Genomic DNA, 72,089 nt, shown 5'->3' with positions numbered 1-72,089 from the left:
TACTTCTTGGAACAGAAATAGAGAAGGAGAGGATAAAAACTACTCTAAGATTTTTAAAAGTGCTATAAGCTAACATCAAAGATAAATTATTCATTAATTTTTTAAATATCCATAGCCTCCTATGTAATTAGGCTCCCTTTCACTTTCATGCATTGGAGAAGGAAATGGCAACCCACTGCAGTGTTCTTGCCTGGAGAATCCCAGGGACGGGGGAGCCTGGTGGGCTGCCGTCTATGGGGTCACACAGAGTCAGACACGACTGAAGTGACTTAGCAGCAGCAGCAGCAAGCAGCAGCATTGGGGTAGCCAAAAAGTTTGTTTGAGCTTTTTCCATAAAATTCTACAAAAAAACCTGAACAAACTTTTGGCTAACCCAATAGTTAAAACAGATGAAGTACATTAAGCCTCTTTCATGCTTGTAAACTGAGTTAAACTTACTTATCTCACAGGTTTTAAATTAACAGTAAATAAAATGGGGACAGTTAGAAAACACAGTTTTTTTTTACTGGTGAAAAATCTAGAAGTCCTTCAGTTACAGAAATAAAGCAAAACAAATCAATAAATCAATATTTTACATTGAGGGACAGCTATTCTTTGGTCTTCTCAATGATATAACTTCATTGCATGAGGTACACTGTGGTGAATTTAAAGAGCGAATATTAAGTATCAGAAGCTTTATGTGCAATATTGATCACAGACAGGTTGGTTTTTATATATAAAAAGTATTCACTCTCAAATAGAATCTTAAATGTGCTATGTTTTTACAGTGAGACATCTCTTTGATTATAAATATTATAAAGCATTTAATATAAGCAAGAATTGGGATGCAGATAACCATATAGCAACATTTTCATTTTAGATGATTTTTTACTCAACAAGTATATTTCAATCAGTAATAAAGCACCATTTGTTTTGTATTTCACAGCATCACACATACATAGTTTAAGTGCTAACTAAAATTTCACATAATATTTGTAAAAAGATACCAAGTGGAAAAGAGTGGGAAACTACGCATGGAGCAAGGATTCTACAAATTCTGTGCAAAAGTTTTTCACCAACTATTCCCAACAGCTATTAAGGAATCAATATATGTTAGCTATATTGATTAGATTATATGTATCAAGTAAATAAACTAAGAAATTATATTATCCATGCATTCCTTGGATGCAAAAGAGTAACTTAATTAAAGCCTTTAACAATTGGAGATATTTTTATTAGTGCTTTAAAATCTCAACTAATTTCATTAAAAGGATAGATTCAGAGTAATTATTTTCTCTCTCCATTTAGACTATTAAAACTACATCAAAACCATTTTCTTCTTTTTAGCTTGAAAAACAGAATAATATTATAATAACTATAATAATAAAAGTTCTTCAGCTCTTTGTGCCAGGCACTATTTTAATTGATTTGCATTAATTAACTCATTTAGTTGCCACAACAGTCCTTCAAGGGAGGTATTATTATTATCTTCCATTGTAGATGAGAAAACCAAGGCATATGAAGTTAAATCACTTTTTCCAGGGTCACAACTAGGAAGTGGATTCTAATTCAGGAATTTGATCCCCAGGTTTACTTAGGTCACAAAACAATATCTCCCATCATCTAGGATAGTACCTAGCTCATGGTAGATTCTAAATCATTATTTTTCAACTACTCACTCATGCCTGGAAAGAACAGTTCACCAGATACTATAGCAATGTGTGATGAAATGTAACCAAACCTTTTCCATGGGTTTCAGGATGAGAACCCTTCAGCGAAGCAACTTAGAATTCAAAGATGAGCCTTGCAGTTCATACCCTGACAGACCAGAGATACGGCAGGGGGACCCTTAACACCTGGAGCAGGGACACGGGCCACTGATAGAAAATGTAACTTCTCTGCCCGTCAGTTTCCTAATTTATAACCTAAGGAAGATGCTGACCCAGGTGGTGGTGGTGGTGATTCCCATGCCACTGGACTGCTGTGAAGAAGACATGTCTGGTACAAAAGTACACACTGTATGGATCCTAGGTACAGTAAGTCTACTGTGACTGTGCATCTGGTTCCAGCAAGGAACCAGAACCTGTGCCAGACACGAATGACGTTGCAGCTTGCCCTCCATCTCCTATTGCTGATGATCCTGCAGCTCTGCCATTCCCCACCTCCTCCCCCTCCTCTAGTCAGTAACTCTTCTTGCCTGTTCCCTTGATGCCAGACCCTGTATGCGAGCTGTTGTACTTTACTACTGTATATTCAAGCTACTGTAAAGTTAAAAATGTCTTCTTTATTTTTGGTGTTTGATTTTTTATTTATTATTTGTGTGAAATTATAAACCTATTAGAGCACGGTACTATATAGCTGATTGTGTTAGTTGCATACCTAAGTTCATTGGATTTAACGAATGTGCTCTCAGAACAGAACTCATTTGTATGCATGTAGAGAACTTACTATATTATCATCATTACTATATCCCAGCTTTTTTAGCTGACTCTCTTCTGAGTACACAACTGCTCAAGGCTAGGAAATTTTTTTGTCCATCAGAAAAAGAGGTTATTTGGGCTGATTTGCCTATCTTGTAAGAGATTGAGTCCAGTACTGTAAAAGGGGAATCTGTGTAAGTCTGTTCATATTCATTAGCTGTTGTCAAGGCTTGCTAATTCCAGATTGTTCTGAGACACTAGGGAGAGACAGGCAGATCACAGAATGCAAATTTTCATATGCTAGATGCCCTTGAAAATCAGTAATTCTGTTTCTGTGAAATTGTTAGTCGCTCAGTCATGTACGTCTCTTGTGACCCCAGTGGACTGCAGCCCACCAGGCTCCTCTGTTTATGGAATTCCCCAGGCAAGAATTTTGGAGTGGGTAGCTATTCCCTTCTCCAGGGGAATCTTCCCAACCCAGGGAGTGAATCCAGGTCTCCTAAACTGCAAGCAGATTCTTTACAGTCTGAGCCGCCAGGGAAGCCCTTCTGTTGCCTGCACCCTCTACCAAACCCCAAACTCCACTTACAGAAACAGGGACTGAGACAGTCTGTCTCCTGCACCTTTCTGGGTTTTCAGTAGGGGGCGAGAAATTGCCCTCCTCTCCCCTCCACTGTCAGGGAGAATTGGTGAGCAAGTCCTTCAGATTCTTGCAGTTTTGAAAGCCAGTCACAGCTGCCTCATTCTTTCATCTCAGCCCTCACAAGGATGGACACAGCAAAAAGACTCTGGGTATAAGCTGTCCACAGGAAACTAGTCTCTCTCCAGAAGATACCTGCTTCCACATTGTATAATTTCTGGATCAAATTAACATCAACCCTCATGACTGCCAAATACAAAACAAACAGACAACACACTGATCCCAGAGTTAACACCTCCTTCCCTTGACTCACCCACACCTGCCCTAACCCTGGCTCTGAGATTCCAAAAAGACATGGAACAATTCATTTTCTAACTATATTCCCTATAGAATCAGAAACACACCTTTAGCATGATACTCTTTTCATCTCAATCACTGCCCTGTGAGTGACAGAATGCAAACAGATTGATGGGCCATGCTGCAAAATTAATATCTAAAAGAGAAATAATATGCAGTTGCTTTTTCTCCCCACAAGTCCTATTAGGACCTACAAAGGAAAAGCCATAATACATTTACAATGCACGTAGTTATAAAATGAAGATATAGAAACACTGAGACTTTTTGGCAAAGGCTGACAGCGTAATGCACAACACTGGTTTGGCCTCATTGCTTGACTTCACAGACACACTTGCTACTCAGAATCAATGTTCTCTATGGTGATGACCTCTCAAAACTAGCCCATAAGCACTGGTTCACTCTAGGAACTGAGGCAGTGAGGTACATGATGGCAGGTAACTTAGGTATGAATTGTGCTTCTGTTATTTGCTACCCGTGTGGGTTGAAATTAATTATTTAATTTTTCGAATCTTCAGGAGGATCATCTATAAAGCATACACACTACAAAATTTCTCCAAGAGCTCTGGAAGAGAATGTCATTGTAACCTACTTAGCACAAAATTTAGCACATAGTATGAGCTCACAAAATGATGATCATTAATATAACCACTAAACAGCAGATACAATTTACGATTTTAACTATAACTAGCTACTAAGTAGGGCAATACATGCATGCTAAGTTGCTTTGGTCATGTCCTACTCTTTGCAACCCTATGGGACCTTAGCCTACCAGGCTCCTCTGTCCATGGGATTCTCCAGACAAGAATACTTGGAGTGGGTTGCTGTGCCCTCCTCCAGGGGATTTTCCCAGCCCAGGGATCAAACCTGAGTCTCTTCCATTGGCAGGTGGGTTCTTTACCACTGGTGCCGCCTGGGGAGCTCAAGTATGGCAGTGTTTTTGTTAAAATGGGAAAACATGAATTTCAAGGTTCACTTTCAGATTGTTAGAGCATCACTTCTTTGGCCTGGCAGTCAGAAAAAGGCTTTTTATCTTTTATTACAACCCTAGAATTTGGGTTCAGTAGAGGTAGCTGGGAAATAGAAAAGTAGGGGTTACACTAAAGAATAAGCAACTCTACAAAGTACTATCTTTCCTTTGAGTGTGGCCTGTAGTTTACAAAGCTTGCCTATACAAACTAGTTGCTTATCTCGACTGACTTTCTAGAATCATCATTTATAAAAAATTCCAATGAAGCTGGAATTTCTACAGACGTTCTTTCTACATGATCTGAGAAGCTGGGTGTTTTCCATAAGGTCTTTGAGGGTGTTTGAGGTGCAGATACTCTCCTGAGCCCCCACACAGCATCACCCAAGGATGCTGCCTGCTTGCTATCTTGCTTCTGCTTCTCTCTCCCCATGCTTCTCATTACCTCATCTTCTTCATTCCTACGTATGATTTCCAAACACAATCAGAAATATATAGGGATAAACTAACAGGGCATTGGAGGCAGAGATGTAGGAGAGCATGAAAACAATCAGATGTAAATATTAGACAACATATTCAAACTCTTGTTTCCTATGAGCAATGTGCTATGGTATTTTCTGTCCTGTAGTCTGTCCTGCCCTAGCCTACCCTACCTTACCCTGTTCTGCCCTGCCCTGTCTTATTCTCTCATATCCATTCCATTCCAGTCGGGATGGCTAATATTACAGAGAACACAAATGGAGAAAGGGAAGCCCTCATACTTTGTTGGTGGGAATGTAAATTGGTAAAGCCACTGTAGAAAACAGTGTGGAAGTTTCTCAAAAAACTAAAAATAGAACTATCACATGACCCAGCATTTGTATGATTGTGTGTATATCTGAAAAAACTGAAAACACTAATTTGAAAAAAATATATGCCTCCCCCCTGGCAATGTTCATAGCAGCATTATTTACATTTGCCAAGATACAGAAGCAACTGAAGGGTCCATCAGCAGATGAATGGGTAAATAAGATGTCACACACACACACATACACATGCACACAGTGGAATAGTTCTCAGCTATTAAAAAGAATGAAATTTTGCCATTCGCAGTAACATATGGATCTGGAGGGCATTATACTAAGTGAATGAGATAAAGAAAAATTCTGTATGATATCACTTACATGTGGAGTCTAAGAAACACAGCAAACTAGTGAACATTAGAAAAAAGGAGACTCACTGAGAACAAACTAGTGATTACCAGTGGGGAGACTGCGTGGAAAGGGATGTAGGAATGAGGAGTGGAAGGTACAAACTACTGGATGTAAGAAAGACTTATGGATGTATTATACAACATGGGGGGATAGATCTTAATGACTGTAAATGGAAAGCAATATTTAAATATTCTACCACTTTTTTAATTTAAAAAATAAAAAATGGTGGAGCCATCACTAAACTGATTTCATAATCCTATAGTGAATCATGAGCCATGATTAAGGCACTGTTCTAGATACCGTATTCTACTTGGAGCAGTCAAGGTCACATCTTAGGGCCTTGATTTTTCAAACCAGAAAAAGCCATCTGCTTCAGCAAAGCTCTTTTGCTCCTTTCCTAGACTGTGAAACTAGATGGTTATTTAACCATTTTACAAATTTTTTTCTTTCTGTTGCACACATTATTTCATGCATTTTTTAACAGTAATTTTATGAGTTCAGTGAAACAGACTTTTATAGACTTCCATATCTTGTAAAGATGAAGAAACTGAATCTTAGGTTGAGTGATTTTTGAAGGTCACACATCTCGTGATTGGCTTTGCTTTAGAATCCAGACTCATGTTCATCTCTTCTCTATTTGCCTCTCCAAGAGCAATAGAGTATCACTTAAATCTCAATTTCCTAAGTAAATACTATTTGCTAAAAATACAGATTTCTGGTTCCCTTTCATACAGAAGCAGAATCTCTAGAGCTGGGCATGTGAATATGTGATTTCAAAATGGTCCAGAACTGGTATAGATCAAACTAAGTGTATATTCTCACTACACAGAGAGAGAGACAAACAGAGACAGAGAACTTCTTGGGGCTTCAGTAAGGATTTTGTTATTTTGTTTCAAAAGGATGTGAGGGAACACAGCTCCAATATTTTGGTCATGTGATACCAAGAGTTGACTCACTGGAATAGACCGTGATGGGAAAGACTGAGAGCAAGAGGAGAAGGGACAGATAAGATGGTTGGATAGCAACATTGACTCAATGGACATGAGTTTGAGCAAATTCAGAGAGATAGTGAAGTACAGGGAAGCCTGGCATGCTGCAGGTCATGCGGCTGCAAAGCGTCAGACACAAGTTAGAGACTGACGACAAGAAGTTAAATACAACTGAACACCGTACAAATTATAAATAAATCAAGTATGAAGACTGACTAACAAGAGCCAGAACACAAAAACCAAGCCTGTCAGAAAAGTCACTTGGCTTTGAATTGGACTCGAATTCTTCTAGCAGCTAAGATGAATTAAAAGTGCTTTTAAAAGATATTATATATATATATGTGCATATATATATATATTTTTTATTCTGACAGTATTATTTTGGTTCTAATTCTTCCAGCATCTGAGCAAAAGAAAAGATGTCTGCTACCTTTCATTTTCTAAGTCAGAACTGAAGGAAGTACTGAAACATATGGGTGCTGAGGAAGTCCACAAGTTTGGACACTACTTTCAGATCTCTTACCCCACCCCAACATTAATATAATTATAGTATCAGTACCAAATGAGTATCTCTGCACAATAAGTATGATAAATAGATTTTTCTATTTCATATTCATAAAATTGTTAGGATGCATTTTCAACTTTATGGACAAGGAAACTAAAGTTCAGAGATTTTAATCAATTTATACAGAGACATACAAAGTAAGTGAAAAAACTGGGATTCAAGCCCAGATACTTCACCTCTAGAGCTTATATTCTGCTGACTCAGAAAAATGGTAAGTGAATTAACCATGACACGTATGCACCAGTCCTTTGAGAAAGAGAACGAAAGCAAAGATGAGAAAATGGGGGAAAGGAACAGTGTATGAGACAATCAGGAAACCAGGCTGAATCAGCCATTATTTACCAGGAGGGGGCGGTGCATAGTCCCTGTGTGTGTGCACTCCTGTGTGCGTGCATGCTAAGTCACTTCAGTCGTGTTCCGCTCTGCGATCACATGGATGGTACATGGGATTCTCCAGGCAAGAATACCAGGGTGGGCAGCCATGCGCTCCTCCAGGGGATCTTCCGGACCCAGGGATCAAACTTGAGTCTCTTATGTCTCCTGCATTGCAGGCAGATTCTTTACCACTAGTGCCACCTGAGAACCTGTGCTGGGTACCTGGGGTACAATTTGATTTGACCCAGTACAGGACATGTAGACATGTCTTCCAAATCCTGGATTATCTTCTGGCTCCCAATGACAAGTGTTTAGGCAATACCCATACTAACAGGAGTCTGAGTTTCTTGAGAAATATGAAAAAAACTCAGTTTAATTAGTTCTAAAATGTGGAACGTAGGGGTTTATTTTTATTTGTCCTTTCATTGGATCACATATTAATCATCCCCATCCGATTCACTAGCATTAGCTAGTTAGACGAGACTATGTGGGTATGTTCACTTGAAAAAATTCTTTATTTCAGACAAACTATTTAAAAAATAACAATTCTACTACTGTCTTCATGATTAGTTTCTGAAACTTCTATATTCATTAGATATCTTTAGGCTGACAATCATTTTTGTGTAGAGATATTTTGTTATATGATTAATAACATATGATTGAAATATAGTACGCAATTATATACATGCCATACTATATATCTATATCCATACCTATATTTTGAAGGCTTAAGGAGTTTTGCACCCTTTGTAAACTCAGCTTCCTTTCCTATAAAGAATTGGACTCCTGGATTTGGCTCCTATGTCTAAGACCTGACAATATGTCCAAAATTGTATGATGTGTTGTCTGAGTTTCTTGGGTATAAACTTAAAAACCCTTCTACATGTATTAATGCTTTATCTATAAGATCAGTTTTTCCTACAATAACCTTTTATACTATATACCCTGCTGTGTTGTTACTGTTGTATTATGCCCATCAGACAAAGGTACACGAAGATATATTCTTTGCAAAGCACTTGGCACAATGCTCAGTACTTACTAAGTGCTAAGAAATGTTTCTCTCCTTTCTTCCTTTCTAAACCCAAACCCTTCTCCACTGTATGATCTGTGTCTGTCTCTTTGCTTTGTTCTTCCTTCGAGCCCATATTCACACTATGTTTCCAGCACTGCCTTTATCCCCAAACAGGAGATTCTTTCGAAATTGCCTTTTTGTTAAAGAAAGCTCAGAAGAGGAAATATGTGTTGCAATTACGTTCATTAGGTACAAAAACGTATTTTCTCTATTTGCTCTTGGTCACGTGAGTCACCAGGAGAAGTATTACCACTTTACTTCTCTTCTATTTTAAAATAGTAGTTATTCTAAGCTTCCTGAGAGACTGAAATATACTGTGAACTATAGAATGTGGTCCCCCTAGACTCCCTCTGACTCACTGAGATGCTTTGCATGATTAGATATTAGAGTCTATTCTATGAGAGCAAAGGATGTACCATCCATGACTGAGTAGAAATATTTTTTCATTCTTTTGTGCAGGAGTTTGGTTGTTTTCAGATGCTGTCTCTCTGTTCTGAGAACCATCTACTGCTGTTTGCTTTATTTTTCCTCTATATTGCTTTCAAACTGGGATACTAGGTAAGATGAGCACCACAGTCAAAATGGCACCATGCTGCTGAAGCTGACATCAAGCACTTTTGGTGGTCCACAGGAAACAGCATCACTTTATTCTGTGTTTAATCTCTCAGACGGGGAATCGGCCGAGGCACCTGCCATTTTATACAACTCTCTAATCTTCCTCTTTATTAGCTGTCTGGCAACATCATTACACTGACTGCATGGTTTAAATCTTGTTCACTCTTGTAATATAAAAAGACAAGGGAATGTCTCTGAAGAGACGAACTTAGTCTCTTCTACTGTAGACAGTTTTTTTTTTCAATGTAATTTTCCTTGAAACAAAAATGCTTTTATATTTTCACAGGAAAAGAGACCATCTCTTTGCCATCTGAGTAAGTATTTTGCATTACAATTGTCCAGATGTTCAAGATGCCTACTGAAGCTTTCTCTGTTTAACAGCTAATTCTCTAGATCAGTTGTTTAAAAAGGCACATATTATAGTATATATCCTCATTCATTTCCTTATTTATTTCATTCATTCAAATAACATCTATCCAGTTCTTGCTATGAATCACACCCTAGGCTAGGTACTGTGAATACCAAAACGAAAAAAGGATACTTTTATTTGAGCAAACAAATAGGGAAGATAAATTTACAAAAAGATAAATTGTAACACAACACGTTAAGTGGTACCATGTGAGTATGAGCCCAATGTCCTAGGAATACACAAGGATTCTTGTTCAGGCTTGGATAGGAGATTACACAGAGGAGGAAGAGTTATTTGAGTTCCATTTAGCCAGGGTGTGTCTGTGAGAGGATAAGGGGGAAGGGCATTCTTAATAGGTTAGTGTGGCTGGAACAAAGCAGCTTGGTAGGAGAACAGGACAGAAGATGGGAATGCCACTTGGATCACAATGTGAAAAATTAATTGGAATTAATCAACTGGAATAATTGCCTAGGGAAGGGATGGCCAATGTAAATATGGCTAAAAGGTAAGAACTGGATCTGGGCTACAGAGGTGGTGTGTATCGTCAAACAGTGCATGATAAGTCGCTTCAGTCACGTCCGACTCTCTGTGACCGCAGGGAACTGTACTACACCCGGCTCCTCTGTCCGTGGGATTCTCCAGGCGAGAATACTGGAGTGAGCTGCCATTCCCTCCGCCAGAGGATCTTCCCAGCCCGGGGACTGAACCTTTGTCTCTTACGTCTCCTGTACTGGCAGGCAGGTTCCTCATCACTAGCACTCCTTGGGAAGCTCCATCTTGAAACCAGCTTCGTGGCAGAACAAGAAGAGCCAGCACTAGAGGGCGCATCTGCAACATCCTGTGCCACACTGCTGTCTAAAAGGGGGCTCTGGCTGGCCTGAGTGAGGGCAGAAACAGCAAGAGCACGGGAAGAGGAGGGCCACGGAAGGAAATCAGGAGAAAGCTAAGCCAGCGAGGGCCAGAAAAAGACGAGGCCACAGAAAGCAAAGAGTGGTTTGGGGTAGGGATTTTTCACCTGTGTGGGAGTTTAACCTTCCCTTTCAGTGTTAAAGAATCAGAACAAGAGCTAAGAGCGAAGTTCCCATCAGTCAGGAGCCCAGTTTTTCGCTCCTCCTCAGCTTATGGAAAGTGTACCTAGTTTGAGACTAACCCAGGAGCCTTAGAGGGCTTCCCGGGTGGTGCTAGTGGTAAAGAACCACCTGCCAATGCAGGACACTTAAGAGATGCAGGTTCGATCCCTGGATCAGGAAGATCCCCTGAAGAAAGACAGGGCAACCCACTCTAGTATTCTTGCCTGGAGAATCCCATAGACAGGGGAGCCTGGTGGGCTGCAGTCCATAGGGTCACAGGGTCGAATATGGCTGCAGCAACATAAAATGTGCAGAAGCCTTAGAGCAGAGAGAGGAGAGAAAAGAAGGGTGTGTCCAGGTGGAGCCTATTGCTTTCTCTTAACTCTCTGCAGCCACTGTACTAAAAGAGCTATACCCCACCTCCCTGCTGGTCTCTGCATTTGTGGAGTGGATACAGGACATAGCATCATCAGGTCCATGGAGGAACGAATGGAGAACATTAACTGGTTGACCCCCTAGTGTTAGCATTTCCTCTATATTTCACCCCTGTTCATGATCCGCAGGCTATGTTGGAAAGACTACTACGGAGAAACTCACAAGTTACCCGTGCCTTGGGTGCAACATGTTTTATAGTAATGTTCCTCTGTATATTGAGCTGGATATGTTTCTGTGATCCTTCTGGTGTCTTTACTTTATCACTTGGTACCATAGGCTTAATCAGATCTCTCTTCCACCTGAGACCCCTTCATATATTTGAAAACAGCTAACACACTTCTCAGCTCCTTCAAGAAGGGAATGAAAATGGATGGTGGAAGACTCACTGCCTTCTGTAACATATTAAGCTGGGATCATTCACCTGACTTGGTTCCTTTATGACGAAGATCAACATGAAAATCAATAAATAAGCACACAAACCAGGAAAAAATAAGAAGAAAAGAGAAATTAATCCCAAGGTAAGACCAAGATTTAATGCTAGAGTAAATTACACAATTAGTTGTATCAAAAATACATTTAAATTTAGCAGTGCTATAATGATTCAGTAGTATTGCACTAATAATACCACACCAATGGATTCAATTAGAAGTGAATCCATTTCTCTGCCCACTACACATGCTTCCACTGCCTAACTGCTACTAATAGTGCAATTCTGAGTCCATCACCATCCTCATTACTGTACATATAAGTAAGTATACATGCACTTATATGTATGTAAATGTATGCTAATATACAGAATATAAATGGCTGAGACAAGATTTACTAACATGTGACTATCTTTAGTATTTCCAGAGTCTGTCTTGATTTTAATTTCTCTCACTGAAAAATCTGGATAATGTGCCAAGATAAAATCAGACTGATGGGAGAGACAGAGGGAAGGTTTAGGCAGAGAATCCAGGTTGAACAACATAATAAAATGTTGGAAGAGGAGAAAGAGATATACACAAGAAAATCATGAGAACTGGGGCATAAGAGGAGTTTAATATTTTGATTTGTGAAAACATTCAAAATATTGCCTGTTATAAATAAAGGAGAGATGGGAAAAGGGGGTTATTAATTTGACCATCTTAAATGATCTATGAAAAAGTCAAGTGAATATCAGAATTCTCTTTAATTAATAATCATTAGCTAATCTGTGCTTTTTGAATGATGCTCTATTTAGAAGCAAGGGAAAAAAATATATATATTTTAATAGCCATCTAAATTTGTGGTACTCAGATCTAAACACAATGTTCCTGGTGTGAAAGAATCCCAGTACTAAAGAGTCCTGACATGGAAATAAGACCTACATCCTATTTTCACATACACTAGAAGGACAAAGAGAAATTAGATTTAGACTCTGTAATAAAGAGGAAATTTGTGTTTTTTTTTTTAATCTGCAGTCTTTCTTCTATATTTGAAAAATATGGAGACTTTCATTCTAATTCTAATAATATTCAGTCTCTGTACTCTGTACTCTTCTTTGGAGAAGGAAATGGCAACATACTCCAGTATTTTTGCCTGGGAAATCCCATAGACAGAGGAGTCTGGTAGGTTACAGTCTATGGGGTTGCAAAGAGTCAGACATGACTGAGCGACTGAACATGCATCTTGCTATCTGCTCAAAGATACATTCACATTTTCCAAAGGCCTTCTCTATCTTTACCATTCACTCTAATGATTCAGCTTGTAAGTCACTAAGCCCAAGTAATTTCAGCTCAATGGAATGGATTAAACATTTTTTTTTACTATCTTCCCTACACTCTTGTCCTAAAATATACATTTATGCAAGTACAGATTATTTCAATGAGTTAATTTTTTGATATGTTCATTCTTTCTCTAATCCCATAGTAAAGTTGGAAAACAAACCAACCCCCAGACAACCCCAGAGCGAAAACAAAAGTCTAATCATATGTGTTTGCTTTTTGGTCACCTTCAGGGGGGAGGGTCTTCTATAAGTAATGTAAATGGAACTCACCAAGTTGGAAGAGGTAAAGGTTCAGTGCTCTTGACAAGGCTTAGATCAAAATAAGCTGTACAATATTTACTGATTTAGAACTTTCTAAATATGGTAAAAATGCACAGAAACTGTAGTGATGAGCTCTACCCTTACGGACCTCTTGATATAGTCAGGGAAGTAAGATCCTTTGAGAAGAGCGTAACAACAGAGGATGAATGACAATTTCAGGCCCCAGAATGGTACAGAATGCAGTGTTTCAGAAATAGTTTCCATTCCAAACAAGACCTTCTTGTCCTGGTGAAGGACTGCTTGGTGGTCGAGGTTCAGGAGTGAGTAAGGCAATGTGATTGTGGTCCTTATTTGGACACTAGTGTACTCCATGACTTAGGACAGTTAACTTCTGTGGGCCTGAATTTCATTATTTGAGGGGGAAAAAGGCTAAAATGCATACTAGTTTAAGGTACTTTTTAGATATACAAATCTGTAACTGATTCCCTTTCATGAGAAGGGCATGAGCAGACCTACAGGGGATCACACAAGTCATCAGGAAGGGCTGTGTATATAAGTGACAGAGTGCTCAGGGGTGATGTAGGGGTAGACTAGCTGTCACAGGCAGGCTCAATCAAAATGTCAGTATTTCCTGGAGGTGGGTCTGGGACCATGGAGATTTGTTCCTTTCAATTCCTCCTTGACCATTGTAGTTTTCACAGGATTAGAGATAATTGTTTTATCATGTACTGTGGAGTCAGTGTGAAGACCATAACTGCATGTCACCCCGTGGTGTTTCAGACACTGATGGACGAGACTACTTGACCCTACAGAGCTGTGCTGCCCCTTTATCCATGCGTGTTTATAAATTAGGTTTTGAGTCTTGCTAACTCAGAGGCCAGATGAAGACATTTCAGTACTATCCTGCTTTACTTGGATTATGAAATACCCAGCAATTTCTATGACACTGAATTAGAAGTGCCATTTTTCTCTGTTGGATCAAAGGGGGCTCTTTCCCTATAAAAGGTCAAAGTGTAACCTGTATACATACTTGCCAGAACATGTGTCGAGATGAATCCAAGGGCCTGTGTGGGAAGCTGACAAGTCTCCCCTCCTTATCCCATCAGGCTGGTGGGCCCTGGGGTGTCTGTTGCCTCACCAAGAGAGGCTGAACAAAGTAGGATCTGTTTACTCCAACCCCTTGCATTTGGGCTTGCCCTGAGCCCCGGCACCAAGAGGCTCCTGTTGGATGGCCTTTGCATGTTGGTGACACGGTCCGGGGTCAGTGACCAGGCTCCGCTGAGGGAGGGATGGCTTTCCTCTAATATGCATGGATGATAGCTACATAAAACATTCTGTAGGTCCCACCAAGAGAAAGGGGCTCCAGTTGCATTCCTTCCACTTTGCCATTTTTATTACCATGGAATAATAACTTCCGACCTTTCCTATAGGTTTCCTCTCTTCCACCAATCTTCATCAGCCTCCTGTCCATCTACCATGAATGAAGGGGCTCTCTGCACACAAAGGCACAGACAACGCTAGTTTCTGTCCGAGTGAGATTTGAAAGCTGGCACCAATCCTCTCCTTCCAATGACTTCCTTCTTGCTATTTCATTCTCCTCTCTACTCCCACCCCACCTCCAGCAATCACTCAAATTGCTTACTTCTCTCACCTTTGTGATGTTTATCAAAATCTTATATTTAGAAAAAAAGTAGATACTGTTTGCTACCAGAAGATGTCCTAACTTGATAGACAGTCCCAGGTTATCTATAATTTCACAGGCAACCAAATGTGACCATAGGGTGAATACATACATCTCTGATGGCGAAAAGGAAAGATCATGTCCATAGAGTTTATTTCAGAGAAGTGAAGATGCTGCCTGCCACTAATAATAATGCTTTGTAATAATAGTAATTATAGAAAAATAATAATATGGCAACAATCATTTACTATATTCTTACAATATGTCAAAGTGTTGTAAACACACCATCTCATTTATTCTCTAACAACCTTATGAAGAATGTAGTCCCATTTCTTTCATTTTACAGCTGAAAAAAGCAGGGACTAGAGATGTTAATAAGCTGGTCCAACATGCAAACAGTATATGGGTAAATAACATTCAAACTCAGGCACTCTGATTTGAGAGACCAACTTCTCAACCACTACTCAGCACTTCCCAGTAAGTATTATAATTACATAGATTGATGGCTAAGATCATTTAGACTTCTTTAAATTAAATGAGTTAAATTAGATTGGCAGATTGTCACTAGAGTCCCTTCCAATTATGAAAGTTATGTTTCTGAAAATACCTCTGGCAGCAGAATTTTCTGTTGAGGACCTCAAGACTTCAGTTTTTTTTTCTTTTAATGCTTTACAGGAAATCAATTTCAGTAAGGAAAATTAGAACGCCTTTTTTAAGTAAATAAATAATACTCATGAAAATAAAACAATAGGAAAATTCCCTCAAAATTAAAACAATATTTAGAGCATGAGTTTATAAATTTCTATCCACTAACCACTGCTGATTTAGCAGAAAAAAATTAGCAGAAAACTTTCAGTCCCTGTTTCCCATGAAGTTTGGTTCAATCTACCACTGCCATTCTTACAAAGGAGCCATTTCATGTGTATTTTGAATGCTTTGCTTGTTTTAAAATACAATGTAATAACACGCTTGTTCTTGTAAGTCTTAAGACTGCTTAGATCATAAAGGGAAAGAAGGCCTATAGGCAGACTTTTGAGAAAAGATAACTGACATTATAGATTATAGTAAATAGATTACCACTAAACTGTGTTATAGTAATCTATAAATAGCAATGCACCTCACACAATAGTAAAAAAAACATCATAGAGTTTATTTGTATGCAGAGAGGAGTCATTTGCTCACTGTCACACTATGGTTTTCTCTCCACCATAATGGTTTTTTCTCAATTATTTGGGACACACCTGAGTGCATAACTGAGCAATGTGCTGGAAACACTGCTCATGTATCAGATACAGCAAGTTAAATTGAAGATCTGTGATAACAGGTGAAGGTTTATTGTCAGAGATATCAAGGAGCATTGGAAAAATGTGTGGGATTGGGAATATGGTGAAGGCAGCCAAACCAGGTATGAATAGAGGAAAATCAGACCACAGGGCCTGGTATGCAGTATGCATGTGATCAGTATTCACTAGAAAAAAAATGAATGGTGGATGGATGGCATGATGAATGAATAGAGTAGAAAACCACTGAATATTTCGAATTTCACAGTTTTGCCCAGGATTTTATCAGATTATATCCAGTTGCTACATTGTCCTTTGTGACAATTTATGTTGCATTTCTCCATCCACAAGTGAAAAAAAATAAAAGCATAATGGCTTCTAATCACTACCTGTGAAAAACGAAGGACATATTTCACTCTGCTTCTTTCATACTCTGTTTCCTATTAATAAGAGGTGTTAAAACATCATGAAAAGTACCAACCTTGAACGCTGCATTCTGTTTTTCTCATATCACCTGCAAAAAATAAAAAAGACAGGGGAAAAAAAGGAAATTTAAGTGAAAGCCAATTAAGGCAACAGCAATAAAAAGAGCATTTGTTAAAAAAAAACTTTTAGCATTTTTCTCTTGACAAAGGAGACACATTTAACTGTGAAGAGAGAAACCCTCGGATGAAACTTTTTCTCCCCTTCAACTATTTAAAAAAATATTTTGTGCTTTTTGTATTTTGTTAGTTTGCTTTTTAAAATTTCTTAGGGGCATAGCAATCACGAATGACAATGAGGAAAGATACAGGGAGGATATTTACTAAAAATGATTACATATAAGGAAAAATTACATAGGCAGGACTTAATCAACCTGTGGAATTCTGCATCATGAGAAGACTGTTTGATAAATTTAGACAAGCGTGTTTTCAGCAGCTATTACAACTTATTCTCGGGTCCTGTGTTTCTACCCTTCAATGCTAATTAGGACACAGGCTCCTGCTACTTGTCTCTTCTCACTCCCCCGATAATCTGTTCTCCCTTATGGACCAAGTGATCATTGTATTGTTTATAATAACTGTTCTACATTCCTTATGGAAATTGTAATTGTGACGCTGAATATTCAAACTGCAAGTCACTCTTCTCAGGGAAATTGTAATTATGATAATGCAATATTTACCCAACCGATGTTTTGCAGTCATTGTTCTCTTTGAGGAATGAGGAGGTAAGGGAAAAACACTGAAATAAAACATCCTGTTGGGATCTCAGGTATGTATTTTGGGAAAGCATAATAATAATAGCATTTGTTATATGGTAGACATGACACAATCAGGTTGCCGTGCATATGACATGTGGGATATTATGTACAGTTATATGTGAATTACACACATTTCTCATTTACCCTACCTACCAAGCCCATGAGGTAACTAACATTTTTAGTAAAATTTTCTAGCGTCCAGAAGTATTGAAGAATTTACCTAACATCACAGAGCTAGTAAATCAAGAACATACCAAAGTTAACACAAAAATTATACTATTTAAAAAAATAAACAAAATTCACAGCCAATCACTGAATCTGATTACGTGAGCTCCTAGGAACATGGGAAGTGGATCTCTACTAACTCATCTCATTTCTCTGCCTTATTTCTACTTTGCCAGATCTCTACAACCAGTGTCCCAAACAAAGAGGGGAGGCCTATCATTTCCTCCTTAGGAATTCAGCAGTAGTCGTTTAGGACTTTTTCAAAACTAACAAGAAGTGATTGAGGAGCTACCATACACAGTACTTCGTAGATATGCTTTTATATCCCATAACTCTTCAGGCAAATATTTTCACTACAATTTTATTAATAAGGAAAATGAATCATATCTGAAGTGATTAATTTGTCCAGATTTTCCAACTTGGCCTCTGTTCTTTTAATTTGAAAAATCAACTAGTCTACCAAAAAGTAATGAAGATGAAATGGAACCACAGAAATTAAGGGCAAACAAAACAGGAAATTAAAAAAGAAAGAATAATAAGTACATAAATTAGTGAGATATTAGTAGACCGCATTCTAGCCACTGGCTTACCACCATCTTATGCAGCTTAAACAATTCTGGGATCTAGTCTTGGTCCTTCTCTTAGCTTCTGATTCCTTTTGACCCTTGCCCAAGAAGTTCCATTCTCCTCTTACATTTCTTTTTTAGGCCTTAGAATAACTTTCCCTTTGTTCTCTTGGTGGAGGCCATCTATTTGATTCAGGCCACACAATATATATTTCTATTTCCCCACAGCCTCATAAAGGCTGCGGAGCTGCCCACCTTGGCAGTAACAGGGATCCATGCTGAGCTTCAATTTCAGCACTATCCATAGGGAGACCAACCAGCCACGTGATAGAAAGCTGATTATGACATTGGACTCCTGCCACCTTAAGAACAGTGATTCATTTTGACCTGAACTAAAACCAGTTCTAAATAAGGGTTTGGTTATCTGCCAGCAGAGCCTTATTCATCACTGTTATCCAAGGGCCTATAGAGTACCTGATTCATCAGGACACAACATGGCATAATATTACCTCTGACCAATGGAAATACAGTGGAAGTCAGCAGTGTATATGTAATCATGGGACCCACCTATCCTGATACATATGGCATGAGCTAGAAACTGCTGGCCTGACAGACCTATGAAATAGCCTTTTGGAGGGGCAGCTGTAGCTCCAGCTTGGAAATGATGTCCTGTGATGATAGGTGCCATGTAAAGGACGTGGGAAACACGCTAACCCATGACCATCCTTTGGTATTTCATCTCCAGTAGAAAGGGCTTCCCAGATGACGCAGTGAGAAAGAACCTGCCTGCCAATGTGGGAGACGTAGAAGACCAATCCCTGCATCAGGGAGATACCCTGGAAAGGGGAGTGGCAACCACTCCAGTATTCTTGTCTGGAAAATGTCATGGACAGAGGAACCTAGCAGACTATAGTTATGAGTTCCAAAAAAGTTGGACATGACTGAGCATGCACGTATGCTTACACACTCCAAGAGACAGATTACATGGCTCTGGGAAACAAGGGGAGGAAGAAGAAGTCGTCAAAACTGACATCACTCTCAGTGGCCTAAATGGGGAATCTGTGCTTTCTAACCCACAAATTTAGACTCTATGTGTCGAGAGATCCTGGTTTTCAGAGGGAGTATGCTTCACAAGGGGCTTTCCTCGTAGCTCAGTCAGTAAAGGGGCTGCCTGCGATGCAGGAGACCCGGGTTTGTTTCTTGGGTTGGGAAGATCCCCTGGAGAAGAAAGTGACAACCCATTCCAGTATTCTTTCCTGGAGTATGCCATGGACAGAGAAGCCTGGTGGGCTCCAGCATATGGGGTTGCAAGAGTCGGACATGACTGAATGACTAAGCATGTGCACATGCTTCGTGAGAGGACAGAGCAGGAGTCTCACTGAACTTCAGGATATACCTCACATCCAGTTACTGTGGGTTCCTCGTGCTAGGAGACTGGCACAAAGAGAGGAGCCATACGATTAGGGATAAGTGATCATCATCAGGAGGAGGGGCTACTGTCAGATAATAAGGGCAGGAAAGAATCTGTAGTATTCAGGTGATTCACTGGGAATTTCTTGGTATTCCCTTGATTTTGATAATAAATGGACAAGTGCAGCAGCCCTGGCCTAAGAAGGGACTGGTGAGGAGGGGTTCAGACCCCTCAGTAATGGCCTGTTCCACCCCCAAGGTAAGCCATATGGATGAACAGAAGCGCTGGTTAAGGACACCAGCTGAGCTATTTCAAATCCTGAAAGATGATGCTGTGAAAGTGCTGCACTCAATATCCTAGCAAATTTGGAAAACTCAGCAGTGGCCACAGGACTGGAAAAGGTCCGTTTTCATTCCAATCCCAAAGAAAGGCAATGCCAAAGAATGCTCAAACTACCGCACAATTGCACTCATCTCACATGCTAGTAAAGTAATGCTCAAAATTCTCCAAGCCAGGCTTCAGCAATACGTGGACCATGAACTTCCTGATGTTCAAGCTGGTTTTAGAAAAGGCAGAGGAACCAGAGATCAAATTGCCAACATCTGCTGGATCACCAAAAAAGCAAGAGAGTTCCAGAAAAACATCTATTTCTGCTTATTGGCTATGCCAAAGCCTTTGACTGTGTGGATCATAATAAAATGTGGAAAATTCTGAAAGAGATGGGAATACCAGACCACCTGACCTGCCTCTTGAGAAATCTGTATACAGGTCAGGAAGCAGCAGTTAGAACTGGACATGGAACAACAGACTGGTTCCAAATAGGAAAAGGAGTACGTCAAGGCTGTATATTGTCACCCTGCTTATTTAACGTCTATGCAGAGTACATCATGAGAAACGCTGAAATGGAAGAAACATAAGCTGGAATCAAGATTGCCAGGAGAAATATCAATAATCTCAGATATGCAGATGACACCACCCTTATGCCAGAAAGTAAAGAGGAACTCAAAACCCTCTTGATGAAAGTGAAAGAGGAGAGTGAAAAAGTTGGCTTAAAGCTCAACATTCAGAAAACGAAGATTATGGCATCTGGTCCCATCACTTCATGGGAAATAGATGGGAAAACAGTGGAAACAGAGTCAGACTTTATTTTTTGGGCTCCAAAATCACTGCAGATGGTGACTGCAGCCATGAAATTAAAAGATGCTTACTCCTTGGAAGGAAAGTTATGACCAACCTAGATAGTATATTCAAAAGCAGAGACATTACTTTGCCGACTAAGGTCCATCTAGTCAAGGCTATGGTTTTTCCTGTGGTCATGTATGGATGTGAGAGTTGGACTGTGAAGAAAGCTGAGCACTGAAGAATTGATGCTTTTGAACTGTGTTGTTGGAGAAGACTCTTGAGAGTCCCTTGGACTGCAAGGAGATCCAACCAGTCCATTCTGAAGGAGATCAGCCCTGGGATTTCTTTGGAAGGACTGATGCTAAAGCTGAAACTCCAGTACTTTGGCCACCTCATGGGAAGAGTTGACTCATTGGAAAAGACTCTGATGCTGGGAGGGATTGGGGGCAGTAGGAGAAGGGGACGACAGAGGATGAGATGGTATCACTGACTCGATGGACATGAGTCTGAGTGAACTCCGGGAGTTGGTGATGGACAGGGAGGCCTGGCATGCTGCGATTCATGGGGTCGCAAAGAGTCAGACACGACTGAGTGACTGAACTGAACTGAACTAAGGACAGTTAGTAGAAGAGAGAACAGAAAAAAGGGAGAGTAGTTCTCGGCTGTGTCCTTGAAACTAGCTGCACTGGCATGGGCTGGAGTTCTAACCTTCCTCGTAGGGGCTTTGCCAGGAAAGGAAACTTACCAGAACACTGAAAGAGCTGTTCCAAGGTGCAAGAAATGTAATACATGAAACATGAAGAGACAAGAGTCACAGGAATGGACATGGTAGATACTGCAGGACCGAACCCAGATCTCCCTCAGGACAAGGCATTCATCCCCCAGCTGCCAGAAGTACTGGTTCCTGGTGGCTCACAGTGACTCTTTCTCTGGGGATTTTCCTCATCCCACCAAAGGGAAGTGCTTGACCCAAGATCATTCACCTTCCCACAGGCAGCTCACTTCTAATGACTGATCCTTATACAGATACAAGGGCTTCCCTGGTGGCGCATATGGTAAAGAATCTGCCTGCAATGCAAGAGACCCGGGTTTGATTCCTGGGTTGGGAAGATCCCCTGGAGAAGGGAATGGCAACCCATGTCAGTATTTTTGCCGGGATAATTCCATGGACAGAGGAGACTGGTGGGTTACAGTCCATGGGGTCACAAAGTGACCAGCTAAGTGCTTTGACTGAGCAACTAATGCTTTCACTTTCTTTCACTCATATGGATAGAAAGACCAGGCCCCTCTTTTGCCTTCTGGGGTACCTATAATTAAACATAGATACACTCTTCAACAAACTTCCTGCATCAAAACCTCCATTTCAGAGTCTGTTTCTTTGGAAAACTGACCTAAAGCAAGAATACGAACTCAGAATACATGGAACTGAGAATTGAACCAGATATGACTTGACCTAAAGTCCATATCCTATTCATTTGATCTTCCCATCTTCCATAGAGAACAGTTTAATCTAATTTTCAACATATTTTTGTCTAGGCGGTAAACACAGTTGATAATGATACATTTAAACCTGTAAATTAGAAACCATTCTTCAGTGTTACCCAATGACTACAATTATACTGCTGTAGAAATATTAATCTAATCTATTTATGTCTCTTAAATTCCAGACTGAGATAAATTAGTAGATACAGAAATCTCTATCTATATATCTACATTTATGAATTTATAACATTATATTAAAATATATATGCACATGTATGTATATATCTGTGTATATATAGGGTTTCCCTGCTGGCTCAGGTTTGTACATATGCCCACAATGCAGGAGACCCAGGTTCGATCCCTGGGTTGGGAAGATCCCCTGGAGAAGGAAATGGCAACCCACTCCAGTCCTCTTGCCTAGAAAACCTACAAAATATAATTCAAGACTAATTTCAAAGATAATTTGAGAAAAATTCCTAATTATGCTAGTCTATTTTTTAAGAACAGCCATTTTCTAGGAAAAACAAAATCCAAAACTGCTCTGTTTTGGAAAACTTAAAAGATTAGTTACAGAACAAAGGTTTAAATTTTCTACCATAAATGTAAGGATTTTATCAGGCATGAAATGTAGTCTGAACAATTTATGGTCCAGTAAAATATTACTTCAGGCAGGCTTTACAGTCAGAACACAGAATCCTGTTACCTAATTCTGTGTAATTTTGAGACTGCAGTTAGGATTTTACAACCAGCAAACAGTTCAACTCAGCAGTCATCATCTTTCTGTAATCTCTTGTCTGGAATTATATTGCTTTAAGCTGTTTCTAAAGAAATTCCGATCACTAATTCCTTTATTTCATTTGCCCACTCTTAACTCTGGCTGATATTATTGTACTCTTCTATTTAAACATACGTGGTATTTTTGGTTTACTCATGTGATTCCATGGCAACACTGCACCAAGGGCTTAGCATGATAAACAAACACAAGACAAAATCCGATAAACTGAGACAAGAAAGAAACTTGCCACAGTGAGGCAGAAAATAGTTGTTATACATTGAGGAAGAGCCTACCAGTTGCTGGTGTCTGGCACTGTAACCAGCAATGTGGTAAATACCTGATAAATATCTTGGAGTGAGTAACTGAATACGTATGTGGGAAAATAAAATAAAAGGGAGAGAACAGATGGGACAAAGGTCACAAGTGACCGAGTGATGAATTAACGGTAACACAATGCATTTGGTGAGAATCATTATCTACTGGTAAAGAACCCACCTGCCAATGTGAAGACTAAGAGACCAGGGTTCAATTCCTGGGTTGGGAAGATCCCCTAGAAGAGGGAATGGCAGCCCATTCCAGTATTCTTGCCTGGAGAATCCCATGGACAGGGGAGCCTGGAAGGCTATGGTCCACAGGGTTGCAAAGAGTTGGACACAACCTAAGTGACTTAGCAAATGAGATTATAGATATTATTTATAAACTAGTCCTTCATACCACTCTTTCAAAATAAAAGAAGAAAGCCATATAGTAAAACTATGAGACTCTCTGTTCAGTCTCCACTCCTCTCTACCCCCACACACTATATAATATAGAATGGTTTAGAATTCAGAAGTCTCCAACCTTTTTGGCCACAGGGAACAATTTCATGGGAGACAATTTTTCCACGGACCAGAGAGGTGGGGATGGTTTTGGAATGATTCAAGTGCATTACACTTATTGTGAACTTTATTTCTATTATTACTACACCTCAGATCATCAGGCATGGGATCTGAGAGATAGAGAACCCATAGTTTAGGTAACAGTATAGAGCTGCACTATGAGAGTTCTGAACTAGCTACAGGATAAGTTCTCCCCCACAAATGCCATAGCAAGTTTTATTATTACATCTGTTCCATATAGAGTAAGGTAGGGAATGAGCTTGAATTGCTTTTCAGTAGTCATATCAATATGGAGTACTGCTTTTTGTTTTGAAAAATTCACAAACAAATGGGACACAATATAGGAGAAAGGCTAAGTTAGTAAAGAAAATCAAAAGAACATTAATATAAGAAATCACTGAAAGAATTGAACGTGAGCACAGGAAGCAATGTGAGCTGTTTTGGAACATCAGAGAAAACATAAAATTTTCCCTAGAGATATTTGAAATAACTAAGGAAGAATACTAAAAATGGTTTAGAGATGGTTTGTGCCTTAAGACAAAAGTTGGTGAATTACAGACTGCCAAATTTTGCCACCAATTCTATGCTCTTTATTTAAAGACATTAAAAACACATTGTTTTTTTCTGCTTTACTGCTACAGTAGCAGATGTGAAGAGTTGCGGCAGAGATCATACACCCCACAAAGCCAAATACATTTACTACGTGACCACTTACAGGAAATGTTTGCCAGCACCTGCCTCAAGAACGAGTCACTCATTCATTTATTCATTCATTTAGCAAACATATTTCAAGAAAATATACTGTTTCTAAACATGAATCAGACCCTGACAATACACAGGTAAGACACAGTTTTAGCCTTGTACTGATTTCCCTGCCACCAGACATAAATGATGTGACCATTACCAAAGCATATTTTGGAGAGGAGCAGATCACAAAATCTATTATTGACCTCAGTGCCTTCAAAGGTTTCTTTCAGCTGTGAAATTCTTTAAAAGGGGAATTGTCATGGAGGAAAAGGTCTTGAAAAGCAGGTAAATGAAAACAGATGAAGAAATAGGGGGCTTGGGGTTCCTTTAGTTACGGGGAAGAGTCATGGTAAATGATCAGAGAATAAAGACCAGTAAAGTTATATCAGTATATGGGGTGGAGTGAGTACAGAGGACATATGTATGGATAGACCAAAACACTGTATGTGAAAGATATCCTTTGTCAGGCTTGACAGTTTTTCAGCTTATTTCAGACAACAGGAAGCTGTAAAGTATTTTTGAAAATGGGTAGTATAAACAAAGTGAAACTCTGGGAAGATCAATTTGACATGGATATGTAGGATGGATTGGAGGTGAAATATAGAACAGTGGCAGTACAGGCTTAAAATAAGCACAAAACACTAAAAACTGGATGGGAAGAAAGAAGCAGGAATGCATGTGTATTTCACATGTATGGAGCATGTTGGGTCCACAGCAACTCAGGCTCATTAGGAAAAAAAATAAGAGCAGGAGCTGGGTATGACTAGGGACCTGGATGTGTATTATTTCTTCCCAGAGCCAGAAAAGTCCTCTGTCCATGGCCCAAAGGAACATGGTAAATGCTACTGTGCTTTGACTCAATATCCAAGAAAGTCCAGCATGATGGGTAGAAAGTAATGCTGTTCATAACAGGATTCCTGACAGTGATGATGACTAATAGAAAGTGTTTGGACTTTAGAGAAGAAGCCATCATCTTTTCCAAGGCCCTAGTTAATGAACCAGAGAAGGTGATGGCACCCCACTGCAGTACTCTTGCCTAGAAAATCCCATGGACGGAGGAGCCTGGTAGGCTGCAGTCCATGGAGTTGCGAAGAGTTGGACATGACTGAGGGACTTCACTTTCCTTTTTCACTTTCATGCATTGGAGAAGGAAATGGCAACCCACTCCAGTGTTCTTGCCTGGAGAATCCCAGGGACTCAGGAGCCTGGTGGGTCGCACAGAGATGGACACGACTGAAGCGACTTAGCAGTTAATGAACAACTGAGAAGTGGATTGCAGCAAGCCTGAAAACAAAACACAGAGCAAACAAACAAAACAAAAAACAGTCCCCTATTCACCTACAGCCAGACATCCTGGAATGTGAAGTCAAGTGGGCCTTAGAAATCATCACTATGAACAAAGCTAGTGGAGGTGATGGAATTCGACTTGAGCTCTTTCAAATCCTGAAAGATGACGCTGTGAAATGCTGCACTCAATATGCCAGCAAATTTGGAAAACTCAGCAGTGGCCACAGGACTGGAAAAGGTCCGTTTTCATTCCAATCCCAAAGAAAGGCAATGCCAAAGAATGCTCAAACCACCGCACAATTGCACTCATCTCACACACTAGTAAAGTAATGCTCAAAATTCTCCAAGCCAAGCTTCAGCAATTTGTGAACTGTGAACTTCCAGATGTTCAAGCTGATTTTAGAAAAGGCAGAGGAACCAGAGATAAATTGCCAACATCTGTTGGATCATGGAAAAAGCAAGAGAGTTCCAGAAAAACACCTATTTCTGATTTCTTGACTATGCCAAAGCCTTTTACTGCATGGATCACAATAAACTGTGGAAAATTCTGAAAGAGATGGGAATACCAGAACACCTGACCTACCTCTTGAGAAACCTGTATGCAGGTCAGGAAGCAGCAGTTAGAACTGGACATGGAACAACAGACTGGTTCCAAATAGGAAAAGGAGTACGTCAAGGCTGTATACTGTCACCCTGCTTATTTAACTTCTATGCGGAGTACATCATGAGAAATGCTGGGCTGCAGAAAGCACAAGCTGGAATCAAGATTGATGGGAGAAATATCCATAACCTCAGATATGCAGATGACACTACCCTTATGGCAGAAAGTGAAGAGGAACTCAAAAGCCTCTTGATGAAAGTGAAAGAGGAGAGTGAAAAAGTTGGCTTAAAGCTCAACATTCAGAAAACTAAGATCATGGCATCCAGTCCCACCACTTCATGGGAAATAGATGGGGAAACAGTGGAAACAGTGTCAGACTTTAGTTTGGGGGCTCCAAAATCCCTGCAGATGGTGACTGCAGCCATGAAATTAAAAGATGCTTACTCCTTGGAAGGAAAGTTATGACCAACACAGATAGCATATTCAAAAGCAGAGACATTACTTTGCCAACAAAGGTCCGCTAGTCAAGGCTATGGTTTCTCCAGTGGTCATGCATGGATGTTGAGAGTTTGACTGTGAAGAAAGCTGAGCACCGAAGAATTGATGCTTTTGAACTGTGGTGTTGGAGAAGACTCTTGAGAGTGCCTTGGAGTGCAAGGATATCCAACCGGTCCATTCTAAAGGATATCAGTCCTGGGTGTTCTTTGGAAGGACTGATGCTGAGGCTGAAACTCCAATACTTTGGCCACCTCATGCAAAGAGTTGACTCATTGGAAAAGACTCTGATGCTGGGAGGGATTGGGGGCAGGAGGAGAAGGGGACGACAGAGGATGAGATGGCTGGATGACATCACCGACTCGGTAACATGAGTTTGGGTGAATTTCGGGAGTTGGTGATGGACAGGGAGGCCTGGCATGCTGCAATTCATGAGGTCGCAAAGAGTTGGACATGACTGAGTGACTGAACTGAACTGAAAATCCAAAAAGCAAAAACTCCAAGCCAAAAAAAAAAGCTGGAAATTCGACTACAGAGTTTTAATTAACATGATAGAAAAAGGGAAAAGATGTGTCTCTGGATATTTGTGTGCCAAGGGCAGCGAGAATAATTCCAGGCCCCACTGGTTGGTGAGTTTGAGGCTGTTGATATGATATATAATGTGGAGCTGGGTGTGGCTTTGCATATAGGTTGCAAATCTCAGGAAATATAAGCACTTCCCAGGGAATAATTATAACTGCCCTTTCCAATTTGGACTTGACATATATACTGAATATACAAGACCATACTTAAGATCTAAATGGGTATCATCAAGAAGGAAAAAAAAAGGCAATGATCTTTTCAAACAAGGTCAGCTACTTTAAGGTCCTCATTAGTCTTAGACTATAACCATGACTTTAAAAGAAAATCTTTACCCTCCGTCCAGAGTCCACTCAGTTGTGTCTGATGAAAGTGTTTAGCTTAGAGAAAGTTGACCATGTACTGACAACTGAGGAAATCATCTGGATGGCCATTTATATTGTATTTCTAACCTAACTATCCTATTGTACTGAGAAGAAGCCCACAACTGCCAGTTTGGGGAAGACCACATCACTAGAATGTTGCCTTGTGGATCAACAGACTCAGACCATCATTCAAATTTTGTATCTTAAGTGTTTTTTTTCCCCCTGTTTACATATCCAAAAATGTATACATACTTTTAATGCATATAGTGATCATGTATTGAGTAGGTCACAGTAAAAACAGCAGAATCTTTGGGGTCAGACACACCTAGGTTGGATCCCAGCATCACTACATATTTACAGGGAAATACTGGGAAAGTTCCATAACTTCTCTGAATCTCAGTTTCCTTATCTATAAAATGGCAATAATTAAAAGATGCTTGTCCCTTGGAAGAAAAGCTATGATAAACCAAGATAGCATATTAAAAAGCAAAGACATCACTTTGCCAACAAAGGTCTGTATAGTCAAAGCTATGTTTTTTTTTTCCCAATAGTCACATAAGGATGTGAGAGTTGGACCTTAAAGAAGGCTGAGAACTGAAGAATTGATGCTTTCAAACTGTGGTGTTAGAGAAGACTCTTGAGACTCCCTTGTATAGCAAGGAGATCAAATCAGTCAATCCTTAAGGAAATTAGTCCTGCATATTCACTGGAAGGACTGATGCTGAAGATGAAGCTCCAATACTTTCACCACCTGATGCAAAGAGCTGACTCATTGGAAAAGACCCTGATGCTGGGGAAGATTGAGGGCAGGAGGAGAAGGGGACAATAGAGGATGAGATGGGTGGATGGCATCACCGACTCAATGGACATGAGTTTGAGCAAACTCTGGTAGATGGTGAAAGCCTGGTATGCTGCAGTCCATGGGGTCACCAAGAGTTGAGAGGACTGAGTGATTTATCTACCTCAAGATTTGTTTTGAAAAGTAGTGAGATGCTATACAGAGAGTAGGCTTCCCTGGTGGCTCAATTGGTAAAGAATCCACCTGCAGTGTGAGAGACCTCGGTTTGATCCCTGGGTTGGGAAGATCCCCTAGAGAAGAGGATGGCAAGTCACTCCAGTATTCTTGCCTGGAGAAGCCTCTAGGGCAGAGAAGCCTGGTGGGCTGCAGTCCAAGGAGTAGCAAGGGCTGGACACAACTGAGAGACTCAGCAGAGCACACACGGATAGTGCCCAGCATTTATTAGACATAAAATAAGTATTATCTCCTTTTCTTCTTTGATAATATTACTGAAGTATTAAACTACCAGTTGATTGTATTTCTCATCTGTGTCATTCAAAATATAAAAGTATTATTAGAACATCTCAAATGTCTAGAATCCAGATATTCTCATATGAAATGATTCACATGCAAAGATTCACATGAAAAACTCTTTACATATGTCTCTGTAAAAGAATCACGTCAATAAATTATATATTATGTGAGTTTAGCCAACTACCTAGAATGCACTGTAGACCATTAATAGGTGTCATTTATATTAAGGACAGAAATAATATCCATAGAAGAGTTATTGAAAGCCAAGTAAACACATTTAATATTTCCTTTGCTGTACATCAGCAGTATTCAGAGCAAAGCCCTGAATCTCACAGGGTTCATTCATGTGCAATCTCTGGCTCCTCAATGGCTGAAAACCTCATATAGGAATATTATAATTAAGTTCTGCAAGCCACGTGCACATTTCAATGGAAAGCACTAAAACATAGTGGCTAATAACACTTGCTCTGCTTTGAGACAGCCTCCTCATGCTCTTCAACTTACTGTGAGATCTTTGACAAGTTATTTAATTCCTATGCTTGTGTTCTTGATCTGAAAATTGGGAGTGGTAATAAAAGAGCATCTATCTCACTGGACTCTAGTAAGGATTAAATGATAAACAGCAATTAATGTGTTTGGTACTTTGGAATCACCAAATAAATACTATCATAGTTTCTTTCATACTTTTTTTTTTCCCAAACAAAGTTTGTGGAGATTTATATCATACATAACAATTAGAAGAAAGACAAAAAAAAAAAAAAAAAAAGGAATCTGAGGTTAAAGGTCATAGGTATAGAGGCAGTGTTTTCCACCCTTCCTCAAGCCCAATTTAGAACCAAGTCTTCTGGTTAAAAATCTTAATCTGCACCTGCCTGGTGGCTTAGACAGTAGAGAATCTGCCTGCAGTGTGGGAGACTAAGGTCCAGTCTCTGGGATGGGAAGATCCCCTGGAGGAGGCAATGGCTACCAACTCCAGTATTCTTGCCTAGAGAATTCCATGGACAGAGGAGCCTGGTGGGATGCAGTCCATGGGGTCGCAAAGAGTCAGACATGACTGAGCAACTAAGACTTTCACACACACCCCTGCCCTGTAAGATGAAGATTATTCACTCAAGTGTGCACTTCAGGCCGTTGGTGGGGTGGTCTCTGTCTATCTTACAGGAAGCAGTCAGCCTTTAAGCTGAAGTACTATAGGCCTTCAGTCTTTTCTGTGCAGAAGAGCAGAGATTTCTGGGCTTCCTCTTATCTTTCTGTACAGCCCCTTTTCTACCTGGAATGCTTTTTCTTCCCTTCCTTAATCTCCCCAAAATGACCATAGAGTGTGGGAAAGGCTTATTAGGAAAGGAAGTATGTGGACTTCTTGGAAGAAGGTTTTCAGAAAAGGACAACATATTCAAAACAGTAGAAACTGGTGGGAAGGCCTGTGGCTTCCAGACAGTGGGAAGACAAGCTCCTCACTTGGAAGGAGGCAGTCCCTACTGAGAATCTCCCAGTGAGTGAAGCCATTTACATAGACAGAAATTTGGAGTTGAGGGAATGAAAGGGGGTTGTCAGCTCTAAGCCCCAGCCATTAAATTAATGTTGAATCTTGATTTATGCTAATGACACTTAGCAATGTAATTCTCTGTAAGAGCATCTGTACAATAGCTCAGATATTCCCAGAGGTGTTTAGAGAGAGGGAGTAAGTCAACCAGATAATATTGTGTGAAATTAATTAAACAGGGACTTTAATATAAGGATGCTCTGAATTGGAAAATACATCTGTTTTGTATAAACATTTTCTTTCACCTCACCTGCAGTGTTTAGGTTTACCTAGAATTCTCATGGGAGAAGAATTTGGGGTAGAAAATTCTATGATCTTATGCTAATGCAGAAAATTTTATAACTCTTGAGAGTAGGACTGCATCTATTAAATCCTTCTCATATATTTCATATTCACTAAAACATTATACAATATGACATGTGGAAATTTACAAATATTAAATTAGTAGTAATGGACATGAGTTTGAGTACACTCTGGGAGTTAGCGATGGACAGGGAGGCCTGGCGTGCTGCAGTCCATGGGGTCACAAAGAGTCGGACATGACTGAGCGACTGAACTGAGCTGAGAGTACTGAACTACTGATTTCTACTGCAAATGGTAGTTCAGTTCAGTTCAGTCGCTCAGTCGTGTCCGACTCTTTGCGACCCCATGAATTGCAGCACGCCAGGCCTCCCTGTCCATCACCAACTCCCGGAGTTCACTCAGATTCACGTCCATCGAGTCAGTGATGCCATCCAGCCATCTCATCCTCGGTCATCCCCTTCTCCTCCTGCCCCCAATCCCTCCCAGTGTCAGAGTCTTTTCCAATGAGTCACCTCTTCGCATGAGGTGGCCGAAGTATTGGAGTTTCAGCTTTAGCATCAATCCTTCCAAAGAACACCTAGGACTGATCTCCTTCAGAATGGACTGGTTGGATCTCCTTGCAGTCCAAGGGACTCTCAAGAGTCTTCTCCAACACCACAGTTCAAAAGCATCAATTCTTCAGTGCTCAGCTTTCTTCACAGTCCAACTCTCACATCCATACATGACCATTGGAAAAACCATAGCACAAACTAGATGGACCTTTGTTGGCAAAGTAATGTCTCTGCTTTTGAATATGCTATCTAGGTTGGTCATAACTTTTCTTCCAAGGAGTAAGCATCTTTTAATTTCATGGCTGCAGTCACCATCTGCAGGGATTTTGGAGCCCCAAAAAATAAAGTCTGACAGTTTCCACTGTTTACCCATCTATTTCCCATGAAGTGATGGAACTAACGGTAGTTAGATAATTCAAAAGCTATATTTAGGTATTAATAATTAGTCATTTCTAGTAATGTAATAAGCAAACATCCTGTCAACACAGAAACTAGAAAATTGACAGTATGCTCTTCCTAGACCCCAAACATTTGAACCCATCCCTTCAGGCAATCAGCATTTTGAAGTTCACATTTATTATTATCTTTCTTTCCTATTTTACAGTTTGACTGCACTATAATTATTTATTTAAAAAGGTGTTTATATGTGTGTATGTTTATGATGTTTTTAACTTAAAACATGTTTCATCTAATCATTTTATCTTGTTTCTTTTTCAGTTAAATATTTATGATAGTTATTGATATATTTGAACCTGCTGCCACATATCATTTCAACTTGATCTTCTTTTCTATTCTTTAAAAAATAATTATCCTCTCCATTTATTTTGTTCCCATTATTTTAGAAACAAACACTTCAGTACATATCACATTCACTGACCTCTACTCCCCAAACATGTCTGATATTATCATTCTGGACCCTCATGCAAAGAGTTGACTCATTGGAAAAGACTCATGCTGGGAGGGATTGGGGGCAGGAGGAAAAGGGGACGACAGGGGATGAGATGGCTGGAATGCATCACCGACTCGATGGATGTGAGTTTGAGTGAACTCTGGGAGATGGCGATGGACAGGGAGGCTTGGTATGCTGCGATTCATGGGGTCGCAAAGTTGGACACGACTGAGCAACTGAACTGAACTGAACTGATGGTATTTTCATAACCAGAATTTTAATTTTGTATCAGCTTGCATATGTTTATTCTTGTTCTTTTCTCTTGGCACGTTTTAAAACTATAATTTTTAACAAAGAATAAAAACTTTTAAAATACCATATATTTCTTAAAACATCACCTAAGATTTATCTACTTTCTTATTTAAACATTTATGCAAACTGTTCCTGGCATGGGTCTTTAGCAAAGTTTCAGAGGCTTTGTATGATAGAGAATATCATCCTTTCATTTAAATAACAGCTGGCTATGAAATATGTCTTCTGTGCTTTTAATACTTTAAATGCACTCCACTGTTTTCTGGCATTAAATGTTGCATATGAAAAATCTAATGTTGGTCTGATTTTTGTTTCTTTTATTCATTCTTTCTTCATTCAGTTAATATTTACTAAGTAGTTACTATGTGATGCACTAAGTTAGGCACCAGGGTCCAAGAGTATACAGAGAGGCCCATGTACAATAATTCTAGGCGGCTGTCCTCTATTGAAACACAAGAACATATATATATAGATATATATTTGTTTTTTACTTTTTAAAAACTTTATTTTTAATTGAAGGATAATTGCTTTACACTATTGTGTTGGTTTCCGCCAAACAATAAACATAAAAGTTGTCTGCATTCCAGCAGTCATTTTATATTTGATCTTCTTTGCCATTTAAAAAGATCCTTAAGTGTTTGTAGAATAGAAAGATGGGATGTATCTGGGTTTTACTTTTCCCTGGTCCCCTAATTCTTACCCTGAATCTGCTTACTACTATTTTATAGTCAATTTTAATAAGTAAAGCTGATTTCTCATCTCACAAAATAGATGCTTTGGAAAATCACAAGTGAGTGGAGGACTCCTACAGACCAGCCAGTGAAACGGGGTAGTGGGAACAATCAATAAACCAATGGCAATGGAGAAAATTGAACAAATGGAGACCACAGCAAGCAGAGAAACTAAATACTCAAAACACTGATACCCAAGGCCACTGAGTAAAGGAATAGAGAATCATAAACATTTTGACAGCTCCTGAGGGCATCATTGACTTACAGGACAGCATCATGACAGACACAAAATCTTAGAATTGACTTTACTGTCATCTACCATTTCTCATAACTTGACAAACAGGAGGTGGCTTAGATCATTTCCACCACATCAGAGCTATTATGGAAGTCTGTATAAGACGCTAACATTTCCTCAAATATGTTATTAAAGACATTGACATTGCAAGGTAAACATGAGTATTAAGTAGACCTATGGTATGAGACCTCCTTAACATTTCTTGAATTGTGTGATAAAGAAGGAGGAAAATGCTTGTGTACAAAGATAAAGAATAAATAAAGAAAGAAGCATGTGTCTTGGTGTTTAAGCCACTAATACAAAAATACCATAGATGGGATGACTTGAACAACCAGCATTAATATCTCAGATTTTAGAAGGCTGGGAAGTCCAAGATCATGTCACTGGTAGCTGCGATGTCTGGTGAGGCCCTCTTCCTGTTTCAAAGATGGTGGCTATCCCAGTGTGAAGGAACTGTTTGGGGACTCTTTTTCTTCTTTTTCTTCCTTTTTTTTTTTTAAATTTATTTATTTTTAATTGAAGGATGATTACTTTACAATATTGTGTGGGTTTCTGTCCAGCATCACCATGAATCAGCCATAGGTACACATATGTCCCATCCCTCTTGAGTCTCCCTCTCACCTCCCTCCCCATCTCACCCCTCTAGATTGTTACAGAGCTCCAGTCTGAGTTCCCTGATCCATACAGCACATCCCCATTGGCTATCTAATTTAGATATGGTAATTAAGTTTCCATGTTGCTTTCCCCATACATCCCACCCTCTCCTTCCTCCCCACCCACCATGTCCATAAGTCTGTTCTCTATGTCTGTGTCTCCATTGCTGCCCTGCAAATAATTTTATCAGTACCATCTTTTTAGATTCCATATATATGCATTAGTATATGATATTTATTTTTCTCTTTCTGATTTACTTCACTCTGTATAATAGCAAATGAAATAACTGACAAAGGATTAATTTCCAAGATGTACAAGCAGCTCATACAACCAATACTAGAAAAACAATCCACCCAACCAAAAAGTGGGTAAAAGACCTAAATAGACATTTCTCCAAAGAAGACACACAGATGACTAATAAACACATAAAAAGATGCTCAATATCGCTCATTATTAAAGAAATGCAAATCAAAACAACCATGAGATATCACCCCACACTGATCAGACTGGCCATCATCAAAAAGTCCACAAACAATAAATGCTGGAGAGGGTGTGGAGAAAAGAGCACTTTCTTGCACTGCTGGTGGGAATGCAAATTGATTCAGCCACTATGGAAGATAGTATGGATATTCCTTGAAACACTGAGAATAAAAACACCATATGACCCAGCAATCCCACTACTAGGCATATACCCCGAGGAAACCAAACTGGAAAAGACACATGTAATCCAGTTTTCATTGAAGCAATCTAGACGTCCATCAATAGATGAATGAACTGTAGGTTCTCTACAGAGTTTAAAATTTTTTAAAAAAGTATTAAATATATAGTAACAAATATATATTAACACAAATACATGGAATCTAGAAAACTGGTATAGATGTTCTTTTTTGTAAACGTAAATAAACACGTAGATTTATATCTACAAACGTATGGACACCAAGGGGGAAAGGGGGAATGAATTGAATTGGGAGGTTGGGATTGACATATATACACTGTTGATATGTACAAACTAGATAACTAATGAGAACCGACTTTATAGCTCAGGGAATCCTACTCAATCATCTATGGTGACCTAAATGGGAAGGAAATTTTAAAAAGGGGGGGACCTATCTAAGTATCTATAACTGATTCACTTTGCTGTACAGTGGAAACTAATATAGCATGGTAAAGAATTCTACTCCAATACAATTAATTAAAAATAATGTTTATAAACACTGTGTTAGAAATAAAGATTAATGATTTAATAAGGACTGTGTACCTCCCACCCAGTATAAGCAATGGGACACATCCTTGACCTTGAAGCCTCTCACATGTCCATCACTGACACCAGTACTTTCCTTCCTGACCCCAAAGGTGACTGCAAACACCGACTTTGTTTCGCTATTCCCTCACTCTTTACAGTTTAACATATTGGTCAATATCGCTAAACATAGCATCCTGGTTTTCATGGTTTTCAAGTTTATGAAACTAGACTTGATTTTTTTTTTCCCTCAAGATTATGCCCCTAAGATTGATTCATGTTGTGCAGCTTGTTTTATTCATTCATTGCTGGAGAGTATTCTATTATGTGAATATACCACATTTCCCCCTCTGCCCACTGTTGAGGGGCATTTGGGATTTTCCCAGCATTTTGCTGTTAAAAACATTGCCACTTTTAACATTCATGCATGAATATCAGGTTTGGGAGTCCTGGGACACAAAGAAGAGCTTCTCTTAGGTTTATAGCTAGGAGTAGAGTTCCCAAACAATAGGAATGCCTGCGTTCACATTCACTATGATATGCCAGACAGTTTTCTAAACCTGTTAACTTGAACCATGGACCTTTAAATATTCTGTTCATTCCATGCCTTTTAGTGTTTGCCAATCATGTATCTTACTCTTGATTTTAATGTATATTTTTTGGCTACTAATGAGGTTGATGATACATGACTTCTCATCTATAAATGCCTATTCAAGGTATTGTGTGCTTTGTGATTTTTTTTCAACTCTAATCTCACATTCCTTGAGTAATTTCTTGATGCCTGAGCCAAATGTGGATTCATCCAAATATAATTTGCATTTCTTTCCTTCCATTCACATAAAAGCTTTATCAAGCTCAGCAACTTGAAGCTAAAGATTAGGTTTGAGGGCTTGTTTGGAACCCCCAAGAAAAATGAATTCACACATAAGGACCTGCTTATGGTTATCAAATTTCTTGGGGATTTTTTTTTTTCCTACACTGAATGTCAAGCTTCAAGGATGGCTATTATTCTTGCTACTCTCTGGAGTGTAGATAATCTATTAGTAACTTACATGAAAGCAAGGGCACGCTCCTTTAAGTTACCAGATTCCTGGGCATGACAACCACAGAACAGAGGCATAGTTTTCATTTACTCAGGACTTCCAGATTTCAGCACCCCAAAACTTTTAATCCATCTCCTAGAAAATTTCACAGTCAACTCCACTTAATGATGTATCCTCCAACAAGGAGCCTATTCATCTTTATAGACAACAGGCATCTCAACTCCAACAAACAAACAAATCAGAAACAACCCTATGATCAATTCATTCAGAACTTTGCAATTAGAAACGTCTAGAAACTGTTTTAAATTCAACAGAAATATAAGATTTCATTGTGCAGTGGAATAAAAATTTTATCTTGAATTATCTATGGAGGGCACTAGATGTTTCTAGGTTGAGATGAAATAAAGTCTTAATCTATCCCTGGCATCATGTACCACATTTCATATTCCCCTTTCTCTCTTCCTTTGTCAGGATTTGGAACAGTGCTAAAAGACCCTGAGTTAATTTGATCAGTTAATCAAAATATTTTAGGGGTCTGGACAAATTTGCATCTCTTGTAACCGAGCAATCTATTTTTATTGGAATCAAGCTCAGGTTGTATAGCTTGATAAACCATTTGACTAATACTAGCTACCAATTTTTTTGAGTGTCTAGTATCTGCCAGACAATGTTACTGCTTTACATACATTTTAACCATTATAGCTTTCCATGATGGCCCAAGATTGCTTAGGTTAGTAAATGCCTGAGCTGTATTCTTCCACAGTCTCTGCCTTACCCTCTTCCACCTGCCACACATCATGAGAAAATAAAACCTCCATTGTTCAAATCCAGCAGGTGACTACAAAATCAAATTATCTTTTTCAGCACAAACAGGTTTCAAGTTGTTCGGCAAATAACAATGGAAGAAGATTTTTACTATGAAATCTTAATTCATATCCATACATAATAGGTATTTATTCTGAAGCTGTATGCTGCTGCGGCTGCTAAGTTGCGTCAGTCGTGTCTGACTCTGTGCAACCCCATAGACGGCAGCCCACCAGGCTCCCCCATCCCTGGGATTCTCCAGGCAAGAACACTGGAGTGGGTTGCCATTTCCTTCTCCAATGCATGAAAGTGAAAAGTGAAAGTGAAGTTGCTCAGTCGTGTCCGACTCTTAGTTACCCCATGGACTGTAGCCCACCAGGCTCCTCCGCCCATGGGATTTTCCAGACAAGAGTACTGGAGTGGGGTGCCGTTGCCTTCTCCGCTGAAGCTGTATATTATTAATTGTCTAGTTAATTCACTTTATATATTAATCTACCAAGTATGGAGTAAAAAATGGCACAGCAGATTTTTCCAGCTTTGGTGTTCATGAACAGCTTCCATTGGTCTCCTGCTATTAAAAGACTGATATGCACAGCAGAACAGAAAAAGGTCTCCTTTGAATGCCATATAAATTTAAAAAAAGAAAAAAAAAAAAAAACTTCACAAGGAGCTTATGATCATAGTCTGGTAGACCTTGATGTATACATATATCTGCCATCTCCTAAATGTTCCTGTGCCCCAGTTATCTGTAATAGGGGGATATGCATGTTTGAATTCTCTCAGGTAGACAGGATTTAATGAAGACACGAATGCAAAGCAATTTAATTCTGCAGAGCTAAGAATTTTATAAACAAAAGGCATTGTCATTGATGCTCTTGCTATTATTCACTCATGGTATAAAAAAACCTACCAAATGTAGCTAAAGTATAAAACTGATCCAACCTAGAACATCAGTTGAAAAGCTTTTTTTCTTTGCTCTTCTATCTTAGCAGCATTAGTTTAAAAGATGCTTGAATAACTAGACAAGTCAGAAAGAACTATTGTTACTGACAGAAAAGTAATCTATATGCAGGTACGGGTCCAACAATATACTACTCTAAGACATGTGAAACCACTAAAACACAGATATGGGTAATTGTCAGAGTAATTTTAATTCATCTTTCTTGCTTATTGACCCATTAACTTAAATCCAGTTTTATTTTAAAATCAACTTCATATTGGTATAATATATGTGCAGTACAATTCACACAGTTTGACTGTGAAAATTAATGAGCTGTGGCAAATTTAGAAATTCAAATAATAACTACCACACTGATCAAGACAAAAGATGTTTCCATCTCCTCAGAAATTTCTCTCATGCTTCTTTGCATAGACCCAGTTTTAATCATTAGAAATCAGATCTATGCTTAAATAGATGGTATTATCTTGGATTTAAAACAATCCAGATCCTGGATTTCTGCTTGGGGGATGAGGATTAGGGCAGTGGGGGATCATATCTGTTATCCTATTATTTATGAGTTATCATTTCCTCAGAAAGGGCTTCCCTACTCTATCAGCCTTATTTTTCTCTCCTATTGCACCTTGTTTTTTCCTTTATACTTTTTATTACAATTCATAACTCTCTATTTATTTTGTATGTATGTGAGAGTGTGTGGTGTGTTTATTTAATGTCTCTACCACTCACTGGACTTGAAATCTTCCGAAATTAAGAATCATGTTTTCTTCTTTTTCTATTGTTGATATGTTCTTAATGATGCCTGACACTTTCCTGGCAAAAGATAGTGCTCAAAAATTATCTTTGAATGTACTAATAGACAGCTAATTCATTTAAACAACATTTACTAAGTACCTACCATAGGCAAGTGGATTGCATTGTACTGGAGATCTAAGGGTGAAAAAGGATTTTAATAAGCAGATCTTAACTTATGTTGAATCCATAATTACGTGGCTATAAGAAAAAAAAAGCCTCAGCTTTTACCATCTTATTCATTACTATCACTAAGTTTCTACTGTATGCATGATACTAGGTGAGTTACTTGATGCATATTAATTTGAGAATATTTCAAAAGTAGCTACAGATAAGCCTAATCTAATAAATTTTTAATTATTTGAAGCTTTGTTCCAAAAATGTAAATTTAGGAATCAAATACAAAATTCTATAATGAGTTATTTTCTATTAATTCAGAGCAGACTATCCACACAATAGAATGACTGCAACTGTTTTCAACGATAAAATGTGGATCTGACTATTAGAATTTAAATGAGTTGTTTAACAAGTTATGGGGTTTTTTTTTTCAGCTCTAGCTGGAGGGTATACTCACCCCGAGGGTGAAATTGTGAATCTTATTGAGGGAGAATCTATCATTAGGGCCAATCTTAATTAAGACAACCTTGTGAAAAAGCTATCTGAGTGGTGAGTTTCAGAAACAAAAAAAAAAAGTCTCTTAGATAAAAACTTTGCCTGAAATCGAGCAGCCAGCAAATAGATGACTTTATATTTGAATTCAAGACAATCTACTCCAGTGTTTACCTTCTTTAAGTGAGTATTTCTAATAGCTGCACTGCACCAAGTACTATACTTTTCCGGGCACTGGGAACACAATAATGAACGAAGCATGAATACTGCCCTCACACGACTCACATCCTAGAACATGTGATAAGAAAACTGGTGTTTACTGGCATCTGGGAGAGCACACTTTCTGTTAGTTCATCATATCCTTACAGTACCCTGGGAGTTCAGCTTGCAAATGACATCATTCTCTTTTCATAGACAGGGGAACTAAAGCTGAACAGCTAAGACTGGAGCCTACACCTTCTGACTCAAACCTGATGTTTTGCTGACTGCCAAATCAATGAAACCTTCAAATTTCATCCTTTAGGTGGAAGATGTGGTGATCATACTAACATCAATAGAGTGAAAAACAAGGCAAGACCATTTATCAGGAAGACAGGAGTGGGTGGTGGTTGGTAACAAAAGACAGATGCTAATAAATAGCTATAGAGTGAAATGCAAAGCAAGATCGACTATCAGATGCTAACATGGAGCCTTACCATGTAGAACACCACAGCCTGACTTCCATCTTCCAGCAGCTTCCATCCCTCAATGGCTTTATATAGAGATTGCAGGGCCCCAGTGTAGCAGGAAGGCCAGAGATACCACAGAATTCACACTAAAACCCTTCTTTCAAGCAATCGTAGGATAATGAGTAACAGGAGTTGGCAAATGAATATTCTTTGCTCCTTTAGGTGGGTAACTCTGAGAAAAAAAAAATCTTCCTATGCTGGCTGTCAGAGTTCAGCTCATCGAATTAGGTTCCAGTTACAGGAGAGCTGGGCTTCCCTGGTGGCTCAGATGGTAAAGAATCTGCCTTTAGTTTCTTTACCATCTGAGCCTTCTTTACCAAAGGAGGCTCGGGTTCATTCCCTAGGTCCAGAACCCCTGGAGAAGGCAATGGTTACCCACTCCAGTATTCTTGCCTGGAAAATCTCATGGACAGAGGAACCTGGAGGGCTACAGTCCATGGGGTCACAAAGAATTGGACACGACTGAGTGACTAACACTACAGGAGGGCTAAGTTGACTGAGGTCACATCCTTTACTGGCTCCTTTTTATTCGTTGTCTCACTCCCCACCAACGATTCTTAGGATTAACTCCGGAATACATCCCCTTTGTACCAGATGCTCTGCTTGGGGGAACCAAGGCAAGTCTATCAATTGATTCACAAAAGTGAGGGCTCCCAGCCAGGAGCCCTAGAATTAACAGATGAGTATCAAAGCCATCCTGATAAATCCAAAAATCTCCTGGAGTGTTTCATACCGCACAGAATCGATGAATTTTCCCTTTGAGGAATTCACTGCAATATTTTTTAATTCTGAATGCTGTCAGGGATATGAAATGTGGTTTTGCTTACAAATCAAATAGCAATTGATTCCTCCACCAGCAAAACAGAATCATATCACAGTGAAGAATGCCCACCCTCCCCTTTTTCCCCCACTACCCTCCACCAATGTTTTCCTCTCTCTCCTCCACCTTTCTGCCTCCTTCCATCACTTCCTCCCTAATTTTATTATTTCCTTGCTTTCTGCCTACAGAATATATAATCTTACCTAAATCATAGCTTTTTTGAAAAGAGACGTTTCTTTAGTTAAGAAAGTAGGGAAATACAAAGTAACTGTTATTATCTTTCCTCCCTTGATATCTTTTGTTTTCTAAAACTTTCTGAAGATTTATGGAGGTAGGTAGAGGTACTAAGTAAGAAAAAAAATATTATTAGTCTTGAGCTGTACCTGGAGCTCTTTTTTATTATCCAATACAATACACGTAGATTCTTATTAAGAGAGAAAATCCTCTGTGAAGGAAATAATCCATTTCATTTTCCAAATGAGCACAGCACAGCTAAGAGAAAGAACAGAATTAACAATAGAATTCTCAGCCTAAACCCCTTGTCATTTCCTTTAGTAAAATGAACACAGGTAGAGAATGTATTAATTTCATTATAAGATAGAAGAACTAAATTCACCTTATCTTTTTGTATTTAACTCCTGTTTGGCGTGAGGCTATTGCTATCTCATTTATTAAATTATCAGAGCTCAAACAACTACCTATCTTGGCACTTGGGAAGAGAAAGACTTCCTTATTTTATTAAAACACATAGAGTCATTGACACAGGAAACAATATTAACCTGTCCTTCATAAAGGTCCTGCTCCTAAGTCAGTCCCACCTCATCATCACAACCGGTAACTGTCCACACTTGAAGCCAACAGATGAAAGTCCTTCATTCTATTGCCTAAAGTAAGCTCAATAATCAAAAAATAACCTTGGTCAATTATGTGCTTATAAGAAATACAGGTGATATAAGAAAACTATGTAAATAATTTATTAATAATCAACTTTATTAAAGAAATTAAAGGTGAGGTGTGTTGGAAAACATCACTTTCTTAATTGTGATATTACTTCAACTTGGCATTCTCTTTTTCAATGCCAACATATTAGATGTTTACAAGAAAGAATAGGTGTTCATTGCCAAGAATGTGGATATTGTATAACGTATATTTCAAAGGCATTTCAACTGTGATATTGAAGTAAAAGCCAAACACATAGAAGTAAAGCCACTTCTACAATAACAAAAGTGAAACAATATTTAGGTTCATACTGCTCAGAGTGGGAAGCCTGGCCCCCTCTGTGTACATCAGTATGACAGGATTCATACCAAGTCAATGGACAAAACTGGTACATGGCTCCAGTTCAGGGGTAGGTAAATCAGAGTATTATTTACATAAAAAAAATAAATTGACACATATTATGGCACACTCTACTTTTGATACAAATTTATTGTTATAATAAACCAGGCTGAAGAAAAAAAATAGCTGTTACAATGAACTCAATGCAATTAAATTTTTCTATGCAAAAAAAATCATATAGATACAAGGTAAACTTGAATGCAAAAACTGTATAACTTCTTGAGATAAAGTATTCGCATTCAGTTAAATCTTTTGATTGCAGATGGTCCATTTAGTTTGTTGCCCAAACCTCTGTAGGCCAACTTCATGGCTGTGGCATTGAGGATATGTTTATGGAAAATTCTGAAAAGCACTTATTAAGTTTGGTTAGTAGTGGTTGTAGGAATTCCAGCAAACGTTCCCTCTTGGCACATAACAAATTAATATTAGATCTTAAATTTGGCTCTTTGGTCTTTGATATTTAGATTCATTTGGTAAAGCTGGAAATGTGCCCTATATCACATTCCTATCAGTTTGTCTCAGTTAAAAAACATACTAAACCTTAAAATGTTCACTGGGCAACAGGAGCCCGAGGAAAGGGTCAGTTCACCACCGCAATTCACACCGAGCCCTTGGCAACATGACAGGAAACTGAGGGTCCCTTCCAGCTATGCATACGGCACTTCCCTTCTGAATCTCCATTTCCTCTCTGCAAAACGTGGTAGATTATTTATTCAAAAGACACATAGAAATTACTGCAGGCCAAGTGCCACTCTCAGCAGTTTGCACGAACTGACTCGTTTAATCTTATGGCAAATGTCTGAGTTATAAGTGCCACGGATAATGTGCAAAGTAAATCCAAGGAAGGAAAGTGAGATAGATACGAGTGAACTGTTCTAGAGAGTCTGGTCAGGATATGTTATTATCTCACTTAATATTTTATAGGATACATTTGGAGTTGACTACATAAAAAAGTGACATTGGAATAGTCCAGACTAAATTAAAGGGCCATCCATGTAACTTTATGGGAGCACAATGTTTCAAGCAGACAGATCAGCAAGTGCAGAGGCGCTGAGACGAAAAATGTGCTTGAGCTGTAGAGAACTGGTAAGCTGGCCAGCTTTCCAGAGAGAAGTTAGTGAAGAGAGCAGCGAGCAGAGACTACTACAGGAGTAGGAGATGAGATCAGAGAGGAAAACAGTCTGGGTTGACTTTATAGTTGGTGGAAACAGAATGATTTACCATCCTTCCAAACTGATTTTGCAAGGTTTCTTCCAGTCTAGCCTGCTCCTGGATGTGCGTGTGTGTATATATACATATACACACATACATTTGAAATAATGTACAGACAGCCACTCCTCAACTGGGAAAAATAAATCATGATGGAGTCGTGGGAAACCCAGTAGTAGGGGAAAAGGAGGAGGAAGACAGGAAAGAGTAGCACTCTGATTATTTTACTACCGTACTTAAAATTCTTTCAACAGCTCTGTGGTCTGTAAAGGGAGGCAGTGCTGAGTGACTGCTGGGGAAGACCAGCGGAGGTCAGACTACTGAATCTATAGCATATTAGGAACATGTGATAATGCCAGGGACTGAGTTATCTAGCTCACTAGTACTTGGATTTAGAAGGTGTTTAATAAATGGGTTGATTTTATCAGTTGTCAAGTGCTAATGGCACTTTAATATCCAAATCCATTCATTTTACTTTCTAGTACAAGTTTAACAGAAATCCTTTTCTTAATTTCGTTATGAATAAATCTGTAGTCATTTCCTTGCTTTGGTTCTTTTTTCTAGAAATTGGCTTAGATAATTGGGAGTAAGAACTGACTTAGGTATAGTTTGGCCAAAAGGAAAAGTAAGGTAATTTGCTAATAGGGATTAAAGTCTATTCAGAAAAGAGCTAAGCTGTAAAGGTAGAAAGAAAATGAAGTGTTTTCAATATGCAAATAGGGCCAATAGACTATTATAAAACCACAGAGCAAGCTGAGCAGAAATCTACACTGTCAGTTTATTAGAACAGGTAAGAAGGTGAGTGAGGACCAGACACAGAGAGAAGGCCTAAGAAGAGGCTATGTACCTTGCATAATCCTCTGCTTCTACAACCTGGGTTTTCTTTATATTTTTATTCATTTAGGAAATTTCTTTCTTGAAGAAGGCATGCAAATGGTATTTAGGAGATTGATTAAGTTAAATATCTCGAGAACTGTCACTTCCAATGTTCTGATGATCAGATCATGGTGCTATTACTTGTAAAACTCCTATCTCAAATTCAATTTCCCTAAAACACAAAATTCAAAATTCTAATTTCATCTCGGCTCTTTCAGTCATGGTCCAGCATTCGCAGCAGCAATCATAGAGAGAGTTCTACTCTTGGACAGGAAATGGGATAGTTATTGTTCAAAGGCATTTGCCTGAACTCTGGAGAGTTTGGTAGCATCTTTTCTCACCTCCTTCACTGTCAACAGGATTAGGTCATTTATATATGCTCCCCAAGAAGAATCTCTGTCAAAGTGAAGTTCCGCAAGACTGGACCCAAAACAGTGCCTACGTGTATATTCTTCTTCAAAGATGAGGAGCCCAAGAAAATGGACACACAAGTTGGAAACTTGTGCAATATAAAGCAACAGCCTTAGATGTTTATACAACATTTGACCCAAGTAAAATTCTAGGAATTTATCCTGGAGAAATAATATAATAAATGTGCACATTTTTTATCTCAGCATTAACTGTGAAAGTGAAAAACTGGAAAGAATGTAAATATTGACAGTGGTAAACTGGTTAAATAAGTTATGGCTGATTTACAGACTTTCATTATGAAATATGTGTGGGTGTTAGTCGCTCAGTCGTGTCCGACTCTTTGAGACCCCATGGACTATAGCCCACTAGGCTCCTCTGTCTATGGAATTTTCCAGCCAAGAATACTGGAGTGGGTTGCCATTTCCTTCTCCAGGGGAAATGAAATATAATGCAATCAATAAAATAAAATTCCCATAACTCCTGAGAACAATTACAAATAGAAATGTGGGATAAAATATAATTTGAAAACCTTATTAAAGAAGAAAGATACCAATGCCCAGAAAATAACGTGTCTGAAATGTACATTTAAACCAAAAGTGATATCATTTCCATCTCGATATAGACTATATGACACCAAAGGGTTAGTGTTCCTTGTGACGGGCAGGGAAGTTTTCTGATTAGAACTGGCCTGGAACGTTAGAAGAATTTCCAGGAAGGCAGAGTACGGAATTATGCTAATTAGTACATTGAATTATGGAATTTGACCTAAAGGCACTTAAGATTCACTCTGTTTCCAGAATTTTGAAAGACTTCTTTAGATATATTTGCTGTGGGAATGTTTTAAAAATACTATCTAATGAACATATTAACAGTATTTTTTGAAGAATGATTATTATAGGTAATGATTAGCCAATACCATACCTGGATTAGAATTTAGTTTACAAAATGGGAAGAAATGGTCTATGGCTCAATAAAAAGCTGTTTGTTTAACCATGCAGCCTTATTCTGTTGGAAGTGAGTAGCGGTGGCAGGTTTATCCATGTGGACACAACAGCTAGACTTCAGAGTGCCATGGAGGAAGCTAAAACAGACTGGCTCTATTGTAACCCTCTGGCAGCAGAAAGACCAACCTAAGATACAATCATGTCTTTGAATGGCAGTCTATTTTGAGGAAGAGAATTTATCTGGAGTCTGAAGACCTGGATCCAAAGGTCAGCTCTGCCATTTATCATCTGTGAAGGTGTAGGTGAAGGTGCTCAGTCGTGTCTGACTCTCTGCGACCCCGTGGACTCTAGCTCACCAGGCTTCTCTGTCCATGGGATTCTCCAGGCAAGAATACTAGAGTGGTTTACCATTTCCTTCTCCAGGGGATCTTCTCGACCCGGGGATCGAACCCAGGTCTCCCGCATTGGAGGCAGACACTTTAACCTCTGAGCCATCACCTGTGAGAGCTTACAAAACTCACGAATTTTCCTGAATTTCAGTTCCATTGGTGTGCAGAAACTGACTCATATGGGCTTGTGGGAGTCAATCATGAATACCTCCTCCCAGTTCAGTGTTCAGTGATGTTACATTAGAAGTCTGAAATTAAGCATGATGGGTGTGCTTGTATCATGGAACTAGCAAAAATCATAAGCCAGGGTTCCTCCCACCCAAATGAGTTGGTTGTAAGACATTGCCAGTACATCACTGGTTTAAACAATGGGTTTTTGAATAATTATGAATGGCAACTCTGGCCTTTGTATTTACATGCTTGTTTAGTTTGTCCATTTATTTTGTTTATTCATTTTTTAAAACTATTCCACATGTAAATGAAATTGTATGTGACTTTCTCAGCCTCACTTAGCATCATATCCTCAAGGTTTGTTGTCACAAATGGCCAGAGCAGTGGTTACCAGAGAGAAAAGGGGTGGAAGAGAGCAAAATGGGTAAAGAGGCCAATTATATGGTGACTGATGGAAGCAAACTTTTGGATGGTGAGTATATTGCAGCAAATAGAGATGTAGAAATATGATACACTTAAAACCAATATAATACTATACACCAATGTTACCTCAATAAACGTTATTTAAAAATAATGTGACTAAGGGATTTAAGAGCACCTTGTAAAACAGCATGCATTGGGAGGTTTTAATAGTATTCCTCTATGCATTGTGCTTTGATAGCTTAAATCCAGAATAAAGAGTTAGCAACAACATCCTTTACTTCTAATGGGGAAAAAAAAATAATTTAGAGAAGAAGGTAACTAATGACACTGAAGTAGTCTTTCTAGAAGTTAAAACTGTGTGGGGGTGCAGGAAAACATGAACAGAAGATGAAAGGTAAAAGAAGAATCTGGATTCTGAATTAGATAAAGGGAACATTGGGAAAAAGAAATCAGGCCAAACTATGATAGTAATTAAATTTTAGGCAGAACTGCAAACAATATAAAAGATATATTATTTAATGTTCTAGAAAGGTCAGATGAGATCTCCTGAAATAATTTTTTTACTTTCCATTTCTTTCATTGATATTTGACTGCTCTTACCAATAAAATAAATACACAGAAATGTGTTTACATTATGAACAAAAATGTACACATTATTTAGACATGAAAAGATAAAATGTACTATTGGGCTATTGTATATTATATTAATAGTTGGCTTCCCTGGTGGCTCAGATGGTAAAGCGTCTGCCTACAATGCGGGAGACCCAAGTTCAATCCCTGGGTTGGGAAGCTCTCCTTGAGAAGGAAATGGCAACCCACTCCAGTACTCTTGCCTGGAAAATCCCATGGACAGAGGAGCCTGATAGGCTACAGTCCAAGGGGTCGCAAAGAGTCAGACACGACTGAGCGACTTCACTTTCACTTATTGTGTCAATAATTCTGCATGTAAAGGGAACGTAGTGACAGATGTAAGACTGTAAAGTGTTCTTTGAACTAAGAAAAAATATAGTGGGGTTTGAAGGGGAAGATAAGTTTTTTTTGCAATTAAGGGATCAAAGGCCTCACTAGAGCATAGTTGGTTAGTAGCTCAGTTCAGTTCAGTTCAGTCGCTCAGTCGTGTCAGACTCTTTGCGACCCCATGAATCGCAGCACACCAGGCCTCCCTGTCCATCACCAACTCCCAGAGTTCACTCAGACTCACGTCCATTGAGTCCGTGATGCCATCCAGCTGTCTCATCCTCTGTCGTCCCCTTCTCCTCCTGCCCCCAATCCTTCCCAGCATCAGAGTCTTTTCCAGTGAGTCAACTCTTCGCATGAGGTGGCCAAACTACTGGAGTTTCAGCTTTAGCATCATTCCTTCCAAAGAAAACCCAGGGCTGATCTCCTTCAGAATGGACTGGTTGGATCTCCTTGCAGTCCAAGGGACTCTCAAGAGTCTTCTCCAACACCATAGTTCGAAAGCATCAATTCTTCGGCACTCAGCTTTCTTCACAGTCCAACTCTCACATCCATACATGAACACTGGAAAAACCATAGCCTTGACTGGACGGACCTTTGTTGGCAAAGTAATGTCTCTGCTTTTGAATATGCTATCTAGGTTGGTCATAACTTTCCTTCCAAGGAGTAAGCGTCTTTTAATTTCATGGCTGCAATCACCGTCTGCAGTGATTTTGGAGCCCCCAAATATAAAGTCTGACACTGTTTCCACTGTAGCTCTGTCATGTCCAACTCTTTGTAACCCTATGAACTGTAACCTGTCAGGCTCTTCTGTCCATGCGAATCCCCGGGCAAGAATTCTAGAATAGGTAGCCATTTCCTTCTCCAGGGGATCTTTTGGACCCAAGGATTGAACCTGGGTCTCCTGCATTGCAGGAAGATTCTTTACCATCAGAGCTACCTGGCATAAGTAATTATAAAACCCCACCCACATGGATGGAGTCAGTGTCACGCCACCTTGTCTATTTTCTCATTTTATGAGCACCTTCCAGAAAACCATCTATTTCTGCTCTATTGACTGTGCTAAAGCCTTTGACTGTGTAGATCACAACAAACAGGAAAATACTGAAAGAGATGGAAACATCAGACCACCTGACCTGCCTCTTGAGAAATCTGTATGCAGGTCAGGAAACAACAGTTAGAACTGGAAATGGTTCTGAACAGGAAAAGGAGTACGTCAGGGCTGTATATTGTCACCCCGCTTATTTAACTTATATGCAGAGTACATCATGAGAAATGCTGGGCTGGAAGAAGCACAAGCTGGAATCAAGATTGCCAGGGGAAATAGCAATAACCTCAGATATGCAGATGACACCACCCTTATGGCAGAAAGCGAAGAGGAACTAAAGAGCCTCTTGATGAAGGTGAAAAAGAAGAGTGAAAATGTTGGCTTAAAACAACATTTAGAAAACAGATCATGGCATGTGGTCCCATCACTTCATGGCAAATAGATGGGGAAACAGTGGAAACAGTGTCAGACTTTTTTTGGGGGGCTCCAAAATCACTGCAGATGGTGATTGCAGCCATGAAATTAAAAGATGCTTACTCCTTGGAAGGAAATTTATGACCAACCTAGACAGCATATTACAAAGCAGAGACATTACTTTGCCAACAAAGGTCTGTCTAGTCAAGGCTATGTTTTTTCCAATAATCGTGTATGGATGTGAGAGTTGGAGTATAAAGAAAGCTGAGTGCCAAAGAATTGATGCTTTTCAACTGCGGTGTTGGAGAAGACTCTTGAGAGTCCCTTGGACTGCAAGGAGATCCAACCAGTCCATCCTAAAGGAGATCAGTCCTGGGTGTTCATTGGAAGGAATGATGTTGAAGTTGAAACTCCAATACTTTGGCCACCTGATGCGAAGAGCTGACTCATTTGAAAAGGTCCTGATCCTGGGAAAGATTGAAGGCGGGAGGAGAAGGGGACAACAGAGGATGAGATGGTTGGAGGGCATCACTGACTCAATGGACATGAGTTTGGGCAAACTGCAGGAGTTGGTGAAGGACAGGGAGGCCTGGCGTGCTGCAGCCCATGGGGTCACAAGGAGTTGGACATGACTGAGCGACTGAACTGAACTTATTACCATACAACCAAAGAAAAAATAAAAACTTGACAGCAGCATTATAAAACCGTAACCGAATTCTATTATTTTTAATTCTTTCTCCTCCTATTGTTTACTGAAAAAAAAAGTTATAAAATATGTGAAAAGAGGGATAGTACCTCTTGTCCTACCAGGATTCTAACTGATACAGTAATAATGATGGTCTTGGTTTGGCTTAAAATTTTGTTGTGTTATAGTCACTCAGTCATGTCAGACTCTTGCAACCCCATGGACTATAGCCTGCCAGGCTCCCCTGTCCATAGAATTCTCCAGGCAAGAATATTGGGGTGGGTTGCCATTTCCTTTTCCAGTGCATCTTCCTGACCCATGAATCAAACCTGTGTCTCCTGCACTGCAGGTAGATTCTTTACTTCTGAGCTATGTGGGAAGCTTAAATGCCATTATTTAAACTCTTCAAAACAAACTGAAGCCCTACCCTATCTTTAAACAAAAATGATATGACAAAAATTTTGAGGAATTATTCCAACACTGCCACTGCTTCATAAAAAGAAAAAAGAGTGACCTTAGAATCTTCTCCTGAAATCCCAAAGCAATATGCTTGTATTTTAATCTATTTTGGCAAGTAGCAGAGTTTGCACAACAGTGATGAGATTCCTGCCTATAAAACTGCGAGCCTGTTGGAGATGAGAGACTGGGCATTACTCAATTTTACACCCTCTAAGCACTTGGCACAGTGATTTACACACAGACTGTGAAGGTAAGACTTTATAAATTAAATTGAATATTTTTCTGGGGATGAGCTCTTTTCTCCCCCTCGCTTTGTATGCAGAGATTAATTTATACATCCTGCTTTCTCCAGTTATCTGATAATCGTTTACCTAGATTTGGATGGATAGATGGATAGATAGATATAGATACAGATGGATAAAGGAGAGTGCAGAAGCTGATCCAATGGGCCAGCATCCTTCCACTTAAAGAAAAAGTGAATATGGGCAATACTCATGCAGGAATAACTTTTTCTTTCTGGTGAACAGTCATAATTATGCCCACTGCATTTCTAAAAAGTGCTCATATTACTCTTTATATTACTCAGTATAGTTTCCTGCATCACATTTTTCTTTTTTCTTTCAGACTACAATAATAACTGAACTTTCTTTCATTGCTTGAATGTTCATTTTAAGTTTTTTTATATTAAGCAAATAATACATTGCTCTTTTGTATCACAAAGGAATACATATATTCTCCAAACTATTTGTGATAGGAATTTAAAGGACAAATCAGCTCACTTATTAAAATTTTTTTCTTTTTAAAAAATATATTAAGCCTAATATGTACTCTATTTCAAATATTTTGAAACTAAGCATATCATAGGGGATTCCCCAGTGGCTCACGGGTAAAGAATCTGCCTGCTAATGCAGAAGATACAGGTTCAATCTCTGGGTTGGGAGGATCCCCTGGAGTTGGAAACGGCAACCCACTCCAGTATTCATGTCTTGAAAACTCCCATGGACAGAGGAGCCTGGTTGGCTATAGTCCAAAGGGGTCACAAAGAGTTGGACATGACTGAGCATGCAGGAATATCGCAGATTTTATTGATATTTCCTCTAAATTGTGTTACTGAAAAGACTATTCAAAGTGTCAAGAACAAATTCCTACAACAGATTATTTTACATTTGTCAGTCACAATGAAATGAATGAAACTACATTTAAAGGGAAAAAAATAGATAGTAAGTATAAGAACAAATGACACTACTATGTTGAGTTATTTCAGACTTGGCCTGAGAAGCTGAATGTTGCCATCTTGGGATGCATAATTAGAAAGGACCTAATTCTTTTGAAATAATCCAGGGGATTTTGTTTCATTTGAGTGCCTGCATTCAGGCTAAATTTTGACAATCAGCTGTTTATCATCATCTCACTTTGTGTATTGACATCTTGCCACTGTAAATATGACAAGGCTGAATCATTCATCCACAGTGACTTTCAGTGACCTCTGGAGAAGGAAGTTATAGCTGTTGAAAGGTATGCTGGAGCATAACTGTTAATACAAGAAATGGAGCTGCCCTAGTTTTCACTGCAAAATTCCAGGAGGCCCACACCTTTCAATTTGGCTTAGAAATCCTTGAAATGAGGAATTTCATATGGAACAGGTCAGAGGAGATTGAATTTTCAGTTAGATTAAGAGATTAACTCAACCAGGAGGAATGTGCCTTTATCTTCAGGAGGCATAAAAAGGTTCTTCGAAATAAATCCCTGCCTAGGAGAACCTGGTTAAGAATAAGAACTTAGTTAATTAAGAACTTGGTTAATACAGAAGCTCTTGGTTAAGTTTGTTGATACTTTAATATTGTACAGGCTTAAACCTTTGTAAGAACATCAATGTATATTAAAGTAACTTGCAATTTAATTTAAACTATTTTATTTTTATTCTCCCTCAGGCTTTCAAAACACTGCATTATTATTCAACATTGCTATATAAGTAGGTGTCTCCTTAATTGAAATACAATCAGGTTCTTCAAAAAGAGCTATCCTTTTGAAATACCTATTGTATTTAACTATAAAGCTGTGTCTCCATTCTTTTTTTTTCCCCCCCTGGGGAATTCAGAGCTATCACCTCCACCTCAGTGTAACTCAGTATTTCTAGTACCATGCTCACCAGCTCCTTCGTTGAACAGATTTTCCTCAATTCTTAATTGAAAATCTATTAATTTTATCTCTATCAGAGTCCCTTGGACTGTAAAGAGATCAAACCAGTCAATCCTAAAGGAAATCAACACTGAATATTCATTGAAGGACTGATGCTGAGGCTGAAGTTCCAGTACTTTGGCACCTGATACTAAGAGCTGACTCATTAGAAAAAACCCTGATGCTGGGGAAGACTAAAGGGAGAAGAAGGGGGCGACAGAGGATGAGCTGGTTGGATGGCATCTTTGACTCAATGGGCAGGAGTTCGAGCAAACTTCAGGAGATAGTGAAGGACAGGGAAGCCTGGTATGCTGCTGTCCGTGGGGTTGCAAAGAGTAAGACACAGTTTAGCCACTGAAAAACAAATAACAACTATTACAATTAGCTTTACAGCATTGATGACAGTAGAAACACAAACTCTTTCATTCAAGAGGGTAAAATAAAGTACAATTACTGCATCATTGTTCAGTTCAGTTGCTCAGTCGTGTCCGACTATTTGCGACCCCATGAACTGCAGCATGCCAGGCCTCCCTGTCCATCACCAACTCCCAGAGTTTACCCAAACTCATGTCCATTGAGTCAGTGATGCCATCCAACCATCTCATCCTCTGTTGTCCCCTTCTCCTCCCGCCTTCAATCTTTCCCAGCATCAGGGTCTTTTCAAATGAGTCAGCTCTTTGCATCAGGTGGCTAAAGTATTGGAGTTTCAGCTTCAACATCAGTCCTTCCAATGAACACCCAGGACTGATCTCCTTTAGGATGGACTGGTTGGATCTCCTTGCAGTCCAAGGGACTCTCAAGAGTCTTCTCCAATACTGCAGTTGAAAAGCATCAATTCTTTGGCGCTCAGCTTTCTTTATACTCCAACTCTCACATCCATACATGACTGCTGGAAAAACCATAGCCTTGACTAGATGGACCTTTGTTGGCAAAGCAATTGTGTTTGTTTTAATTGTTCATGGAAAACAGCTTTAGAGACAATTGTTTTTGGAATACAAGCTATTTCTTTCTATTAAGTTTTCAGCCATTGAATTCTAGGCTATTTCAGACTCCTCCTTCTCTATCAATATTTAAATCTCCCTCATTTGGTTTCGCCCTCATTTGGTTTCGCCCTCATTTGGTTATATGATCTCTCTTCCTTCCATTTTGTTTTTTATTTCACCAACAATGTGGAGATTAAAGGCTAGTTCATTCCTTTACTCATTTAACCTAAAAGAATCTATTAAGTGACAGCTATTGGCAAGGCACTGTGGCACTTTAATTTCTAATAGGCCAACAGCTTTCTAATTATTCTCTGTGGCTCTACTTTCTCCTGCACTAGCAATGCATTAAATTCCTCCTTATCTTTTTTAATTCTTTGTTTCCAAAATATCAGTGATGTACCATGATTGCCCATCAGTTTTGATTTAGATCCAAGATTTCTCATATGTAAATTAGACTACTACTAGCTACCTGTCCAACTTTGCCTTCCACGATTGCCAACTATGCTTAATCTATGATCATTTCTAGCCAGGTATATTACCTTGCTATTCTGTGCATACATTCTTTATCTTCTTGCCGCTGAACAATAAAACCATATTTTTCAAATCAATTAAAACTACAGGTGAAAACAACACTCTCTAATCTAACGTCACTCAGATTCTTACGCTCTTTATACTTTAGAAAATTTGCTTTAGCATTTCTCAAAAAAACAGGAGGCTATATGCAACATATCCTAAGCAAACTGTTCTTTTAATGTCCTACTTATTCTTTAAAGTCTGAATTAAATAGTCGACCACAATAAACATGCTTTCAGATGAAAAGGCATTGAGAAGGAGCTATTTTAATCCTTTCTTCCCAACAATATCAGTCTTGAGGAAAGATACCAGACTGGTCAGAATAATGAATCTCCAACTGCAGGGTCCTATTGAAGCTTGTCTTCTAGAGTTCATGATGACTCTATAGTCCAAACAATCAGAATTGCCACTAGCAAAAACTTTATCTAATCTCTTCATCTCTGCATTGAGTGCAGGTTACTCAATTAATCTCTGGTTACAGAGGTTAAGTATTACAAGAGGATATGGTACCTTTTACCTTGTTTGGTTTTGTTTGTTTACTTCTAGGGACGTGTATGTGTGTACATACACACACACACACACACACATTCTAAAATGTATTTGTGATAGTTTTGTGAAATGGAATATCTTCTGCCATATCAATAAACAAAGATGTAACAGCCATCAGTGACTTGGGGCCTCCAAATGTGAATGCTGCTGCTAAGTCACTTCAGTCGTGTCCGAGTCTGTGTGATCCCATAGACGGCAGGCCACCAGGCTCCCCCATCCCTGGGATTCTCCAGGCAAAAACATTGGAGTGGGTTGCCATTTCCTTCTCCAATGCGTGAAAGTGAAAAGTGAAAGTGAAGTCGCTCAGTCGTGTCCGACTCTTAGCGACCCCATGGACTGCAGCCTACCAGGCTCCTCCATCCATGGGATTTTCCAGGCAAGAGTACTGGAGTGGGGTGCCATTGCCTTCTCCACCAAATGTGAATGAGGGGCCTCAAAAGGGAAAACAAAGCCTGTGATCCAGCAGATGCCACCCCCACCCCACCCCCAGCGATTGAGGAGCTCTGAGGAGGTCCAGAGAATGTGGAAAAAAAAAAAAAAGAGAAACCCAGGATGCTGGCCTTGGATAGCTGAGTTGCATATGAAAGGAGTGACTATAATAATCCCAGACTCTTGTATCTTCCCATACATAGAAAAGCACTAAATTCCTTAACTTGAGATGTCTTTTTCCTTAATTAATGGTAATCTTTGATGTTCACACTGCTTGCTCCCCTTTGTTACAAACTCCTGTATATCCTGACTCCATCCTCTGCCTCCTCAAAGCAGTTTCTCAGGGCTACCTGAGATGCTGCCTCCCTAAGCAGAATTAAAGAGAAGGACTCAATGGCAACCCACTCCAGTACTCTTGCCTGGAAAATCCCACGGAGGGAGGAGCCTTGTGGGCTGCAGTCCATGGGGTCGCTAAGAGTAGGGCACGACTGAGTAACTTCAATTTCACTTTTCACTTTTCACTTTCATGCATTGGAGAAGGAAATGGCAACCCACTCCAGTATTCTTGCCTGGAGAATCCCAGGGACAGAGGAGCCTAGTGGGCTGCCATCTGTGGGCTAGCACAGAGTCGGACATGACTGAAGCAACTTAGCAGCAGTAGCAGCAGGTTCTACAGCTCACCCAGTTCCCTATACTGGGATGGGCTCATAGAGAGGAGAGGTTTCTAAAGCCACAGCATAGCAAACAACTTGAGAAATGAAACTTGGATTTGGTGCCAATACTTGCAAATTTTCTTAAGGGTTCCTGCTAATTTGCAGCAGATAACAAAATAAGTCTGAAAGTGTGAAATGACACATGCTGGAGGGAAGGGCTGAACCTGGGAGAGAGGAAGTAGAGGAATAGGAAACATCCTATTTTAAGAGGATGCTTCATGTCTTTATAATTAACTATTAGCCTTTTCCCTTACATTATTGTTTACTACTCAGTTCAGTTCAGTTCCTCAGTCATGTCCAACCCTTTGACCCCAGGGACTGCAGCACACCAGGCTTCCCTGTCCATCACCAACTTCAGGAGCTTGCTCAAACTCATGTCCATTGAATTGGTGATGCCATCCAACTATCTCATCCTCTATCATCCCCTTCTCTTCCTGCCTTCAATGTTTCCCAGCATCAGGGCCTTTTCAAATAAGTCAGTTCTTCACATCAGGTAGCCAAAGTATTGGAGTTTCACCTTCAGCATCAGTCCTCCCAATGAACACTCAGGACTGATCTCCTTTAGGATGGACTGGTTGGATCTCCTTGCAGTCCAAGGGACTCTCAAGAGTCTTCTCCAACATCACAGTTCAAAAGCATCAATTCTTCGGCACTCAGCTTACTTTATAGTCCAACTCTCACATCCATACATGACCACAGGAAAACCACAGCTTTGACTAGACGGACCTTTGTCAGCAAACTAATGTGTTGCTTTCTAATAAGCTGTCTAGGCTGATCACAGCTTTTCTTCCAAGGAGCAAGTGTCTTTTAATTTCATGGCTGTAGTCACCATCTGCAGTGATTTTGGAGCCCCCAAAAATAACTTTTTAATTTTACTACTTTATAATGTTTACTCCTGGGTTCCCCAAAAGGTTTGTTTGGGTTTTTCCATAAGCTCTTGTGGAAAAACCACAGCAAACTTTTTGGTCAATCCAACAAAGAAATGTGTGTCTGAATGTCAGCCATAAACCCCTGCGGAAGCAAGAAGACCATAAGATTCACTCTAAAGAAGCCTTCTTAGTTGGCAGAGGCATCCTAACAGAACAACAACTTGGAAAACAATGTGCATTCGATATAGTGTGGAGGCAGCTGGTCCTCTACATTATACAAAATTTCTTTATAAATAAAGGACATAACATAATTTATTTGGCAAAATAAATCAGGATGGAATAGCAGGAGACATAAAAGTAGGGGAGAAAGGGGAGAAACACAGGAAAGAGAAGTAACCTGATTATTTCACTATCATGCTTAAAATTCTTTCAGCAGCTCTGTGGTTCATAAAGGGAAGCAGTGCTGAGTGACTTTGGGTAAGGCATTTGTCTTTGGAACTATATAGCCTGCGTTCAGGTCTGGTTAGTAACTCATGGGGACACCTTGGATACATCATTTATCCTCTTTAATTTTTATTTTATTCATGTGTAAAGCAAGGAAATATTATTAATATTTACCTATGGTTGATGAGATTACTTTATCAGGCATTTTGTAAGAGTACTTACTCAGTTGCTCAGTTGTGTCCTACTCTTTGTGACCCCATGGACTATAGCCCGCCAGGCTCCTCTGTCCATGGAATTTTCCAGGCAAGAGTACTGGAGTGGGTTGCCATTTCCTCCTCCAAGGGATCTTCCTAACCCAGAGATTGAACCCCGCAACTCCTGTATAACAAATCAGAAACACTCAAAACATCTTGAGTATCATCATTATTATTACTTGGAATATAGATTGGAAGATTTGGAAAAGCCTTCATTAGAGAAGGTGGAGACTGGGGCTCACAGATGTTTTCCAAACTTTCTGAAAGTCATCCAAATAGGAAGATGCCCTTTCATTCCACAGCCCATAGCCCTTGTACGTGGATAAAAGAATGCCTGTTTTGAAACTCATAAATAATAAAGAATTTAGAACATTTGCATCATAGGTGGTGGCTGAATTTCTAACATTTTCTCCAAAAGATTCTGTAAACATTATTAGAAGTTAATTTCATTGTCTTTAATGTCATATCTTCCTCATTACTGAATGACATGAGGAACACAAGACAGATTTCCAATAACCAGCCCCTCCCTCATATGACCTTAACTCCCACTGGGTACCTGTTTACAAAATTCTTTTCATGTTGCTATTTTTCTAGAAATCATGGTTCATGTGTTCAAATTAATACTTTCTAAGAACCAATAGAAAAAGTTTATGTTGTGTGTACAGTTACTAATGGTACTTATTTTCTGTGCTTCTGCTATGAGATAATTTCCTTCTCTAAGTTCTCACTCAAAGGACTTACACAGAGTTCAGCCAAGGCCATCTTTCAGAAAAACAGGCCAAAATAATTTTTAATACCCCTATCAGCTTTCCTTTTGGGAAGAAAACGTCAGACCCATCCCATTCATTTCTTATTGATGTATTCATATTGAACTTTGCTGTTGATAGTGGAGTTCCTCAATGACTTGATTTGAACCTAATGTGGCTTTCTTTGACAGTGTTAAATGGTTAAATATATTTCCTAATGAGATTCTGAAATATATCATTCAGATTTTGATGAAGGCTTAAAATGCACATTTCTTATTTCAAAACTGACTTGACAGATACGCAAGTGTGTGTGTGTGCATGCACAGGTATATGATATTTTAAAGCCACTGTAAACAGAAACAGCACCAATGATCACATGGCAAGAGTGCCCAAGATACCATGAAAAAAGAGCATGCTGGTACGGTTGTTACCCTGCTCCTAGTGGCCACTAGAAACACAGTCATTGCATGCCAGAGTGGAATGGATGTGAGATTTCATCTGGTCCATTAAAGTTATTCCACTAATGGTGAAACACACCCCGGGAGATGAAAAACATATTGAGAGAAGGGAAGAGAGAGAGAGAAAGAGGAGGAAGATAAGGAGAGGAAGGAAAAGAGGAGGGGCAGGAAGAGGGGGAGGGAGGGAAGGGAGAAAGAATATAGAACACAAAAAGAGTTAAAATTCGATTCAGCTGTCTTAAAAATTTATTCTTCATTTTATTTTATAATATGGATATAATCAAATTACTAAGCAGATAAGCTAGGAGCTATAAGGACCACTCAGAGTTGAATAGTTTTTTGTTTTATGGGGTTACTGATAAAAAAAATAACAAGATACTGCTCATAGTAAAAGTGCTAAGAGTCATTAGCAGGACTGCACAGGCCTAAAGATAAGAATGTCCCCCCAAACCAGCTAAAAGGCTACTTAGATTTTTTTTGTTCAACTAAGAAAACAAGCACACTATAAAAAACAAAACAAAGAGTGTCAGAGCCAAGAGTCCCATGAGATTTTCTATGACTTAAGCCCTGGCATTAATGAGAGCATGAGGCTGCTGCTGCAGGACTGCCAGTGGCTCATTATTTCCAAGATGAAGACCCAAAAGATATAGCAAGGGGAAGTTTGATTAGAATTTATACTAGAAAATTCTGAACAACAAGCACGGTAAGTGGGAAATGTGTGGTGTATATTTTATTTGCTTTTACTCACAACATAAGCTCTGACAGTTTACTCAGATAGCTTGAAACTCCAATTATTTTTTCTTCTGATATCAATCTGAAAAGTCAATTGTTGGGCAACAGTTTCAACATGTGTCTTAGAACACTTCTGAAAATGAAGTAAATGTCCACTGCTTCACAGTAATTAATTGCTGAAACAGCTCTGGTGCTCCTACAAATAGCTTTCCCCTCAGTGTCACAGGCAGGGGACGCAAACACTGGCCGAGATTCAAGAAGCTGCTAAGAATTCACAGGCACACACCTCTGAAGGCTGCTAGCTGCAAGAACAAATTCTCAATGCAAGCTGTTCATCTCTAGGAATTTTCTTTATTCCTTTAAATATGCCAGAACATTATATGAATCTGGTGTTCCGGGAGAGCATTAAAAAAAAAAGCAAGAATTTATAACTGGCTATATAAAAACATGCTCAAATCAGTAATTTAAAGACCAGATTTTCCTGAAAAAATGAGATTTAATGAATTACATATTCCATTTTAGGCTTTATGGCAAAAATCTAACAATGACCTAAAGGGCCCAAAGAATTTTCTCCTTGGCTTGCTTTTGCCCCAATTTTTACTGTGATAGAAATCATATAACATAAAATTGACCATCTTAGGCATTTTTAAAACCACTTGAGATATGATTGATGTGTAAAGTGCTACAACTCAGTGAGTTGTTATATGCCCATGAAACCATCACGATGGTCCTTTGACCATTTTGGAATCAGGTTGATTTTGTGTTGTTGAGTTTTAGGAATCCTCTATATATTTGGTATGATAATCCCTTATCAGATATGTGATTTGCAAATATTTTTCCCCATTCTGTGGCTTGTCTTAGTAGCCTTGGGGGGCACAATTTGTTTTTAAATTCTCCTGAAATCCAATTTTTATATATATATATTTTTTTCTCTTGTTACCTATGCTTTTATTGGTCACATCCAAGAAATCATTATCAAATTCAATGTTGTAAAGCTTTTAATCTTATGTTTTCTTCTATGAGTTTTGTTTTTAGGTCTTACATTTAGGTTCCTGATTCAACCTTAGTTAATTTTTTCATATGGTGTTTGGTAAGGGTTCAACTTCATTCTTCTATATATGGATACACAATTTTATCAACACCCTTTGTGGAAATGATTGTCCTTTCCCTATTGATTGGTCTTAGCATCTTTGTCAAAAATCATTTGGCCATATATGCCAGGGGTCATTTCTGGAGTCTCTATTCTATTCTACCTATATATATATCTGTCTTTATGCCAGTACCACAGTTTTGATGACTACAGTTGCAGTAAGTTTTGAAATGAGGAAGTGTGAGTCCTCCAAATTTGTTCTTGTTTCTCAACATTGTTTGGCTATTTGAAATCCCTTGAAATTCTGTATGAATTTAAGGATGAATTTTTAAGTTTGTGCAAAATGTGCTATTGGGATAATTCTTGCAATCCGTGAACATGGAATACCTTTACATTTATTTATTTGCTTTTCTAAAAACTTTTTTATTTTGATAAAATATATCAATATTTGTATCAATATTTAACATAAGTTATTTTATCATTTTTAAGAGCACAATTCAATGGCAATAAGCACACTCACATAGCTGTGCAACTGTCATCACCGTTCATCCCCACATATTTTCATCTTTCCAAGTGGAAAGTCAGTACCCTTTGAATATTTTTATCTTCCTTACTTTAGAAATGCTTTGCAATTCTTTTTTTTTGTTTTTAGTTTTTTGGCCACAGTATGTGCTGCATGAGGGATCTTAATTCTCTGACCAAGGATCAAACCTGTGCCCCTTACAGTGGAAGTATGGAGTCTTAACCACTCAACTGCCAGGGAAGTCCCTGCTTTGTATTTATAATTGTACAACTCTTTCTTCCTTTGTTAATCTCTAAGTAATATTTTGGATGCTATTATAAGTGAAACTGCTTTCTTAACTGGTAAACAGAAATCTCCCCGTAAAAGGAAAGCCTTGGAACTGATGGCTTCATTGGTGAATTTTCTAAACTCTTTAAGAATAACTAACATCAATCTTTCTCAGACTTTTACCCCCCAGAAATGAAAAGAACATTCCCTAACATATTCCATGAGCTCAGCCTTTTCCCTGATGTCATAGCCAGACAAAGATACAATGAGAAAATAAAATTATAGACAATATCCTTTACAAACATCAATGCAAATTCCTCAAGAAAACTAAATTCAGTAGCATATTAAAAGGATTACACACCATGACCAAGTGTCGTTATCCCTGGAATTCAAGAATGGTTCAACATATAAAAAAAATTAACACAAAAATCCACATTGACAGAATGAAGGAAAAACAGATTATAATAATTTCAACTGTTGCAGAAAAAGCATTTGATATGTTTAACACCTGTTCATGTAAAAAACACCCAACACAGTAAGTAAAGGAGAAACTACCTCAATATAATAAAGAAATATAATAAGAAATTATTAAATATAAGAAATATAATAAGAAAAACACAGCAAATAACCTACTCAATGATGAGAGACTGAATGCTCTTCCTCTAAGATCATGAAAAAGGACAGGATGCTCAATTTAGCCACTTATTTTCAGCAGAGTATTGATGTCCTAGCCAGAGCAATCAGAGAAAAAAGAAGAGAAAAAAAATCCAAATTGGAAAGGAAGAAGTAAAATTAACTCTTCTCATGAATTTATGGTGATACTTTATATGTAGAAAACCCTAGAGACTCCACAAAAACTCTTAGAACTAATAAGTGAATTCAGCAAAGCTGTAGGATACAAAGTCAACACACCAAAAAATCAGTCACATTTCTATATTATAACAATGAACACTCTGAAAAAGAAATTAAGAAAATAGCATCTTGGCCTTTTAAGAATTCACAAAAAAAGTATATTTGGAGGCAAAAATGAGGAAATAATATCAACCTATGTATTAGAAAATTTGAATTGTCATTTAAAATATAACATTCATAAATTTTTAATTCATTTTTGTTTTTCTTAAAATGATAAATATGATAGTTTAATTTTCGATATGTTGGGGGTTTCTCTGCAATTTAAGCTTCCATTTTACAATTGGAAAGTGACTTGCCCAAGTCTTCACAGCTAGGGTTTTATTCATATTCTATGCTATCTGCTTCCCTTCACATAAAATTTACATATACAACTGCATATAAATGTAATTGAGGAAGAGTAGAAAAAGAACTCAATTAGGCTTAAACCCTCTTTCGTTTTAGTCCTCCTTCTTATAGCTCTGTGGTAATGGATAAATCATTGCTCTCACTGGGTCTGATTTTCCTTATCCAGAGAAAACACAGAGGGGACTCTATTCATTTAATCTGGCCTGCACAGATTGCTACGGTGTTTTTCTAGCTATGTAACACTGCTGAATGGTTCAGAAGATACTTGAGGGACAATAATTGAGAACTGGGGGCTCAGATATGAGTAAGTTTGGGGCGGCAGTTGCTCTGCCGGTAGAGAGTGGACCAGCCATTCTTATTTCCATGTACTTCATTGTAGAGCCTAAGCTTATGTCTGTATTATAATTGATACTCAATTATAAGATTCATTTGAAGTTAGGATTCTGCCACTGTTGATTATTACAATGATCAAAAGGACTAGCACTTTGAAAAGAAGCTTTTAAAAATGTAAGAGGTATTAATATTATAATTTAATCAGCATTAACTTAATAATAATTTGAATCCAATATTAAAAGAGTCTCTTAATAAAGTGAATTATAAAACTGCCTCTTCCAAGACATATATTATCATGGGATCAGAGTCGCACATAAGCAAAGCAGCAACTTTTCTTTTTTAAAAGTATTTTTGACAAATGAAGGGAACAGACTTCACAGATTTTACCCCATGGTTTCCCATTCTACACTTCCAGCTATCAAATATAAAAATAATGTCTTTAGAAAATATGCTTTGCTTTTGTTTTAGGGGTAGAGAGAGTCCCTACATTTTTCCAGAATTTTATTAATGTCTAAAGTCCATAAGGTTGTTTGATTCACCCCTGTTTATTCTGATCCAGCCCTTGAAGGAGATAGAAACACATAAAACTATTGATGAGCTGAAAAATATTATATGTATAATATATGTGTATGTGTGCGTATGCTTATTTAAACACACATGCATCACTTTCACTTTTCACTTTCATGCACTGGAGAAGGAAATCGCAACCCACTCCAGTGTTCCTGCCTGGAGAATCCCAGGGACGGGGGAGCCTGGTGGGCTGCTGTCTATGGGGTCACACAGAGTCGGACACGACTGAAGTGACTTAGCAGCAGCAGCGGCAGCAGCAGCAGCAGCATATACAGAGGGGCTTCCCAGGTAGCTCAGGGCTAAAGAATCCATCTGCTAATGCAGGAGACACAAGAGATGCAAGCTTGACCCCTAGGTCAGGAAGATCCCCTTGAGAAGGAAATGGCAACCCAGTCCAGAATTCTTGCTTGGAAAATCCCATGGACAGAGAAACCTGTTCATGGGGTTGCTAAGAGTCAGACATGACTTAGCAGCTGAGCATGCATGCATGAATATAAAGATAAATACATAGAAATGTTTCAGAATAGTTTCCCTTATCAAGTGCTTCCTAGCTTTTAAAATATGCTGCAATTATCTTAGACAGTTTGGGCTACTATAACCATTTACTAGAGATTGGGTGGTTTAAAAACAAATATTTATTTCTCATAGTTCTTGAAGGTAGAAATCCAAGATCAGGGTGCCATCTCGGTCAAGTTCTTAGTTAATGATCAATTTCTAGTTTATAGAGGACTGTCTCCTTGCTGTGTCCTTACATGGTGCAAAGAGTGCTAGTAAGCTCTCTGGTTTCTGCTTACATAGACACTAATCCTATTCATGAGGGCACCATCCTCATGATCTAATTACTCCCCCCAAAATCCCATCTCCAAATAGTATCATATTGGGATTAGAGTTTCAACATATGAATTTGATGGAGGATATAACATTCAGTGAATTGCAACAGTTTGAAGGGGCTGGTGTTTGGTAATGGTTTTCCAAACCATGAGCTGGTATAGAATAGGAGATTAGAGAAAGTATACCTTAAAACTCGTGGATTTAATATTTACAGTTGTATTTGCTAAAAACCCTGCAAGTGCCTGACATGTAATAATCTATTAGCCTGCTGATTTTGAGTCATCTTCTGATGGAGGGATAAGGGAAGGGGGGCATTCCTGCTACAGGGCAATGAATCATCTACTAAAGAGTGAACCACGCTGACTTACTATAGCTTCGTCGCTGCTCAGCTTCAGTGTTTTGTGGGTTTTGCCACAGAAATGATGAATGCTTGTCTCTGAGAAACTGATGGTTTTACACCAATAATATATCTTTAGAAAGTCATTAAAGATATGTATTAAGATTTGCAAGTAGAGAATTATTGAAAAGTTATTTATTACACAATAGCTTTGAAAATAACTCCAGAGTCCAAAAATAAGGAACTATGTAAATAAATGCATAGCATGTCTAAACAGTGAAATTCTGTATTTTAAATATGATACTGTAGGAGAGCATTTAATGATATGGGAGGTTAGACATTAACTATACTCTAAAGTGTCAACAGCACACTATATTATCAGGAAGGAGCAATAAACATTAGAACAGAAAAAAAAAACATTGATATGTACTAAAATCCCTCATAATAGTAAATTCTTCAAAATTCATTTAGAATATAAATCAACTCAAATGCTAATTCTGTTTTTAGGTCTCCGCCTGTCTGTTTCTACTTCGACATACTAAAAACTTTTTTTGAAGACAGCCAGCCAGGATGATGCATTTAAACTGAAATTTGAATGTTAACACTTCCCAGAATGGCATCCCATTCCATTGACGATAAACCCCATCAAATTTAACATGGCCTGCAAGGCCCTGCATGAGACACCACTGCACCTGTCTGCTCTCTCATTCCATGATGTTTTCCCTGGAACTCACTCAAACACTGTCACATTAACACTCTTCCAAGATTTCCCCTAACTCAGCATCTCTGAATATGATGTCCTTTTCCTTGTAATACTCTCCAGTTTCTCATTTCTCAAGTTCCAGCTTAAATGATATTTCCTCAAATACACTCACAATCTCAGCTAAAGTGGGCCATTCTATAGCCTACATCACTTTCTGTACCAACAATTTTATTAGTTTTGTTTGTCTGTCTAGCCTTTGGAGAAAAAGTATCAGACAATAAATTCTGTGAGAGTTGTAATCTTACCTGTTTCACATTTATCATGGATGGCACATAGTAGGTGATCAAAATAAGTGTTACGTGAATGCATGAACAAAAACCTTATCATTTTTGGTAAAGTCACATAAATTGTGGCTATGACCTCTATTACAATCAGAAAGATCAACCATAGTTTAAGACTGTTCAGGTTTTAATTTTTGTACAATACAATAGACTCTATTAAGTCAAAGTCTTGAACAAAATCGGCTTCATTTTTCTGTGTAGCTTTTACTTTATCCAAAAGTGATTTTAAATATTGAGGATTTTTCACATTATTCAGTGAGTGCATCCAAATCTTAGGCCAAATGCTTATCATAGTGATCTCAGGAGCTACAGCAGATATATAAACAACCTGGCTTCTCTGTTTGCCAAACTAAAGCCATAAAATTATATTCTTTTTGGGTAAAATTGAACATTTCCTGTTAAATAAATACACATCATCATTATCCACTTTAATTAAAGATTCTAGATTAATAAGCTTGGATAGGAGTTATCACTATAATCAACAGCATTGGTAGTTCCTGAATTTAAAACATTCTCACACACACACACACACACACACACACACACACACATCCTGTTTTTCAGAATATTTTGAACATGTACCACTTACTAAAGTATGTCATCTCCTCACTATCACTTAAAACAGATTTTTAAATTAAATTTGCTTCAAGAGATACTATCTTTTGTGAAGTGTTAATTATTTTTAAAGAGAGATAGGGAAACTCAAGATTATAAAGTGCTTCAGATGAACTATAATGAGTGATTGTCTTCCATCCCAGCATATCCAGCTCCGAATCCCATATGCGAGACCCTCAAAATGTCTATCAAGAAAAAAAAAATTGACATTATCTCTTCACATCAAGTATGTTAGACAAGGTCAGACCCTATCTGGAAAGCAATGGACAGTGGAGTGGTTTTGCTCAGAGGACTGCAGTCTAAGAAGTTGCTTTTATTAGACTATATTTAAGCTGTGAATGTTAAGATAAATGCAGATAGTATACCATAAAGTTCTTTGTAAATTTAACTTTTCCTACTATACATTCAGAGATTAGGATTATATGTACATATTCAATTATACGCATGCACTCAATTAGTTGTACTCAATTAGATAAAAGAAATACATGGACATACATATATGGATTTATTATATACCCCCAACTTTTTACAAATTTACTTCAAGTATCAAGTACATAAATGTGTTGGTTGCAACTGTACCTCTGGCCTAGCAGGGGAAGTAATCATTGCTAAAAGAAATTTCTTTTGAAATATAGTAGAAGGTTCATATAAACAGACTGTTGCAGTTATGTACTGATGTAAGATTTATAGAAACTCAGTTGAGAAAATGGTCAGTCTATGAAGGACTTTGGCAAGGCCAAATTGTCCTTCATTTTCTAGGGCAAGGAATGGTTAGGGAAGGAAATTTCAGGTCAATGGAGTGGGCTAAACTAAGCTCTATTAGGAATGGCTGTAGCTCCATGGAGTTTGGTTCCACTCCATTAAAACACAAACCATGAAAATCAACATGGTCCTAGGCTCTGGTATATAGAGACACATAAGTGCCCAATTCTGGTCTGTAGGAATTTTTGATCTCACAGGAAGAGCTGTAAATAAGAAAAGATTATTATAATGTAGGGCACCACACAATGAGGTAGTGAATTGGAATCTGGAATTTAGTCTGGAAAGATGAATTTCAGGGATAAATTTAGAACTAAAAAGAAAGTTATCAACACTTGGAGAGACAAAAGGGTTAATTTGTTCCCACAGGGTTGCTCTGCATAAAGTTATTTATGTAAGGTCCATAAAGTTATTTATGTAAGGTCCTTAAAGGGACAAATGGTATTAGTTGAGGTGTTAGAAAAAGTGTATCCATGCAATTACACACTTGGTGAAGAAATGCTTCTACTTTCTCAGCACTCATTCCAAGGATGGAAGAAAGTTACTGAAGGACTGCAAAGGACTCTATGGGGTTGCACAGAGTCAAACATGGCTAAAGTGACTTAGCAGCAGCTAGTATTTTAAGACTTTGACTCTAAATTAAAAATTTCAGATCTAAAATTCCTATATTGATCTAAGAAGTATCTGAATCATCTACATGCAGAGATTTCTGGCATTCATGCTTTTTATGTATTGTCCTTCCCCTCTCCTTTGCTTTCTTTCCCAAGTAGAAGATGGGGTCAATTGACAAAAAGAGATCAAAACAAATGGGGGAGAATAAATATTCAGATTAATTTGAAAATTAGCCACAAGAGAAATTGAAAAAGAAAATAGTACTTCTTTCAAGTTCCACATGGAAGAAAGCACAAGTAATGTTCTGATAGTGGATTAGTTCATTTGTGGACTAGACAGAAAGAAAATAAAGAAATAAAATGGAAGGCTCCAGAGACACAATCTTCCTCACCATCCTTTTAATGACTATTTAATATGTATAATAAATGGCTCCATGCCTTCAAACAGAAATGTACAATAGAGAATTTGATACAGTTGCAGTTACATACAGAACTACACAAGAAAACTAAAGAAAATGAAGATTTCAAAGAAAGATATATGCCAATGATTCTGTAGAGATTAAATCCTCAGGTTCCATTCTGAAAGTTATTATCAAGTGGACCCTGAGTAGGACGGACATCAGCTCAGGTGATTCTAATGTACTGGTCCACAGATCACACAAACACTGCTATCTTCCTTCACTTAGCTTTTCTAAGTGTAATAGTTTAGTGGCAAACACTGCTAAGGGGAAAGTCATCTCCACTATTACAGATTATCTGTCACATTTGCAGCTTGCTAAATATTCCCTTCTTAACATAAAATGATAGATAAAGTACTGAAGATTTAATCACATATCAGTTCAATTCAGTTCAGTCACGTCCGACTCTTGGCAACCCCATGGACTGCAGCACACCAGGCCACCCTGTCCATCACCAACTCCTGGAGTTTACTCAAACTCATGTCCATCGAGTCGGTGACCCCATCCAAGCATCTCATCCTCTGTTGTCCCCTTCTCCTCCTGCTTCAATCTTTCCCAGCATCAGGGTCTTTTCAAATGAGTCAGTTCTTTGCGTCAGGTAGATAAAGTACTGGAGTTTCAGCTTCAGCATCAGTCCTTCCAGTGAACGTTCAGGAATGATTTCCTTTAGGATGGACTGATTGGATCTCCTTGCAGTCCAAGGGACTATTAATCACATATATGTGGGATATCTTGGTGGCTCAGATGGTAAAGTGTCTGCCTACAATGTGGGAGACCTGGGTTCGATCCCTGGGTTGGGAAGATCCCCTGGAGAAGGAAATGGCAACCCACTCCAGTACTCTTGCCTGGAGAATCCCGTGGATGGAAGAGCCTGGTGGGCTAAAGTCCATGGGGTCGCAAAGAGTCGGACATGACTGAGCGACTTCATGCATGCATGCTGGATGTGGGATATTAATCACATATATATGTATTACAAAAGCATTCTATATCATTTTCTTGTTGGATTATGTTTTTATAATATTCTTATATATTATAATCCTAAATTTTAAAAAATATAATAGCTAGGGTTAGGTGTTGTGGAAAAAGATAAGGAAGAGATTAAAAGGAACAAGAAGATTTGACTTCAATTTCCTCTGCTTATTTCTTGATTGAATGACCTTTAGCAACTTCTTATTTAGCCATAATCAAGGAAATGAATGACATCTTTCTATATCCCTTACAAATCTTAATTTCAATCATTATATTCAGTGGCAATTGAAGACATATAGTTAGTTATCTAGCTATTTATATATAATAGGGTAGAACATGTTTTTATTTTAAGTGTGGTGCTATAGTTATATGCCACAATGAATAAAATAAAAGCTCTTTAACACATTTTATTTGTGTTTTAGAGCAGTGATAATTAATGACATCCAAAATGTGGGAAAAATGATTATTTAATAATATAGAAATGTATATATTACAGAATTATTAAGGGATGATGATTCTGTAAAGAAAAAAAAATCCCTTAATTATGTAATTTATGGTTTACAATTCCCTGAAAAACATGTTAAGCTATTTCAAGTTTCATAGTGAACTCTAACTGACCTCTCAAAGCCCTACTCCAATGCCAACTTCAAGACTTCCTTAAAGTAACCAATCCATACCCTCACTTTCAGATGCTTTATCAATCTTTGTGATACTGTGTATCATATATGGTTCCCACTGTTGCATGCATCATACTGTGCGATGTCTACAGCCCTCTTTAGCCCTCTCCACTATGAGCATCTTAAAGAGGAGAGGCTCCGTTTTGTATTTGTCTCTGTATCCCTCATCCTGAAGAAAACATGTGACATAAGGTAGATTCTGAATGGATGTTCGTGAATGAACACATATGAATTTATATTTGCCTTCTTAGATGACTGTACCTCTTAATACCTAGAGCAGGAGCAAGGGGACTGAATTATAACCTTTGACTTAAAGCACTGAAAACTATACTGAACCATCATCCTAAGAATGCCTAAGAGGGTTCCCACTTTTCCCTCATTATGCTTACAATTTTAAACTGGCAACTATGAAATTCTTTCAACAATGTATCTGATGCTCCTACACATCCATTAGTGCCCTAAACATCCATTTTCTAGTGCTATCAACATCCATCTAGTGTTCTTGTTGGGTATGAAAGCCCTGAGCATTAAAGAGAATGGTCCTAAATTTAGGACTTGAGACCTAACTTTCCCATTTATTAACTGCATAATGTTAGGAAATGTCTTATTTCTCTAAGACATACTTGCCTCATTTACTCATCTGCAAAACGAGGACAGAAACAGTACTTACCCTTCCAAATTATGTGAGAGGCTTAAAACAGAGCACTTAGATTCAGTACTTAGCATATAGAAAATATTTAATAAATGTAAATAATTAGAGTCTACAAACTTTTGGTTTTTATGAAAATGTCTTGATTACAAAGGAATCTTTGATTGTAAGAGAAAATGCCTGCACTGTTCCATCATACAAACTGTTCTTCTGTCATGTTAAATGCTAAATTATCTTTAAAATCTAGAATGAATACTGTTGATTTCAACAAATGCATTCTTACACCATACAAATGCATTTTTCCTTTGATCTACAAATGCGATTAATTTACACAAGTTATTTCCTAATTTTAATCAACTCAACATTTACAGAGTAAATTCTTCATGATTAAAGTACATTATTGTTTTACAAAATTGCTGAATTAATATTACTGCATTATTATTTTACTGTCTCCTTTTGTGTTATTTTTATAGGTTAGGTTGTTTTGGTATTAGGGTTATTGAAATGAACAGAAGAGATTCCATCTTTGTCTCTGATTAGCCAATGGTATAAAAACTATTTGCTTCTCATGTTTTGCTTATTTTAAAAACCTTATTAATGACTTCTTGGTTTTTATCCAAATTTATTTCCAAAGAAATGCATATTTATTAAAAAGTTACTGACTGATAGACTTTTCATATATATTATTTCATTTTTGTAATACTCACTTATAGCTAGTAAGTATATTATATTTATTATCACTAGCCTCATTTCTTTGATGTGGAAATATATTCAGAGGGGTTACTGGCCTAAATTGGACTATTGAAAAGATATTTATATAGGCCAATCTGACTCCATTAAGACATCCTATAGCTAACCACACAATGCAAAGTAGAATGAGACTGACTTTTATATATATATATAGTTTTTTTTTTTTTAGTTCCACCAGTTTATTGCTACCAATCCATCACCCTCTACCCTCATGCACACATCCTCAGTCATGTAACCCCATGGACTGTAGCCCACCAGGCTTCTCTGTCCATGGACTTTTCCAGGCAAGAATACTGGAGTGGGTTGCCATTTCCTTCTCCATAAAAACAAAAGTTAAAATGTGGCGATAGATGGGAAAGAAATACCAGTTTGCAGTCTTATAATTCTGAAATAAATGAAATTTAGCAAAAAGGGTAAATGCAGCAATTTAAAAATGATATTCAGGAAATAACTTTAGCAGTTTTAAAATTTATATTCCTTATTGTTTCAGACACATAAAAGCTAAAGGGGTGACTGATTTTTATTAAATTTGAATATAAATCTCAATGTATACTTGAAAAAAATAAATAAAATATATATTCTAAAGAAACTAAATTTGCAACATTGCCAATCAAATCAATATTATAAGAGAACAAAATTAAATAAACAAATGTCATATATACATATAAAATTCCTTTCAAAATTTATTGAA

Source organism: Budorcas taxicolor, chromosome 8, assembly GCF_023091745.1.
Source record: "Budorcas taxicolor isolate Tak-1 chromosome 8, Takin1.1, whole genome shotgun sequence".
NCBI lineage: Eukaryota > Metazoa > Chordata > Mammalia > Artiodactyla > Bovidae > Budorcas > Budorcas taxicolor.
This window is presented reverse-complemented; position numbering follows the sequence as displayed.